A 72,089-nucleotide genomic window follows, 5' to 3' on the forward strand; every position below is an offset into this window, starting at 1 on the left:
ATTTCTATGGAATCTTGTGCTCCTTAGATTATGTCTTCAATCTCTTTTATCCTGTTGGTGATTCTCGCATCTGTGACTCCTGGTCTCTTTCCTAGGTTTTCCATTTTCAGGGTTGTCTTCCTTGTGCTTTCTTTATTGTTTTTATTTCTATTTTTAACTCCAGGGTGGTTTTGTATATTTCCTTCTCCTGTTTTCAGTTTTTCCAGTAGTTCTTTAAGGTACTTTTGAGTTCACTCTTTCAGGGATTCTACTTGTTTACTTCTGTATTTTCTATTGTCCTTTATATTCTTAAAGGAGTTATTTATGACCTTCTTAACACACGCCCCCATCATGATAAAATGTGAATTTAAATCTAGATCTTGCTTTTGTTTAGATATACACTGTTTGTTTTGATGGGAGAATTGGGTTCTGTTGTGCCTAAGTAGTCTTGTTTTCTGTTGCTTGTGTTCCTGACTAGCCATCAGGTTGTCTCTGGAGCTAGCTTCTCTTGGTCTTTCTGGCGGTGGTTGACCGCCCTGTAGGCTTGTGTGTCAGGATTGCTATAGACCTGTTTTCCTGTTTTGTTTTACCCAGTTATAGGAACAAAGTATTCTGTTCTCAGGCATGTAGTTGCTCCTGTCCACTCCCTTTCATCTTTCCCTGTGGGCGGGAACAAGAAGAAAATTCCCATACTTCTCATAGGTCCCACTGTAGGTTGGGGACACTGATGGCACAAAATGTTTTCCTCTTGAGTCAGGAATCTTGGAAGAGTGTAGTCCTCTCTGGTTTCCCAGGAGTGTCTGCTTCTCTGAAGGTCTAGTTCCCCCACACTCAGGATTTTGGTACAAGGAGCTGTTTGACCAGTTCAGTTCAGATCCAGGCACAGTCTGGAACATGGTGCTCCTTTAGATTTACTCCTCCTATATTCCTGTGTCCAGAGGCACTAGGCAGTTTTGTCTTGGGCTAGAGGTGTGGGCAATGGTGGGCAGAAGTGGCAGTCTCTGTTCATTGTACGCTTGGTATTGCCCATACTCCTGGGTGATCAGCTCTCTTTCCCACAGCATCTAGAATCAGGGAGTTCTGGGCCAGGACCACAGAAGTTCAGGAGCCTGCAAGAAACTGGAACTGCCTGGTCCCAGGGCAGTTCTTCCTTTGTGTGTCCTGAGACCACAACTCAGCTCACTTCGAGCAGAAAAGTTTGATTCACCTCTTGTCTCATGCCTGAAGTTGCTCGTTGGGCTGACTTGCAGTTTTCCATGAAGGCTGCAACCAAAATTGTTCTGCCCCTACTGCCCCTAGGTCCCTATTAACAGAAGGCCCAGATGGAGCTAGGTGTTTTTTTCTTGAGTCAGGACTGTGAGCAGAGTTCTCAGGGGTTTCTGTCCCTCTGACAGTCTAAGACTTCCTCAACCCACACGAGATTAGGGTGTAGAATAATGTTAGGACCAGTTCAGATACAAGTGCAGTTTGGACTGCAGGGCTCCTGAAGCTTGACTACTCCTATATTCATGTGTCCAGTGGCACTCTGCAGTTTCCTCTTGGGCTAGGAATGTGTGCACCGGTGGTCAGAAGTGGCAATCTCTCCTTCCCTGTTGTCTGAGTATTGCCCACTCTTCTGGGTGATCAGCTCTCTGTCCCACAGAGTTTCCAAAGGAGTTTCAAATGTTCATTCCCTATCCTATAGGTCTCCAGTCTTTCCAATTCTCCTCCAAAGTGTATTGGAAAAGACCCTTCTGTTCAAGGGGAGTACAACAGTTCCCATCAGACAAAGAGGGCTGCAAAAGTTCTTCTCTTAAAGGTAATCTCTGTGATTTCTCATATTCCACAAATGGATTAAATCCTGCCCTGTCTCCACATGAGACTTTACTATCTTGGCCAGCTGCCAAAGCAGGGAACAGAGCCAAGTCCACTCACAAAGACAGACAAAGATGCCTCCCATCTCCACCAAAGTGCTTTATGCAATCTACTTCGGGTAAAATGAGCTTGAAACCTGATTCTGCTGACAAAGGGAATTTCAGAACTTCCCTATTAAAACAAGAGGACCTTCAATGTCCTATACTATTAAAAATGGGCTTAAATAATCACTTATGGTCCAAGGGGGACAAAATCCCCAAGTGAACCTCATAACACACATACCAGCCCAAGCAGAGACAAAATTTTCTGCATTTACACCATTAGTTCAAGGACCACTGCCAGTTTCAGAAGGGGCTCTTGAGAATTCCAAACCCATGTAAGATGTGTTAGAAAATTCTGAGTCCACCCAAGGAACTCTTACGCCTTCCGAACATAAAAAATATGTTCTAGCACCCTCACCATTTCCCCTTGTACTGCAAATGTCCCTATACAACAGAGAATTATTCAAATATCTTCTACCACTGAAAAGGACCCACGTAACTTGTCATTAGACTCAAAAGAGCCAGGTTTATCACAACACACAGTCAATGAGCCATGCAGGCTCCATATTTATACAATGTGCAGAGAAGATAAAACATCTCCTACATCCTCAGGGGACTCTAGGTCATTTTGTCCTGAACGGAGAGGATCCAAAATTTTCCACATATAAATCAGAGATGCTAGAATTTCCCAAAACTGAGCAGTATTCTCTGAGTAGTACTCTATCTCATAAAGATTCTGTGAGACAAGAAACATCTACAAAAGAAGTTCTACCCACAGCCACATCTTTAGGATTGACTTGTGGATTGGACACATGTGCAAAAGATGTTCTAGGACATATTCCATCTGTAGAGAAGGTTATGGATCGAACCATATGTGAACCAGGAGTGGTGGAACATGATACGCAAACACCAGTTCTGTAGCATCCCCGATATCTGAGGAAAGGGATTCCTTGGATTCCATTAGTGCAAAAGAATACATATGACCTCCGCAAACTTCACAGGAGTCTATAGAACTTCCTTATCTCCTCAAGATTAGCCATCTTCCCCAACTACAGAAGATGCTACACACTCTTCCAAATATGCAGAAAGGGTTGCCTGTCCTTCTTTATACCCACAAGCAGACCCAGAACATCTGTAAAATACTTCAATGGCTCTGCACTTTTCCTTACCTTCTGAAGGGGCCTTGGAACCTGTTTTGCCTATCAAGCAGGCTAGGGAAACTGACTCTTCTATACGAAAGTCTGTTTCCTCTTCTCTAGCAAAAGAAATTTTTCTTGGAACTTCCTCAATTAGTCAACAATATGTAGAAACATCCTTATCTGCTCATGAGTCTCTCAGCCCTCTCACATATGCCCATGATGCTGTAGGAGAGGTCTCACCTTCAGAGGTAGCTCTAATACCTACACCCCATTTTGATGTCAGTCAGGATTTCTAAACATGTACAAGGTACATTAAGACCTTCCTCATCTGAGAAGGATGTCTTAGGATCTACTGCATCTGAACAGCATGCTTTACAACTATCCCCATCTACCCAAATAGATTTCTTTCACATGTCCACTCTGGGCAGAAATACTCGACATTCTCCCTCTACCAAAATGGACGACAGGCATCCAGTTTCTAGAAACAGTGGTTTAAGGTTTGTTCCTTCTGATGGAGTCTTGAAAAATTTCTCCTCTAAGGAAGACAGTTTCAACCTTCCCCCTTCTGCCAAAAGAAATCTTGTGCTATCTTCTTCTGCAAAAGAGACACCAAAAGCTACAACTACTCCTCAGGTGAGTCCCACACATTCTCCATCTGTCCAAAGGGCCATGGAATTTTCAAAAAATGATGAAGGAAATGTGGAAAGTTACCAATCCTTTCAAGGGAATGCTGGACATCTCATGTCGTCCAAAGATGCTCACAGTGATTTGTTATTGTGCAAATTAGACTTCAAAAATACAAAATCCTTTTATATTTCCAAAGGTCTGAAGGAATATCCACATCAAAAAAAAATCATTTGGACCTTATGCCATTAGCCCATGCATCTAAAAATCAATCTGGCTCTAGCACTCTTCCTGGAAAACATTGACCACCAGCCATACAATCCTCAGGACAATTGAAATCTAAAAAGGGGTATCTAGAAACTTTACCATCTGCCCAAAAGTCTTTAGGATGTTCAGCAACTTCTCCAAGAGCTCGGTGCACCTAGAGAACAACATAACTAGAGTCATCTTCCCAGGGTATTTTCCCAAGAACCACATATTTCTTCTTTTATTTTATATCAAGACAGAAGGCCAGATTCCTTCTCCCCATCTCTGATCTCTTCATCCTATCTGTTCTCCATTCCAAATGGCTCTTTACTCCGAATTAGAGGCCAAATAGTAAACCATAGATATATAGGAGGAATATCTGGGAGGTAGTTTCTGTCAAGATAAACCTTGTGATGTCACAGAGGAAGCAGGTGTTCTCCAGGAAGCAAGAGATTTTTCATGGAGGGCCTAATGATGATGTCACTGAGAAGTGCCATGGCCTATCTGCTGAACAGCTTTCCTTACATTGACCAGATTTGGAGGTGCCCTCTCCAGGAGTGTTTCCTGTGACACAGTAGAAATCTTTACATGCTACATCTCTCTAAAGCTGGAGACTTCTCTCTTCTTCATTAGTGATCACATGCTCTGAATGAAGAAAGTTATTCAGGGGTTTGTCATGGGTAGAAAAGATCTAGGAACAAGGAAGGAAGGAGATTCTACTCAAGATTTAATTTACTCCAATTTCCAACCTTCTGACATAAATTTCAATTCCCTAGGTTTAATCTGTTTCCTCGTTGCCACTATTTTCCCTACAGACCTTTAATTGAGTGAATATTGTGCTACATTTTCTGACTGGAAATTCATGGACCGGGAGCATCATTTATGTTCCTGCATGTGTATTCAAAAATTTCATTTTTCCAATTCCATTTTTGCAATGAATTTGTCAACAAATGGGGCCCACTTGTAGAGTGAATATAAGAGTGGAAATATAGTGTACCTACTTCAAATGATCAACTCCCAAATCCTTATTTTATCTATAAATTACCAGACATCAGTTAAGCAAAGGACAGCATGGACTATAGAATTTGGTTCTGTAGTTCTATTATATATCCTTTCTCTAATATCAACCTTCCTGTTTGTCCAGGGAAAGACTTGAGAATTTTGGATGTTTTACCATGATTCTTTCTTCAGGCCAAACATTATTTTCTGGGTGATGGGCAGCAAGAGGAATGGCTTGAGGTCCAGTGAAACCTCAACTTCAGTAGGTTATGAGAACAGGAGGGAGTCTATTTGGCATTGTCATTTGTGGATCATATATTCTTGACCTAGTTAGGCACAATCCATGTAACTATTCCATCAAAAATCGTAGTTGTAGGAGCCACCAAAAGTATATATAAGTATAAAAGTATATATAAAGTATATATATGATAGATAGATAGATATAGATATAGATATAGATATAGGTATAGATATATATAGAAATAGGTATAGATATAGATATAGATGATATAGATATAGTTATAGATATAGATGATATATATACATATGTATAGATATAGATGATATAGATTTAGATATAGAGATAGAGATAGATAGAGATAGAGATAGAGATAAAGATAGAGATAGATAGATATAGATAGATATAGATATATAGATATACCAGGCACCAAAACTAGATACGATGATTGAAGCTAAGAAGATCATACTGCCAGGAACTGGATATAGATCATTCATGAGAGAACCAGCTAGAGCATGTCAAATACAGAAGTGAATGTTAGTGGCAAACCAAAGAACTGAAAATGGACCTCTTTTTTTAAGATGATAAGAAAGGATTACAACTGAATGGACTTTCAACCCCATAAGAACAACAATTCAACTAAGTAGAGATTTCTGGTACTAAACCAATATTCAAAGACTGGGCATAGACAGACCTATGGCTCCAACTGCATAGGTAACAGAGTATGGTCTTGTCTCCTTCCCAATGGAAGGAGAAGCCCTTGCTCCTCCCTAGGTTTGCCTCCCAATTCAAGGGAATGTCAAGGTACAGTAAGGGGGGTTATAGAAGAAGGTTAGTGGGACTGTTTAGGGATCTCATGGACAGGAACCTGGGATAAAAAATAACATTTGAAATGTAAATATAAAAATATCCAATTAGGAAAAGTAATAAAAATTGCTTAAAAAATAAAAAATATGACAGAAAAAAAGAAAAGTTAACTGCCAGCTAATCATACCTATTGACTCAGAAATCTAAATGGTAACTGTCAGGGAATGGTAAGCAGAGTAATACTAGTGGATAGACTGAGATGATGAAATCTCAAATAGAAGCACTTCTCTCTCCCAGTTATCAGTGTCAGACCCAAACTTCACTATAGGAATCCAAAGCAAGGAGGACTGTACTCTGAGCTGAGGACACAATACTTGTCTTTCCCTTCTTCCTTAGGACATTTCTCTTCTGGGAAAAACTAAAAGCCATGAGCTCTCACAGAACAACTGGGCCCTTTCCAACACCTGGATTTTGGAATAAAGAAATGAATGATATAACTCTCTGACATCAAGTAAACATAACAAGCAGGGATGTCCAGATGCTTCTGGGAAGCCCTCAGTTCCTGATTCCCTTATGTTAAGATTAAGGTAAAGGCTATCTCTTCAGCAAACCAAGTCAACCCCTAAACAGGGCTCACTGAGCTTTCCACTGGACCAAGTATTTTTTTTATTTTTTTATACAAATACACTCCCAATTGGCTCTTTATTCTGAATTGAAGGCCAATTATGAAACCCTGGAGGTACTGAAGGAATATCCAAGAGTCTGTTGCTGTCAGCACAACACTTGTGACATCACAGAAGAAGTTAGGGCTCTCCAGGATACAAGAGTTTTTACACGGAGGGCCTAATGATGATGTAACTGAGAATTGCCATAGCCTACCTGTTAAACGATTTTTTTACATTGACCAGATCTGGAGGTGCAATTTCCAAGAGTGTCTCCTGTGACACAGTAGAAACCTTTACATATTCATCTCTCTAAAACTAGAGACTTCTCTCTGCTTCATTAGTGGGTACACATGCTCTGAATAGAGATAGTTTCTTAGGGGCTTGGCATGGGTAGAAAATATCTAGGAACAAGGAGTGAAGGAGATTCTTCTGGAGATTAATCATTTCCCCAGGTCCAATCTTGTGACATATAGTTCAATTCCCTAGGTTTCGTCAGTTTTCCATATGCCAGTATTTTCCCCACAGAACTTTAATCGAGTGAATATTGTTTTACATTTACTGATTGTACATTAATTGACAGGAGACATTATATATATTCCTGCATGTGTACTCAAAAATTTCATTTTTACAATTCCATTTTTTTTTGCAATGAATTCGACAACAAACTTGGCCCAGCTATAGAGTGACTAAACAGTGGAAATGTTGTGTACATACGTCAAATGATCAACTCCCAAATCCTTATTTGATCCTAATATTACCAGACATCAATAAAGCAAAGGACCACATGGACTATACAATTCAGTTCTCTAGTCACATTTGATATCTGTACTACAAAATCTACCTTCCTGTATTCTGATTGCCAGACTTGAAGGTTTTAGATATTTTACCATGATTCTTTCTTAAGGCCAATATAAGAAACAGGAAGATGGCAGGGTGAAGAAAGCTAGAGGAACAGTGAAACCTCAACTTCAAGTACAGGAGAGAGTCTACATAACATTGTCATTTGTAAATGGTACATTCTTGACCTAGTTGTGCAGAATCCATGTTAACATTCCACCTAACCAAATAGTTGTAGGAGGCACCAAAAGTGTGTGTGTGTGTGTGTGTGTGTGTGTGTGTGTGTGTGTATCAGTCACCAGTAATAGATAAGATTTATGAAGCTAAGAAGTGCATTCTGCCAGAAAACGGATATAGATATGTTTTGAGAGACACAACTACAGCATGTCAAATAAAGAAGTGAATGCTAGTGGCAAACCAGTGAACTGAAAATGGACCTCATTTTGGTAGAATTTGAGAAAGGCTAACATGAGCTGAAGGAACCTTCAACCCCATAAGAACAACAATGCTAATGAAACAAAGTTTTCTGGTACGAGACTAATATTGAAAGACTGTACGTGAACAGACCTATGTCTCCAACTGCAGAGAATGGCCTTGTTCGGCACCAGTGGAAGAAGAAGCCCTTGGTCTTCCCTTGGTTTGATTCACAGTTAAAGAGAATTTGAAGGGACAGTAAGGGGGGGGGGGGTTATAGAAGAAGTGGAGAAGGACCGGTTAGGGATCTTATGGGAGGAAACTCTTAAAGGGAATAATATTATAATTGTAAATAGAGAAATAAACATTTAAAAAGACAAATAAATTTGTAAAAATTAAAAAAATAAGATATAAAAGAAAAGAAAACTGACAGCTAAACACAGCTCTTGACACAGAAATCTAATGGGTCACTGTCAGGGAATGGTAGTGAGAGAAATAATACTGGAAAGACTGAGATGGTGAAGTCTCAACTACAAACACTTCTCTTTCCCGATATCAGTGTCAGACACAAACTAAACAATAGATAAAATAGTATGGAGGAGTTTACTTTGAGCTAGGGACAAAATACTTGTTTTTCCCTTCTTCCTTAGGTCATTTTTCTTCTTGTCAAAAAGAATAATAGCCATGAGCTCTCAGAAAGAAAACTGTGCCCTTCCCAACACTTGACTTTTGAAATAAAGTAATTAATGATAGAAACTCTCTGACTTCAAGGAACCATAATATTCAGGAAACTCCAGATGCTTCTGAGAGTTTCCCAGCTCCTGATTCCCATATGTGGAAGGCTCAGGTCAAGGCTGTCTCTTAAGAGAACCCACTCAACCCCTACTAAGGTCTCACATAGCTTTACCATGGACCACATATTTCTTCTTTTTTATACCAAGACAGAAGGCCAGGTTCCTTCTCCCCATCTCTGATCTCTTCATCTTCTTTTTTTCTCTCCCAAATGGCTGTTTATTCTGAATTACAGATCAATTAGTAAACTCTAGAGGTACTGATGGAATATCTAAGAGGCAGATGATGTCACAACACTTGTGACATCACAGAAGAAACTAGGGCTCTCCAGGATACAAGAGATTTTTAATGGAGGGCCTAATGATGATGTCACTGAGACTTGCTATGGCCTACATGCTGAACATATTTCCTTACATTGACCAGGTTCAAGAGTGCCTTTTCCAGAAGAGTCTCTTGTGAAACAGTCAAAACCATTACATACTACATCTCTCTAAATCTAGAGAATTCTCTTGGCTTCATTAGTGGTTACATGCTCTGAATGAAGATATTTATTCAGGGACTTGACATGGGTAGAAATCACTTAGGAACATAAAGTATATGAGAATCTTCTACATAACATTTTTATTCCCAGGTTCATTCGAGTGACATACAGTTAAATTTTCTAGGTTTTCTCTGTTTCCCAATGGGCAGTATTTTCCCTATAGACCATTAATTTATTGAATATTGTATTACAAAAAGTGTGATCATGTTTTAGTTTTCTTCTCTTGCATAGTGTTGAAAAAGTGATACCCAATACAGTATTAGAACAAATATTACATAGTCACCTAAAGAAAACAAATTATTCCCAAGGCCAACATAACTTCATAAGTAAGCAATTTGAATTTACAGAGAAATGGTTAAGTATTGTATTATTTATCTTCAAAAATACTCTTATAAGAATCTTTAAAAAAAACAGAAATATAAACATCTGTATAAAAATGTCATCTGCTTCAAATGATCAGAATGCACATCTGTAATTGGGAATCATTATTAAATCCTATCAGGAAGCAGAGGGTAAAACTGGTTCAGAAATCAGTCATCAACATTCCAGCCTTTGTGACAGTCACACCATTAGTCTGTGCTGCCATTGTTCTTGATCCCTGACCTTAAAAGGTCCCAGCCTTTCTGAACTACCAATTGTTTCATACATTGTTTTTTATAACAGAGTCAGTAGGGAAAAGATCTTAGCCAGCTTCACAATCAATTTTATTTTTCCAAATGCTTTTTAAGGGTTGTGGTCCTTTTTACGGGTTGTGACAATTCTACATTTCCTTGGTCAACGATAGAAGCACTGATCTACCCCAGGGGCAATTGCTAAAAGACCTGGACCACGGTTATTGCAAATGCCAATGGCACTGCCCTCTGAGTGGTGGGAAGCTCCATGAGGATTTTCATGCACTTCTTAGATTAAGAGAGAATGATTGCAATAACTGAATGACACTCTGTGGGAAGTTCTCGTGGGGTTCATGACTCACCAAGGTCCAAGGAGACTGTGCTGAAGAGTGGGCCATACCCCAGGAGTTCTAAAGCTGTGTGCCATTCCTCCTTCACAGGCCTTGGCCATACTCCATGTCAGAATCAATATTGAACTATGCTTTTACCCTGGATAGAATTTCAAATACTATAAAGAATAGGGAGAGTGGGCAGCCTTACATTGTCCTTGATTTAATGGAATTGCTTTACGTTTCTTTCCCTTTAGATTGATGTTGGGTACCGGCCTGCTGTCCATTGCCTCTATTATGTTTCTGCATAGGAATCGTATCCCTGATTGGTCTCATGCTTTTAACATGAATGGGTGTTGGAATATTTTTGCAAGCTTTTTCAGCATATAATGAGATTATCATGTGATTTTTCTCTTTCAGTTTCATTTTATAGTGAATTATATTGATGGATTTTCAGAAATTGAACCATCCCTGCCTCCCACTAGAAATTAATAATTACACAGCATAAAGTACAGAAAGTATCTCACATTTACATGCATACTCCAACAGCTCCCCAGAAAACAAAAACAAAAAATACAAACAAAAAAAACATGCACCCCACTGAAGAGAAGTAATACTCACATACCTTCTCAAACATCCCAATCGAAAACACAAAACCAAAAAACATGCAAGCAAAAAAACCCTGCTTCCGCAACATCTCATTAATAACTTTAAGCATTAATGTCCTCTACTCAACAGTAAAAGGACACAGGATAACACAATGGATTTAAAAAGAGGAAAGATCCTTCTGTTGCACCCAAGAAACACAATCCAGGTACCGAGCTAGACACAACCTCAGACCAAGGGGTTGGAAAAGTTTTTCCAAGCAAATGGACACAAGAAACAAGATTGTGTAACCATTCTAACATCCAGCAAATCAGACTTTCTACCAAAAGTAATGAAAAGAGACTGGGAAGGACACTTATTATGCATCAGAGGAAATATCCACCAAAATGGCATCTCGATTCTGGATGTCTATAAGACAAAGACAAAAGCAGTAATATTGGTGAGAGAAATATTGCTGAAGTTTAAATATCACATTGAAGCTCACACATTAATAGTGGGGTCCATCAATGTCCCACTCTCACTAAGGGCAGACCATTGAAACAGAAACAAAAAAAAAATAAATGATGTCCCTAACACGGGGTTCAATTAAATTGACCACACTGATATCTACAGAATAGTTCACATGAACACAAAAGTACACACTCTCTTTTCAGTACCTCATGTAACCTTATCCTAAACTGACCTTGTTCTCCCACTCTAAACAAGCCACAACGGATACAAAAAGACTATGCTAAGCATTGGATCTTCTCAGATCACCAGGGATTAAAACTGGACTTCAACAATAAGAAAAAGTATATAAACTCATTGAAATTCAATAGCTCCAAACTGAAGAACCACAAGTTCAGAGAAGACAAGAAAAAGAAAAAGCGTTCTTAGAATTTAATGAAAATGAAGGCACAGCTTCCCCAAACTTAAGGGACATAACGAAAGCAGTGTTAAGGGGAACATGCATATGCAGCACAGGGAGCTTTCATAAAGAAATCAGAGTGACCTCACACTAGCAACTTCCCAGCATACCCTAAATCTCTAAAATAAAAAGAAGCAAATACATATTAAAGGAGGGGACAGAAAGAAATGATCAGACTCGGGGTGAGAGTGATCCATCAGAAACAAAGTGAATACAAAAATTAACAAAAAGTAGAGCTAGTTCCTTGGGAAAATCAAGCAGACACACAAAGCCCTAAACAAATAATGTAATAGGAGGTAAGACAGCATCCAAATAACAAAATCAGAAATGAATAGGGAGCCGCATAGATGGACACTGATGAAAGTCACAGAATCATTAGGTGTCAAAAACCTGCTGTCTGCAAAATTAGAATCTCTGAATTAAATGGATGATTGTATCGAAGGATAACACTGACCACAGGTAAACTGAGGTCAGATAAACTATGTGAATAGCTCTACAACACTTAAAGAGTAATTTAACCTTTAAACAGTAATTAAAAGTTTGCCCACTGTAAAATTGCCAGGACCAGATTGATTGAGCGCAGACTTCTACCAGATTTTCAAAGATATCTCAACCTACGCCTAAACACAGAAACAGAAGGAAAGTAGCCAAACTGATTCCATGACAGCATTGTCGCCCTGACACCAAAATCACAAATAACTCAACAAAGAAAGAATTTCAGACGAATTTCCCTGACGAACATTGGTGGAAAAAAGACTAGGTAAAATGCTTGAAAACAAAATCCAAGGACATTTCAATCCGCCATCCAGCGCCATTTAGTAGGCTTGCACCTGAGGATGCAGGAGTAGATCAATCGATGAAAACTTATCAAAGTGATCCACCATATTAACAAACTGAACTGAAAAAAAAATTCTGCCCTCAGCACTTTACATTAACGTGGGAGCTCTCCTTTGATTTTACTTTTTGGTAGTTGCATATCATGAAATATATATATATATATATTTATATATATATATATATATATATATATAGTAACATATTAAATTGTTATATCCTAATATTATAATATATAACTAATATTAATATATTATATTAATATTAACATTTTGTATTATACATTAAATTATATTAATATGGTAAATATAATTAATATTGATATATTATGATACGATATTAAATTAATAAATAGTGATATAATAAATTAAATGAAATAGTACATTAATATATCAAAATTAATATATTAATTATTAATATATTTAATATGAATTTTTAATATGCACTATTACACAATGGTGTGAAGGAGCAGAATTGAAGAAACAAAGAAAAAAATGCAAGACTATCTCTTTAGATGCTGAAAAAGCCTTTGACAGAATAAATCGTCCTTCGCTATTTTGGTCTCAGGGAGACCAGGGATGACAGGCACATACATAATGCAATAAAATACTAAAATAAATAAAAAAATATTACATAAAATGAAATAAAGCAGTCCAACAGTTAATACCAAATATGGGGGGGAAAAAGGCAATTCGACTAAATTGGAGAATGAGAACAGAATGCTCATTTCGCAGCATCCTTTCAGTAAAGTCCTTAAATTCCCAGCTAGAGCAATAAGACAACCAAAGGAAGTAGAGGGGATGATATTGGAATATCAGAACTCAGTGTATCACCATTTACACATCATATAATAGTGAACATATGTGATCCCAAAGATTTACCAGAAATGACCTACATATGAAAAACACCTTCAGCCGAGTGGACGGATGAAATATTAAATGAAAATAATCTGTCATGCAAATGACAGAGAGGCTGAGAAGAAATTAGGGAAGCAATGCCATTCATAATGGGCATATATATATATATATATATATATATATATATATGAAATATAAAATAACTCTAACCTAGCACATCAGAAACATGTCTGGTGTGAACTCCAAGTCTCTGAAGAGAGAAACTGAGGAAGGTAGCAGAAGACAAAAAGACCTCCCATGCTCACGGACAGGTAGGATTAAGAGATTCAAAGAGGCCATCTTACTTTTGGGTGAAGATACAAAGTTGCTATCTCACTGTCAGATGTGACATGGTTGCCAAGGTGCATGCAGGACAAGAGGCAATCTTGCAGTCATGTGTGGAGTCAAAGACGACATCTTGCTATTTGGGTGTGACATGGTTGCCCAATGAGCACATGTTACCTCATTGGCTGTGGAGGCAGGGTCAACCTGAAACATCTCTAGCTTTCTAACATGCAGATGGTGTCACAATTTCTAAATCACATAAGTCACCGAAAATAACCAGGGTAAAAATCTCTGACAGAGGGATGGCAGCCATTACTGGAGAAGGAAATGGATTTGGTGTCTGTAAGAACAAACTGCTCATGCCACGCCATTCAATCAGCCCAAGCATCATTGGATGAGGAGATCTAGATTTAGAGACTGAATGTTTAATGTTTTCTTGGGAAATTTTAACCTGCTCGCTACGGTTCACTATTATCAGGAAATATTTGAAATGGTATACTATGCAGCTGTGAAAAATAAGGACATTGTGAAGCTGCAGTCAACTAGATGGAACGAGTTGAGAAACCTGAAATTCCTCTGAGTGACATCATTGAAGACCTCGAGAAAAGGGAAAACTGGGCCTGGGCCACTGAAGACACAGATATCCATAGAAATTACAACAAACATGACCAAAGAAGAAACAAGTTTGTCTACTGGACTTTGGAGCAATGGTTAGAGACCCTACAATGGGAGATCTCTATTAACAGAAAATTTAATCCAGAAATACTGTTGAGGAAAGCTTGTTGGAATTTCTGAACCCAATGAACCCATAAAGAAAACACACAATCTGGTTATTATAATTACTATCTATAAATGTGTATTGGGCAGATCTAACGCTATCATAATGTATTCCCCAACCAGAAAACACGTTGCTACATGTGCTTTCTCAAGGCCATATGGATTCTTTCCATCATTACTTCTTCCTCGTTTTCTTCAGTCCTCTGCCTTCCCCTCTTACCCTCTTCTGCCTCTCTACCTAACCCCACAGTCAAACCTCCAGTACCAACTTTCCCCTCTGGCTCTCAGTAATAGGCTCTGGCATTTATTGAACGGTTAAAATGGGAAGAAGGTTCATATGCAATCACCTGAGTCCATGACAGAGGGCCAGTCGGGGGGAAACCTCCTTTAAGGAAGCAGATAAATATCAGGATACAAATTACTTTTGCTGGGGGAAGAGCAAATACTTATAATGCTTTCCATATCTATCCAGTGGATTCTGATAAAATGGGGAATATTCTTCCTAAAGAACTGGCTATACTACATCTTGTCTTATATCTGAAAAGACCTCTGCCATACCGCAAGGACATGTACTCCATTATGTTCATAGTGGATTTCTTCATAATGAACAGAAATTAGAAATAAGCCAGATGCCCCTCAACCAAACAATGGCTACAGATAATGTGGTTCCTTTACACAATGGAATACTACACACATATGAAAAATAAGGACATTGAGAAGCTGCAGTCAAGTAGATGGAATGAGAAAGTATTATCCTGAATGAGGTTACTGAGACCCAAAGTAACATGTACATATTCATTTAAAGGGGGTGTTAGCCATAAACTACAGAATTCACACACTAAGATCTACAGAACTAAAGAGGATAAACAAGAAGAAAGGGCCAAGAAAAATTCTTTAATTTCACTCAGAAGGAGGAATAAACTAATGAGAGGAGGCAGATGGAAGGAAAAAATTCTGTCCCTAAGGGGATGGGAAGGGAAATGGGGTTTGAGAATCATTTCTTGGGAGAGACGGGCAAGAGGGACAGAGGGCCAAGAGAACAAACTGAAATCAAAGACTGGGCAGGGTGGGTGCTATCTCTGTGATTTCCCTGCAATCTGGGATGGGTGAGACTACCCCTGCGTCCATGAGAGTGACTTTAGCTGAGACTCTTAACAGTGGGGATACAGATACTGAAATGGTCACTTTCTTTAGCCAGAGAGGACCCAAGGTGGAAGGATAAGGACCCAAAGCCACCCCCAAAATTTTGACTCAGAAATTGCCTCCACCATAAGAAACACATGGACAGAAATAGAAAAGGAAATGAGGGAATGGCCAAAGGATAAGTGCCCGGATGTGAGCCTTATCCTAATGGCAAACGACAAACACTGACATTATTAATGGTCCTTTCTTGTGTTTGCAGACGGGAGGGTAGCGTTATGTCCTCAGCCAGGCTCCACCAAGCAGCCGACAGACACAGAAGCAGAGGCGCACGGACAAATATCGGACGGAGCTCAGTGATTCTCACTGAAGAGCTGAAGGAAGGACTGACAGAGGTAGAGGAGCACAACAGTCTTCACGTGTGTTCACTAAACCTGTCGCCTGTCTGTGGATCCTGTTCTCCTACTCGGGCTGCGTTTTCAGTACCTGATGGGAGATAATGAATCTAGTTCTACAGAGACTTGATGTGCCAGGGGAGAGGTTGCACCAAGAGGGGTCCTCCACTCTGTCAGAGAAGAAGGGGAGTGAATAGAAGGAGGGACTGTAAATGGGTGGAGCCTGGAGGAGTGTGGTGAAAGGGCAGCATTCAGAATGTTACCTGTTGAATATATGCAACTATTCAAGCAAGGGGCGCAGGCATGACATCACTGGGATGAGTGCGTGAAATCATGGGTGTTGGGCATGACATCGTGTGGGTGGGACATGACATCATGAGAGTGGGACATGACCTCATGGAGGTGGGGGCATGATATCATCGTGATGAGGGCATGATATCATGAAGCTTCATGGAAAATAGTTGAAATTAGGAAAAAAAAAACACCCCGAGAGTGAACTGAGACCTAGGGAGACAAACGTGGCGCACGTTTACCTATGGATAGTATCAGCTGTGAGATAAATCTTATTCTATCTACAATCCACAAATGGAGAGAGGTCACAGGAAAGGTGAAGGCCGGTGAGGGGAAAGCATTGACCTCTCTGAAAGGAAAACTGGAACAGATTCTGTGGATGAGTGAGGGCGACTGAGGACATGAGCAGAAGGTCAGAGGGGAAGAAGGAGAGATAGCGCGGTGCAAAGAGAACCGGCCAGAGTTAGGGGACATACGGGTTAGTGCAGAAACTTGATGGATGAACTGGTTTATTCACGGCATCTAGAGGGCAACCTCCCGAGGATGTAATCTGATAGAGAACGCAGAGTCCGAACCTTCAATCCTTTGAAATCAAGGGAGTAGGACTTCAGGATTGGGGATGGTCACATTCAGTCGAGTCCGTTTCTGAGGAAGTCAAATGGAGATCCCTGAACAACAGACGGATGCTGGGACAGAGATTATAAAAGCTCAAGCAAATGATGCCTTCCTGGTACCTTAAGCCTCTTATCGATGTAAATGCACCCGAAAACCCCTTCCCCCTCTCCAAGATTTGTGTAGCCCTTGTTCAACCTGAGTAAAATATATGCACACAGCACGTCCCTGAATACCTTCTAAGAGAGTTGTGACACTGAATACCTTGGAGCAACCCCCAACTCACTTGCAGGCTGACCAATATTGTGTTGACCGACTAGTTCCTGGGGCCACTTCATCCTTTTGCACCTAAACACTCTAGGAAGCATACATCAGAGGTGTGTGTGTGTGTGTGTGTGTGTGTGTGTGTGTGTGTGTGTGTCTGTGTCTGTGTGTTTCTGTGTGTGTGTATTTTTATGTGTGTGAGTGTTTATGTGTGATTGTGTGTCTGTGTGTCTCTCTGTGAGTCTGTGTGTGTGTGTCTGTGTGTGTATTTTTATGTGTGGGAGAGTTTGTATGTGTGTGTTTCTTTGTGTGTCTCTCTGTGTTTATGTGTGTCTGTATATGTGTGTATGTGTGTCTGTCTCTGTGTCTGTGTCTCTGTGTGTATGTTTCTGTCTGTCTATCGGTCTGTGTCTCTCTGTGTATCTTTGTGTATGCGTGTGTGTGTCTGTTTGTGTTTGTGTGCATGTGTGTGTGTGTGCCTGTGTGTGTGTGTGCATGCGTGTGTGTGTGTGTGTGTGTGTGTGTGTGTGTTAGTCATGCACAAGCTAACCATCCTTACACACAGACTGTCTGGTTTGCTTTTCTTTTTGGAAGGTTGGCAAATCTTTCTCTTGTCCTAAGAAAAGACCACCCTGGTTCTCAACTCTCTGTGAAGACATGACAGGTTGAGTGATTTTCATGTATGAGGAGTCTGTCCTAGTGAGAATTACTTTAATTGATACAATAACCCTTGAAAAAAACGTCTCTACATTTACTTTCCTTAGTCTGTGATCCCTTGAGGGGAATATTCCATTATTATTATTATTATTATTATTATTATTATTATTATTATTATTATTGTCATCATCATTATATATCATTATTATTATTATTATTATTATTATTATTAACCCAGAATTATTCCATTATATTATTGTCTGCGCTGTTACTAGTTTGCTAATATTCACTGATGCCAGGAAGATTATGGTTCATGTGGGCCCCAATGGACGGCCGTGTTTTAGTTCTTGAAACTGAAAGTTTTATTTACATGTTCCGTAGAGCAAATACATGCAAGTACAGAAAGTTCCTTGGTCTTCTTCATGAGACTGACACCCTCACGTAGTCCTCTGATCTATTTGAGAAAGAGTATTTGGACGAGCAATGGAAAGGTTGGTGACCAAAGACACAAGGTAGGGAGAAATAATACAATTTTTCACAATGTTTCAGGCTTTGAGGATTGGTAGACATTAAATAACCATCTCTTCATTCATAGCAGGAATAGTCATAATTATTAAATAATAGTAGGCTGAAAAATTTAACAACATATGTATGATGACTAATTTAAATTCCATATTTCATCTCTGGAAAATTATGTATTCTTTTTCAGGTTCTTCTTGTAATTCTTTGAAAAACGTGGAAACCAGTATGTGTTTATCTGTACACATTCATAAAGCATGGCCGTTGCTCTAGTGATGGACAGATGACATGACTATCAGGAGACAGACTGACTTTCTTGCCAAAAGAGTAAATCTTCATGTTCACGGAGCCAGTTTCATTCCTAGGTGCAAATGTTTAAAATACCCTGAGAATGCTTCCTCCAGCTACCGTTTCCTATATGTGGTAATATCCTAAGATGTGGGTTTGTTCTTTGCATTTTGTTTCAAGATCTACAAGAAAGTTTCGATTGTGTATACTATTTGGAGATGTTGTCTTTTATCTTTTCTATCGTTGTATACTGGGTTGTAGACACTCAGCATTTTCTGATCCATCTCTCACATGAGGGGCTGCAAATGAGATGAGTCTTCATCAGGAATAAAGGAAAGAAGACAGGTAAGGTAATAGATGACTCCCTGGTGTATTTATCTCCTGTGAATCTGAGATGACTGTAGTCATCAACCTGTATATATAAACTTTAACTTTACAACAAAGTACACTTACATGAGTTTAAACCGTTGTACTTTTCATTTCGTAAATATTTGCAATAAAGAGAGCATTCAAAGTAATAAATTTGTGTGATGTATGTAACTCTTTTAACAGATTCCCTTGTATAACTTAATAGAATATATAAATGGTTTTCCTTCAAGTTGAATGTAATAAAGACAGTGACTCTTATATCAATATATGTAGTAATTGTGGCCTCTATAAAATTTAATATGTTCATATCTTGCCTAAACATCGACCATAATTACTGAAATTCTCCCTATACTTACTCAGTATTTTTCCTAAATATTGACTTTAAAATGTATTCAGCAGAATAGATATTGAGGCAGATGGAGGAAAGGAGGAAACTGAATGGGAGGGGAGGTAGAGAAGGGAATGTGTAGGAGGAATTGGATATAGTGGGTTTGGAGGAACTAGGTATAGTGAATGAAGGGAAAAGGGAATGGAAATCACAAGTGTGGGGTGTGCATCTCTAAGAAGTGCCAGAGACCTGGGAAAGGCAAATCCCCAGGGTGTCTATTAGGGTGACATTCGCAATGGGGATAAGGATTCTTAAAATGCCACTTCTGTTGCCACACATGACTACCAGTGATGTGACAAGAAAAAAAAAAAAAAAAAAAAACAACAACAACCAAAAAACCTTCAGTCCAAAATGAACACAACCTACAAGACCTTCAGAGACAAAGATAGATAGAGCAGACATGGTAGGTACGTCCAACCAATGGTTAGCACAGATTGATATCTACCCCGTGGGCAATCACCGATCGCTGACACTATTACAGATACTCTATCATGCTTGCATACAGAATCCTAGCATAACTGTCCTCTGAGTGACTCCACCCAACAGCTGAGAGAAAGAAGTGTAAAGATTCACCACCAAACATTAGCTGGAGCTTGGGGAGTCTTTAAAAAAACAGGTGAAGATTCGAGGCCCAGATATTATGAGGGACTCCACAGGAAGACCAATAAAGTCAACTCACAGGGACTCTTGTGTTTTGCCAAACACTGAACCACCAACCAGAGAGTGAACTTGTACTGAACCTGAGCCCTTAGGACATAGGAAGGAAATGTGTAGCTTTTTTTCTTTTTATGGGTTCCCCCGACAATGGGTGTTGGTGTACCCTGAAGATGGGATGTAAAGTGAGAAAATAAATAAATAAATTTTAAAGACACAGATGTCTCATCTGTAGACAACTTGTTTGGGAAAGCCCAATTCTAGTTGTTCGGTACCCACATGAAGACAAAGCCTGTGGAGTGCCTATACCCTTAGAGGCCATAATCCTTTTCATTCTGTTCTTCAATCAGAGTTCCAAGCTCCACCCATAGTTTGGCTAGTTGACGTCTGCTACTGACTGAGTCAGCAGCTTAGTGGAGCCTCTCAGAGGGAAGCCATGCTAGACTCCTTTCTCCAAGCATAACAGAGTGTCATTAATAGTATCAGGGATTGGGGCTCATCCATCGGGTGGTTTTCAATCTGCACTAACCATTGGTTAATCATTCCACTCTCTCTGCTCTATGCACTGCCTTTTTATTTCTTGTGGTCAGAATAAATTTTGGGTCAAAAGTTGGTGTCTCTATCATTCCATTTGGTTTGATCTCTGGCTACAGGAGATGTCTTCTTCATGTAGATATCACTGAGGCTGTGAGTCTCAGCTAAGGAAACACCCATTGATTCAAGGGCATCTCTTACCCCAGCTCTTTGCCTCTTTCTGGATATGACATCTACCTTACCACCCTTATCCATGTAGACTGCTGTGTCTGTCCTCTGTAGCAGAGGATGTGATCACAGAGACTAGATATGCGAGCAGAGGAGATACCTGTGAGGTCCCCTCCTGCTCAGAGGAGAGAGGGCTAGAGGAAGGATTGTGAGAGGGGTGAACGGGAGGGTGGCAGTGTGCAGTATGTAAAGTGAATAAATAAACAAATAGCTTTGAAAATACCTAAGTATACCTGAAGGTAAGAAGCAGTGTGTGTGTGTGTGTGTGTGTGTGTGTGTGTGTGTGTGTGTATGTAAGTAAGTAAGTAAACTTGAAAGTAAGAGCAGTTGTGCATGTGTCTGTGTATGTGTGTAAGTAAGTAAACTTGAAAGTAAGAGCAGTTGTGCATGTGTCTGTGTGTGTGTCTGTGTGTGTGTCTGTGTGTTTATATTTTATACATATACATATATATATACATATATACATACACATATATATATATATATATATATATATATATATATGATGGCAAGAAGCAGGTGGCTATGTGTTTAATATTAACTTATCACAATTGAGAAAATAGTGGTTTATGCAGAAGACAGGACAGTTTAGGCACTATATTAAGAAAAAAATGGCGTTGCTGAAGATGAAGGTATGATTCGGTGATTAATAGCATTATCTGTTCTTCCAGAGAACCCAGTGCCGATATACAGCTCCCAAGTGACAGCTCACAAGTGGCTGTAATTTCAGCATCATTGAATCTGACACGCTCTTCAACCTCCTGGATACTAGGCATGGATGAGTTGCACACGTGAACAAGCAGGTAAAACTCTTACATATGTAGAACAAAAAGAATAAAAACAGAAGAGCAGTTCCTGATTGACATAATTTGATTTTTGTGAATATTCATAGTGATAATCACAGTCAAATAAATACTTTAGTAATCTATAATGCAATCAAAGCCACTAAAGTTAATGATCACGAGTCACTTAAAATCTATTGATTTAAAAATTTGCAATAAAAATTTGCAGTCATGAAATTAAAATTTTATTAATATACAAATTAATAAACATTAATATTCTCATATAGAGCTGAAAATAATACTTTCCACCTATTTGTTTGGCTTTTATAAATATTGCAGTTTGTGGTTAGTTTGTTCTTGGTTTTTGTAGGAGTTCATTTCCAGGTATTATCCCATAATCTCTGTTGAGGCTCTCTTATGTTGAATCTAGGAAGGTTGCTATATGTTTTTCTTCTTGTCTGATCATTTTTAACTATGTATATGACAAAGATACTTATGTTCTTGGATCTTTCCAGTATTGTCAAGCTGATAGCTTATAGCTGATAACTTGAAAATATTTAATTTTTGAAGATCATTTTTGAAACTATTTCCTGATATCTGTACTATCGGTGTTGTAGATTTTCAAATACATGTAAAACAGCTATTCAGGAACTAATCATGCCTTATGTCTACTGTTGTTCTGTCATTTTAGAAGAAGAAATCAGAAAGGGATGGGGGTTGAGGTAAAGGACTCTGTGGGGGAAGACAGGAAGGAGGGCAACATTTGAGATATAAATTAAAAAAATGAATAAATACCAAAAATAAAGCTGAAGTCAAAATGTACAGGAAAATCAAATTTAATTGATAGGAAACAGTACTCTTTTTTTATCGTAATCTAATTCCTCAATTTTATATTCCATAATCCATCTAATGAGTAATTCTCAAAAATCAGATAATTGAAAAACATTAACATATTACAAGTACCACAGTGATTTGAGCAAATCATAAAAGCAATGGTTCTACTACTGTACATGTTCTATGCCCGTATAAAATCCAGAAATCCAGTTGACCCTTAATCATTACATATCTTTGTTTATTCTATTCTGTGATAATTCATTACTATTTTTATCTTCTGTGACTACACCTTTGAAGTGAAATAATTACTTTGCTAGAATGTCTCTGAATTTGGATTTGCCTAGTGTTTTTTCTCTTTTAGGTCGAGATTCTATGTACTTGGCAGAGATGCCAAAAAGTGTTTCCTGCTTTGTTTATCTCAGTTCAGCATTAGGTGGATGACTGGCATCTTAATAACACCCAATTAAGGAGCAATGAAATTATTTTAAATTATTTTTCTTTTGTAGTTTAAAATATTTTAATGTATTTTTCTTTTAAATTTTCTTTTAAAGTAATAGAAGTTATAGGAGAAGTACTTGAAGACTATGGAAAGACTGTGTGTCTCTTCAAAACTTTAGGCTTTGTTTTCAGCTTCTCCGTCATTTTTTTCCAACTCTCTGGCCTTAATGGTCCTTACTGCGTGTAAGTAGACTGAGAACAATGATTCTGAGGAGAATCTAATCATTGTCTTTCTGTATGGGTGACTCATGCCTAAAATAATACTCTAGATTTAGTGTCATTGTAATTTATATTTTAAAGTCTTCCATATTTTCTGCACACTTGAAAAGAATTCTATTTTTCTTTCATTATACACTATTCTAATTTTATTTTATTTTATTTTATTTTATTTTATTTGGGAATAACACCCAGAATCTAATTATCTGACACAAGCTGACCATTTATATTAGTCTTCTGTCACTTGTAAACCCACTTAATTTTCTGTATAATGTGCAGATAAATGCATGTGTATGTGTGTGTGTGTGTGTGTGAGTGTGTGCGTGTTTGTGTGTGTGTGTGTGTGTGTGTGTGTGTGTGTGTGTGTTTATCTGGAACAAGGATATTGATTTTGAGAATCACCTGGCTGAAATTCTTTTCCACCGCCCTGTTAGAAATCATAAAAGGGAGGAAAGATTACTCCTGTTCCAAAATATTCGGCCCTGCGTGCCCAAATCTGACATGTGGACTCACCTAATAGTACAAAAGGCAGAGACTAACAATTTACTGACCTGAGAACTACTCAGCAGTTCCAGTCGAATGCACTGAATTTACATGTACTGAGGAGTTTGGAATTGAAACATAATGTGCTGAACTCACTTAGAAGTATTTTCTTGGAAGATTTCCAAATATGGAAGAAAGGATACAGAGGACTTTCAAGGCCCCTGAGACATTAGCATGTGGTTTAAACTCTGCCCATATCAAAATCTTTATGTACTGGACTAATCTACTAAAGTTATTTAATAGCAAGCAAACTTTAATATTGTTTACAATTAAGAATGGTGGTGAATATAGAGAACACTCTAAAACAAAGTTATGTTTCTTAAAGTTTCTTTCAAAACAGACAGAAAGATCACAGTGTTTTGTTTTCTTTCTTTCACAGACTATGCACATAATTATTATCACAATGTTCTTCAGACCCAGATTTCTTCCTAGTGCTTCCTTGATTTCTTGGTTCCTTATGCTACAGATGATGAGGTTCAGCATGGATGTCACTGCTGTATAGAACAAGAGTTTATCAACTCTTGATGTGTGGTTATATTTGGGCCTCAAGTAATTTTGTCCAAACCCTACAAGGGAACATATTCCCCATGAAATAATTGATAAATCGACACATACCCCATGACTCATTTGGATTGCATAGTTAATCTGGCCAATACCATAGCCAAAGGCCATGACTGCCAATAGACAGCTCTCAGTTATACTAAAAAGTGTGGAGAAAAACATCTGTGTGGTACATCCCTCCTAAGAGAGCCCTCAGATCAAACTGACAAGTCTCTCCATAGCTTGGGTATGACAGAGCCCATGTAGCCAATTTCCAGGTTACATAAGTTGAGCAGAAAGAAGTGCATGGGGTGCGTAGAGATGGACTGGTGCAGATAGCAAAGGCAATGAGAGCAGGATAAGGGCGAACAGGAGGAAACATTCTCCAGGGACCTCAGAGAACTTGGCAATTGCAAAGCATTTGAAAAACAAGACCTTTTCCTGCCACAAAGAGCAATTGACACAATTTACAATCATCTCCGAAAACACAGAGCATTAAGAAATCAGTAGGATTCTTGCAGATGAGAGATATTATTTTTTTTAGTATTTTAGAGCCTCAGTTACATCAGAGTCAAAGTCTTCATCTGCAGTAACAAAAATCAAAGCTTAGAAAAGATTTTTCTCACATAATTCCATATCTAATACTTTCTCTCTTAACACCAGGGGATTTTTTAAAGTGTGCTAAGCATTGAGCCAAGTGTCCAAATATTTACAAGAGAAGGTGGAAACATGGAGTCCTGCCACTACTGAAGCTCAGGCACAAGATTTACCTTGGGTTTAAGTTCAGTTTCACATGCTGTACAAGCTATCAATCAAAGGAAGGAAAAAAATAAACCTTGACTGTATTTCAATTTTTTACCCAGTCTTATCATTAACCTGTCATCAATATTATACAGAAAAACTGATCAAAACACTCATCTCTATGCTTTCCTGATGCCACAGGTATAGTCTCTCCAACCATCCTGTGTGTGTGTGTGTGTGTGGAGCCCAGATTATTCTCTGATTGCAATTATGAATATTCAAACCCACACAATAAAGGTATCATTTCCTAAAGACTCATCGTTTTTGAAGATAAAGTAAAATCAAAAAATCATTGGATATATAAATGATTACTGGTTTACATACATAAATTTAAAGCCAGGGAAGATCTAGATGTCTGCACAATAATGACGTGGTCAGAGATGCTGAGCCATGAAAGAGAAGAAGGATCAACCAAACAGGATCATAACCCTTCATGCTACATCCTTCAATAATGCAGCTGTTATCTGTAACTTAATAATACCTGTCTCTTTATAGAACATGTTTTCTTAGTGAGAGTATCACTGCATAGACATTACATTTCTGTTTTCTTAAAATTGTTCATGATATTCTATCAATCACACTAGTGATTTAAATTTAAAAAAAAAAGAGAAAAAAAGAGGTGTTGTCTTGTTATGTATTCCAGGGCAACCTGAAATTCCTTATTCCTCTCCCTCAGTCTCTTAAATGTGAGTATTCTAAGAGCAAGACATTGTGCCGGGCTTGATAGAAATTTCTTCCTATTCTTTCATCTCAACATCTTAAAAATATACCAAATTGCCTGTATTTATATACACATAGTATCTATACTGTTCATTCCTCTTTGCTCACTTTTGCATAGGGCAGCTGCTGTGCTGCTTGGTTACTTACATGGAAAGCTGTTCAATTCCAGCACAGCCTGGTCTGTTTTCAGATATAATCCTTCTCTTCTTTCTACAGTTACATTCTGTTTTTCACACTGTAACTTGTAAAGTAGCTGTTAGCACTGTGTAGACTTTTCACCTTGTTCAAATTGTAGCCTTATATGGAGACTGAGTATGGTCTACCATCCTTACCAACCCATGAGCTGTCATGTAATGAGAAGCTCCAGTGTTTAGCTTATTTTGGCTCCTTAGGGATTCTGCCTGTCCCTTCCCGTTATATCTTCTGAAGTTCAATCTCATGTCTCTCAAGTATTGGAGATGTGGCTTACTCATTTTTCTCCCAGTCTGATATCTTTTCCCTTAAAATGACATAATCTTTCCTGTTTTGTAGGGTGTATATGTGTTTGCTGAAGTTTGGGTTTTGTTGCCAAAAAATATTTTTTTCCTGACAAAGGTAGAATTGGAGATACCACAAGCCTATTAAGTTCTCTCTCTATTCACTTGATATAATGGAATTTCAGAGATATGTGAGTAGATCAGTCGCATGGTTGATCAACAAATCAAATGTGAGTTTCAGTATTTCCCAATTATAAATACACATGTTACCTATGTTTACAAATTCCAAATAACACACACACACGCACACACATATACACACACACATGCACAAACAATCACATGTATGCCACATACACATGTGTTCCTATATATTCATGCAGAAACACAAACACAGAGAAACACAAGAGAAAGAGCACATGAAGATTGTACATGAATTAAAATGTTAGTATAAACAACAAAGCAGGGTAACAGTATTTGTTTACATACTGTTTCACCATTTGGTCACTTAAAGACGCGACTGAGAAAACAATGTATTCCCAATGAGTTTGCTTGTGTGTGAAATAAGTTAATTTCCCAAATCACTTAAGTTGGTCTGGTGTTGAATGCTTGTCAGCTACATGGGTCATGAGCATGTGTGCATGTCTACCCACACACATTTCAAATTTACCTTTGTGTTCACTCTGTTTTGGGGAATTCCTCATAATCATTCATAATTTTCGTTTCTATTCACTAATTCATCACTAGATTAATTTTCTATTGGGGATACTGAAAAACACAATTCTCCAAACAACAACAACAAAAAAGCAAAACAATACATAGTCCCTCATGGGGGCTGGAGACTTAGTCAGGTATACTAGCTTATTAGATCTATTAGATTAGATCTGCACCCATTCATGCAAAAGTTAAAAAAATCTAAGTGTAGAGAACGAGACAGACTTAAAGCTCCGACAATTATAAAGCAGGAGGTCTGTTGTACAGACCTCTCAGTGGACTCTGGTCTGGTATAAAAATTGCTGGAATGCAGAGGATTCTATTGTGATGCATTTCACACCTATTTTGATGTACTGTAAATATTTCTCAATATTAAATTAAAACAAACCTCAGCCCACATCCCTGATGCAAGGAGAAATTGAACAGTACTTCTGGACATTGGGATACAGGAACAGTCAGCCACCGGTACCCACGATTCGGGTCTGTAACAAGGCCTGCACTGAATGGCCAAACAGTTCCCTGTACGCAAATCCCTTAGGGGAGAGAGCTGGACCCTCAGGAGTGTGGATAATCCTGAGAAGTCAGAGGAGAATACCCAGCTTCCCACCATAAAGACCCAAGAGGGTTTTGCACAGTGCCAACCTTGCCCATGGAGGGTAAGTACATACAGGAACAGTCAGGGTCATGATCATTTGATTCCTGCCTGTTCCTAGAGCTGGAAGAAGGTCTCCAGGAGTGCCTACACATATAGGAACAGAACACCTGTTCGCAGGAAAGGCTGAAAGAAAACAAGAAAAGTGTTCTACCACAGTGCTGACACAGAGGGCTACAGCAGGGTCAAGTCACTCACAGAAGCAGTAAGGCAAGTGAACACCAAAGACAACCCAATAACTAGGGGCAGGCGAAGAAACCTAACTAACAAAAACCAATACTACTTGGCATCAGCAGAGCCCAGTTATCCCACCTAAGAAAATACTGGATATTTAAACACACCAGAAAAGCAAGACTTAGATTTACAATCACATTTGTTGATAATGATGGAGGACTTTGAGGGAAACCTAAAGAATCCCCTTAGAAAAATGCAGGAGAACACAAGTGAACAAGTAGAAGCCCTTCAAGTGGAAAAAAAAATCCAAGAAAGAATTACAGGAAACATCACCAAACAGGAAGATGACTTGAAAATAGATATAGAAATAGTAGAGAAAGTAAAAAGTTGACAAAGATTGAGATAGAAAAACAAAGGAGGAGACAAAGGGCGGTAGATAAAAGAATCACCAGCAGAATGCAAGATATAGAAAAGAGAATCTCATGGACAGGTGATTCCATAAAAGTCATCCACACAACTGATGAAGATAATGGAAAACAAATATTCCTGGCCCAAAACATACAGGAAATCTAGGATAAAATGAAAGTTCAAACCTGAGGTTAATAGGTATAGAAGAAAGAGAAGACTCCCAACTTGAAGGGCCAGTAAATATATTCAACCAAATTAAAAAAGAAAAGTTCCCTAACCTAAAGAAAGTGATGCCCATAAACAAAGAAGACGCCGACAGAACTCCAAATATATTGGAGCAGAAGAGAAATTACTCATATCACATAATAGTCAAAACTCCAAATGTGCAAAGCAAAGAAAGAATATTAAAATCAGTAAGGGAAATAGGTCCAAGTGAAATATATAGTCAGACCTATAAGAATTACACCAGACTTCTCACTAGTGACAAGGAAAGTGAAAATATGCTGGACGGATTTCAAATAGACCCTAAGAGAGCACAATTGCCAGACCAGGTTACTGTATCCAGTAAAACTTTCAAGTATCATAGACAGAGAAACCTAGATATTCCATGACAAAACCAAATTTATGAAATCTCTTTCAGCAAATCTAGGCCTACAAAAGAAAATACATGGAAAACTCTAACACAAGGAGAGAAAATACATCATACCAAAAACAAGAGTATAATTTCCTTGCAATGAAATGAAAAGAGAGACAAAGTAACATAATTCTACCTCTGACTAGGAAAATAACTATCTCTCAACATCAATGAACTCAATTCGCCAATGAAAAGACACAGACTCACAGAATGGATACATAAAGAGTATCGAGCATTTTGCTGTAGACAGGAAACACACCTCAGAGACAAAGACAGATACTACCTCAGAGTACATGACTGGAAAACAAATTTCAAGAAAATTGCCTGAATAAGCAAACTGAAGTTAGATTATAATATCAATTAAAATAGACTTTCAACTAAAAGTCTTTAAGAAAAGATAAGGAAGGACATGGCTTTCTAAGGAGGATAAGGAGGATTATGACATCATAGTCATCAAAGGAAAAATCCACCAAGATGAACTTTCAACCCTATGTATCTATACTCCAAATGAAAGGTGACCTGCATTCATAAAGGAAACCTTACTGAAGTACAAAGCATACAATGGACTTCTCATGATAGATAATAGTAGGAGATTTCAACACTCCAATCTTATCACTGGAGAGATCATGAAAACAGAAAATGGACAGAGATGTAGAGAAATTAACAGAAGTTATGAACCAAATTTATTTATCAGATATTTATAGAACATTCTATCCTAAAAATAAAAGGATATACATTATTTTCAGAACCTCATTGAACCTTCTCCAAAATTTACCATATAATCAGTCACTTAACAGTCCTCAACATATGCAGGAAGACAGAAATAATCACATGGATTCTATCAGATCACCACACACAAAAACTGGTCATCAACAATAACAATAATGTCAGAAAACTCACGTATATGTGGAAATTGAACAATGCTCTACTTTATGACAACTTGGTCAAGGAAGAAATAAAGAAAGAATATAAAGACTTCTTAGAACTTAATGAAAGTGAAGATACAACAGTCCCAAACATATGTAATACAATGAAAGCAGTGCTAAGAGGAAAACTTATAGCTCTGAATGCTTGGGAGAAGAAATAGGAGAGAGCCTATATCAGCAGCTTGACAACACACCTAAAAGCTCTAGAACAAAAAGAAAAAAGTAAACCCAAGAGGTGTAGAATGCAGGAAATAATCAAACTCAGAGCTGAAATGAACCAAGTAGAAACAAAAAGGACTTTAAAAGAATCAACAACACCAGAAGCTGTTTCTTTGAGATATATAAACCCTTAGACAGACTAACCCGTGGTCACAGAGAATGTATCCAAATTGACTAAATCAGAAATGAAATGGATCCAGAACAAAGAATCTGAAGAAATTCCCAAAATCAGGAGATTCCACTATAAAAGTCTATATACAAGAAAACTGAAAAATATGGAGGAAATGGACAATTTTCTAGAGAGATACCAGATAGCAACGTTAAATCAGGATCAAATAAAGTATCTCAACACCCCATGAATCCTAAAGAAATAGAAGCAGTTATTAAAGGTCTCCCAAGCAAAAAAAAAAAAAAAAAAAAAAAAAAAAAACCAGTTCCAGAAGGATTCCGGGCAGAATTTTATTAAACATTCATAGAAGACTTCATACAAATACTGTGCAAACTAGTCCACAAAATTGTAACGGAGCGCTACCAAATTGCTTCTATGAAGCCACAATTACTCTTATACCTAAACCACACAAAGACCCAACAAAGATAACTTCAGACCAATTTCCTTTATGAATATTGACGCAAAAATACTCAATATAATTCTTGCGAACCGAATCTAAAAAACAATCATCCATCTTGATCAGGAATGCAGGGATGTTTTAATATACAGAAAACCATCAATGTTATCTAACATGTAAACAAACTCAAAGATAAGGACACATGGTCATTTCATTAGATGCTGAGAAAGCATTTGACAAAATTCAACCACCCTTCAGGGTAGGGAGCGGCTCGGTAAAATAAAGATGGTGCCCACATCCAGTCCTGTCTGGTAATAATCAGTTTATCCCACATGCGCAGGCTTGTCCCCTTGCCAGGGCAGCTGTAGAATAATGAGGTGATCCGTATCCCTCCTGTGGTGAACTCAAAGGAAGATAGTCGACAGGGTTCCCCCTTATTCAGAAAGCTTGGATGATCGCCCCGCTACTATAAGCAGAACTGTCAAGTGAGGCAGCTCCTGACGGCCGGTGCAGTCTCGAGAACAGTCCCTCTCGAGCTTTGCTTGTTTCTCGAGATCAATGTACATTCGAGTTCGGCCTGCTTCCAGTTCAGGAAGTGTCCTTGGTTCTTGGGAGAGAGAGCCATACTCAAAGAGTACAGCTTAACTCATGTTCTCCACGACTCACCATTGGAAAGCACATTCACTGCCCCTTCACGGGGTAGTAGGCCACTTGACATTTCTTGTTCAATTTCCTTAATGACTCAATGGGCAAATGTGTGGAGAGGGACCAGCGAGCCTCATACCGGACTTTACCCTCAGACCATGCACCGCCTATATCCCAGCCTCCACAGCCTGTGAACCCCTTCAGTGCCCTCCAAGATGATTATAACATAGGACTCCAATGGTGGAAGCACTTGAAGGGTTCCCAGCCACCGCCGCCTGGACCCCCTTCAGTGTCCACCAACCAGATTGCAACATCCTATCCCAACTGGGGAAACACTTGAACAGCAGAAACCCGAGGGACTTTGCACCTCCGGGACATCTTAGAAGGACTCGGCACAAGTTCAGATGCACAAAACCTTATGAAGACCAGAGATTAAAAAAACCTGATGCTCGTGTTACAGAAAAGCTACAGAAACTCAAAGATCATATAAAGGCTTCAGTCAATAAGAGGGCCCTAAACCCCAGAAGGGAACTGACGGAGTACAAGAAATGGACAGTTCCACTTCCTTTGAGGGTTTCTGAGGGCATGAGTAATCCACTGACCAAGGTTAGCACATCACTGAGTAACCCACTGGCCAGGGATACCAGAACATCTGCTTTACATCCTGCTACTAGAAAAAGAGTGGCCTCATCTTTAGTGCCCATTCTTGGGAAGATGAAAAAAAAAAAAGGCAGATTGTCTACTGGGTTTGAAGAACATGTGGACTATGACGAGTTGGTAGCCAGAATGCCTGCAACATCTACAAAACACACTAGTGGAGAGAGCAGTGAAAGTCTCAAAGAAGATCACCCCGTGCCTGGGCCACCATCTGCAGACTCTTCTACTGAAAAACTGGCACAGGTAATTTCCCCACACATTACAGGTTCCCAACATCCTTCCCTATCTAGACATGGAGAACTTGGATCTCCCATTTTTCCCCAAGATGTTCCTACCCACCCAAGACTTTCCGGAAATAACTAAATGTTTCCAATGTTCTATAGGTTTTTTCCACATTTGTCAAGGTGTCCAAAATTCCAACCACACATCCTGAACGGAAAATCATACATTCTCCTCTTCCAGAAGGAGTGTTTTTTTTTTCAATCATTATTAACTTGGGAATTATTTACTTGGGACATTTCAAATGTTATTCCCTTTCCAGGTTTCCCCGTTAACATTTTTCTAGTCCCTCCCCCTCCTCTTCTATAGGGGTGTTCCTCTCCCGATCCTTCCCCACATTACTTCCTTTCTCCCAAAAATGCCATTCACGGGGTGTTCAGTCTTGGGAGGACCAAAGACTTCCCCTTCCACTGGTGCCCCTAATAGGCAGTGATTGATACGTATGAATTTGTAGTCCAGGGTCAGTTCATGTATAGTTTTTGGGTACTAACTTAGTTTCTGGAAGTTCTGCTTGGATGGCACTTTTGTTTATATGGGGTCTCAAGCCCCTTCAGCTCTTTCAGGCCTTTCTCTGATTCCTTCACCTGGGATCCCTTTCTCAGTTCAGTGGTTTGCTGCTGGCATTTGCCTAAGTGTTTCCCATATTCTGGATTTGTCTCTCAGTAGAGATCTACATCTGGTTTCTGTGAGCCTGCACTTCTGTCCTGCTTCATCCATCTTATCTCGTTTGGTGGTTGTATATGTGTGGGCCCCATTTGAGGCAGGCTCTGAGAGGATGTTCCTTTTGCCTCTGTTCTATAATGTGCCACCCTATTCCCTGACAAGGGTATTCTTGTCTCATTTTTAAAGGAAGAGTGAAGCATTCACATTTTGGTCATCCTTCTTGACATTCATGTGTTCTGTGCGTCTAGGGTAATTCGACCATTTCGGCTAATAGCACTTACCAATGAGTGCATACCATGTGTGTTTTTATGTGATTGGGTTACCTCACTCAGGATGGTATTTTCCAGTTCCAACCATTTGCCTATAAATTTAGAAGAGTCATTGTTTTTGATAGCTGAATAATATTCCATTGTGTAGATGTACCACATTTTCTGTATCCATTACTTTGTTGAAGGAATCTGGGTTCTTTCTTGCCTCTGTCTATTATAAATAAGGCTGCTATGAACATAGTGGAGCATGTGTCTTCGTTATATGTTGGGACACCTTTTGGGTATATGCCCAAGAGAGGTATAGCTGAGTCCTCAGATAGTTCAATGTCCAATTTTCTAAGGAACCTCCAGATTGATTTGCAGAATGGTTGTACCAGTCTGCAATCCCACCAACAATGGATGGGTGTTCCTCTTTCTCTATTTCCTCACCAGCATCTTATATCACCTGGGTTTTCATCTTAGCAATTCTGACTGGTATAAGGTGGATTCTCAGGGTTGTTTTGATATGCATTTCCCTTTTGACTAAAGATGGTGAAGATGTCTTTAAGTGTTTCACTGCCATTCTAAATTCTTCAGCTGTGATTTCTTTGTTTTGCTCTGAATCGCATTTTTCAATAGGGTTTTTTGACTCCCTTTAGTCTAACTTCATGATTCTTTGTATATTTTGGATATTAGCCCTCTCTCTGTTGTACGATTGGTAAAGGTCTTTTTCCAATCTGTTGGTTTCCATTTTGTCCTAACAACAGTGTCCTCTTCCGCACAGAAGCATTGTAGTTTTATGAGATCACATTTGTCTATTCTTGATCTTAGAGCATGAGCCTTTGGTGTTTTGTTAAGGAAATTTTCTCCAGTGCCCATGTGTTCGAGATGCTTCCCCACTTTTTCTTCTGTTAGTTTGAGTGTATCTGGTTTGATGGGGTGGTCCTTGATCCAATTGGACTTAAGCTTTCTACAGGGCAGTAAGTGTGGATCAATTTGCGTTCTACATACTGACTCCCAGTTGAACCAGCACCATTTGCTGAAAATGCAATCTTTTTTTCCATTGGATGGTTTTGGCTCCTTTCTCAAAAATTAAGTGACCATGGGTGTATGGGTTCATTTCTGGGTCTCAAGTTCTATTCATCTGGTCTATCTGCCTGGCTCTGTCTCAATGCCATACAGTCTTTATCACTGTTACTCTGTAATACTGCTTGAGTTCAGGGATAGTGATTCCCAAGGAAGTCTTTTATTGTTGAGGACAGTGTTAGCTATTCTGTATTTTTTGTTATTCCAGATGAATTTATAAATTGATCAGTCTAACTCCATGAAGAATTGGATTGGAATTTTGATGGGGATTGGAAAGAATCTTTAGATCGCTTTGGTATAATGGCCATTTTTACTGTATTAATCTTGCCAGTCCATGAGCATGGGAGATCTTTCCATCTTCTGAAATCTCCTTCAGTTTCTTCAGAGACTTGAGGTTCTGCTCATACACATCTTTTACTAACTTGGATCAAGTCACCTGAGATATTTTATATTATTTGGGGTTATTATGAAGGGTGTCATATCCCTAGTTTCTTTCTCCACTTGTTTAGCTTTTTTGCAGAGTTTTTTTTTTTTTTTTGTTTGTTTGGTTTTTTTTTTTTTTATACCCATCCACTTTGCTGAAATTTTTTATCAGGCTTATTAATTCTCTGGTGGTACTTTTAAGGTCACTAAGTATAGTATCATATCAACTACAAAAAGTGTTATTCTGACTTTTTCCTTTCCGATCTATATCCCTTTGACCTCCTTCAGTATCTGCTTGCTGTGGCTAAGATGTCTAGAACTATATTGAATAAGTTGTGAGAGAGTGGGCAGTCTAGTCTAGTTCCTGATTTCAGTGTGATTGCTTCAAGTTTGTCTCCACTTAGTTTAATATTAGTTACGGATTTGCTGTATATGTTTATGTATGGGACATAAATTCCTGTCCTATCCAGGACTTTTATCATCAAGGGAGGTTGAATTTTGTCAAAATCTTTCTCAGCATCTAATGAAAGGATCATGTGGTTTTCATCTTTTTGTTTTTTTATGCAGTGGATTAGGTTGTTGGTTTTCTGTATATTAAAGCATCCCTGCAAGCATGGGATGAATTCTACTTAATCATAGTGGATTATTGTTTAATGTGTTGTAGGACTAGGTTTGAAAGAATTTCTTTGAGTATTTTTGAGTCCATATTGATAAAAGAAATTGGTCTGAAGTTCTCTTTCTTTGTTAGGTCTTTCTGTGTTTTAGTTATAAGAGTAATTGTGCCTTCATGAAAGCAATTTGGTAGTACTCCATCTGTTACAATTTTACGGAATAGTTTGGACAGTATTGTTATGAAATTTTCAGTTAATTTTGGATGGATTTCTGCACTACACCCTTCAGATACTGGACTCTTTTTGGTTGGGAGAGTTTTGATGATTTCTTGTTTTCCTTTGTGAGTTTTGGGTTGTTTAAATGGTTTATCTTTTCCTGATTTACCATTGGTACATTGTATTTGTCCAGAAAATTTTCCTTTTTTTCCAGATTTTCAAGTTTTGCTGAACATAGGCTTTTGTAGTAAAATAATATTTTTTTTAAATTTACTCTGATTCTGCTGTTTTGTCTCCCTTTTTAATATTTGATTTTCTTAATTTGGACACACTCTCTGTATCCTCTGGCTAGTCTGGTTATGGGTTAATGTATCCTGTTGATTTTCTCAGAGAGCCAGTTATTGGTTCTGTTGATTCTTTGTATAGTCTCTTTTTTTCTACTTGGTTGATTTCAGCCCTGTGTTTGATTATTTCCTGCTTTCTACTACTCCTGCATATATCTGCTTCTTTTTGTTCTAGAGGTTTTAGGTGTCTTGTCAAGCTGCTGATGTATGCTCTCTTTTGTTTCTTTCTGCAGGCACTCAGAGCTATGAGTTTTCGTTTTGCACAGCTTTCTTTGTGTTCCAAGAGTTTGGGTATACTGTACCTTCATTTTCATTACAATCTAAGAAGTCTTTAATTTCTTCCTTTAAAATTTCCTTGACCAAGTTATCATTCAGTAGAGCATTGCTCAAATTCCATGTATGTGTAAGTGTTCCTTCCTAATTTTTATTGAAGAACAGCGATAGCCCATGGTTGTTTGATAGAGTGCATGTAACTATTTCTATCTTTCTGTATCATTTGAGGACTGCTTTTTGACTGATTATATGATCAATGTTGGAGAAAGTGCCATGAGGTGGTGAGAAGAATGTATATTCTTTGTTTTGGATAGATTGTTCTCTAAATATCTGTTAAGTCCGTTGGGTTTATACCTTCTGGTAGTCTGTCTATGTCTCTGTTTAATTTCTCTTTCTGTGATCTGTCCAGTGGTGAGAATGTGGTGTTGAAATCTCGTACTCTTATTATTTGCGGTGCCATATGTTCTTTGAACTTTAGTAAGGTTTCTTTTATGTATGCAGGTGCCCTTGTATTTGGAGCATATATATTTATGATTTCGAATTATTCTTGGTGGATTTTTCCTTTGGTGAATATGAAGTGTCCTTCCCTATGCTTTTTTATGACTTTTGGTTGAATGTCAATTTTATATGATATTAGAATGGCTACTTCAGCTTCTTCTTCAGACCATTTCCTTTGAAAGTTTTTTTCCAGACTTTTACTCTGAGGTAGTGTCTGTCTTTGTCTCTGAAGTGTGTTTCCTGTAGTGCAAAACGCTGGGTCCTCATTACATATCCAGTGGGTCAATCTGTGTATTTTGAGTGGGGAATTGAGTCCATTGATGTTGAGGGATATTACGGAATAGTGACAGTCACTTTCTTTTATTTTCATAATTTGAGGTTAGTTAATGTTTGTGTGCTTCTCTTATCTTTGTTTTGTTCTGAAAATATTAATTTCTTGCTTTATCTATAATTTTACTTGCCTCTTTTTTTTGGGTTATGCCATTAGTGTCCTGTGTAGGACTGGATATGTAGAAAGATATTCTGCAAATTTGGTTTTGTCATGGAATATCTTGCTTTCTCCAGTTGACAGTTTTGCTGAATACAGTAGCTTGGAATGGCGTTTTTGTTCTCTTAGTGTCTGTATGACATCTGTCCAGAATCTTCTGGCTTTCATAGTATCAGGTGAGAATTCTGGTTTAATTCTGATAAGTTTGCCTTTATATGTTACTTGACCTCTTCCCTTACTGCTTTTAATATTTTTATTTATTTTTTTTGATTTTGTTGTTTTGACTATTATGTGATGGGAGGATTTCCTTTTCTGTTCCAATCTATTTGGAGTTCTGTAGGCTTTGTGTATGTTTATGGGTATCTCTTTCTTTAGATTAGGGAAGTTTTATTGTATAATTTTGTTGAAGATATTACTGTCCCTTGATGTTGACAGTCTTCACTCTCTTCTATACCTGTTATCCTTAGGTTTGATCTTCTCATCGTGTCCTGGATTTCCTGTATGTATTGGGCTAGCTGCTTTTCCATTTTACATTATCTTTGACAGTTGTGTCAATGATTTCAGTGGAATCCTCTGCTCCTTAGATTATGTCTTCTATCTCTTTTATCCTGTTGGTGATTTTCACATCTGTGACTCCTGTTCTCTTTCCTAGGTTTTCCATTTCCATGGTTGTCTTCCTTGTGCTTTCTTTATTGTTTCTAATTCTATTTTTAACTGCTAGATGGTTTTATTTATTTCCTTCTCCTGTTTTGCTGTTTTTCCAGAAGTACTTTAAAGTATTTTTGAGTACTCTCTTTCAGGGATTCTACTTGTTTACTTCTGAATTTTCTATTTTCCTGTATATTCTTAAGGGAGTTATTTATGACCTTCTTAACATCCTCCATCGTTAAAATAAAATGTGAATTTAAATCTAGATCTTGCTTTTCTGGTGTGTTTAGATATACAGTGTTTGTTTTGATGGGAGAATTTGGTTCTGTTGTGCCTAAATAGTCTTGATTTCTGTTGCTTGTGTTCCTGACTAGCCATCAGGTTGTCTCTACATTTAGCATGTCTTGGTCTTTCTGACAGTGATTGACTGCCCTTTAGGCTCATGCGTCAGGATTGCTGTAGACCTGTTTTCCTGGTTTTTTTTTTTAACCTAGTTATGGGAACAGATTATTCTGCTCTCAGGCATGTAGGTGGTCCTGTCCACTGGCTTTCAACTGTCCCTGTGGGCAGGAACCAGAAGGAAATTACCATACTTCTCCTAGGTCCCTCTGTAGAGGATGGGTTCACAGATGGCACAAAATGTTTTCCTCTTTAGTCAGGAATCTGGGCAGAGTGTAGTCCTCTCTGGATTCCCAGGAGTGTCTACTTCTCTGAAGGTCTAGTTCCCCCACACTCAGGATTTGGTACAGGGAGCTGTTTGACCAGTTCAGTTCATATCCAGGCACAGTCTGGAACATGGTGCTCCTTTAGCTTTACTCCTCCTACATTGCTGTGTCCAGAGGCACTAGGCAGTTTTGTCTTGGGCTAGAGGTGTGGGCAATGGTGGGCAGAAGTGGCAGTCTCTGTGCCTTGTACGCTCGGTATTGCCCAAAATCCTGGGTGATCAGCTATCTCTTCCACAGCATCTAGGATCGGGAGCTCTGGGCAGGGATCACGGAGGTTCAGGAGCCAGCTAGAAACTGGAGTGCCTGGTCCCGAGGTAGTTTTTCTTTTGCTTGTCCTGAGCGCACGAGTCAGCTCACTTTGAGCAGGCCTGAATTCGCTCATTGGGCTGACTTGCAGCTTTCCATGAAGGCTGCAACCAGAAATGTTCTGCCTCTACTGCTCCTAGGTCCCTATGCACAGGAGGCCCACACTGAGCTAGGTCTTTTTTTTTCTTGATTCAGGAAAGTGAGCAGAGTTCTCAGGAGTTTCTTCCCCTCTCATGGTCTAAGACTTCCTCACCCCACACGAGATTAGGGTGTAGAATACTGTTTGGACCAGTTCATATACAGGAGCAGTTTGGACTGCAAGGCTCCTGCAGCTTGACTGCTCCTATATTCATCTGTCCAGAGGCACTATGCAGTTTCCTCTTGGGCTAGCGATGTGGGCACAGGTGCACAGAAGTGGGAGTCTCTCCTTCCCTGAGATCTCAATATTGCCCACTCTTCTGGGTGATCAGCTCTCTGTCCCACAGAGTTTCCAAAGGAGGTTCAAATGTTCATTACCTATCCTGCAGGTCTCCAGTCTTTCCAATTCTCCTTCATAGTGTGTTGGAGAAGACCCCTCTAATCAAGGGGAGGTACAACAGGCCCCATCAGACAAAGACGCCTGCAAAAGTTCTTCTCTTAAAGGTAATTTCAGTGATTTCTAATATTCCACAAATGGACTAATTCCTGCCTCTCTCCACAAGAGACTTTAATACCTTTGCCACCTGTCAAAGCAGGGCAGAGCTATGTTCACTCAGAAAGACAGTCTAAGATGTTCCCCATCTCCACCACAGTGTCATAAGCAATCAGCTTTCGGTTAAATGAGTTTGAAACCTGATTCTGCTGACAAAGGGAATTTCAGAAATTTCCTATTAAACAAAGAGGACTTTCAATGTACTACACTATTAAAAATGGGTTTAAATCATCACTTATGGTCCAAGGGGGACAAAATGCAGTCACAAATCCCCAAGTGAACCTCATAAGACACATACAAGCCCAAGAAGAGAGAAACCTTTCTGCATGTACACCATTAGATCAAGGACCATTGCCAATTAGAAGGGGCTCTTTAGATTTCCACAACATGCAAGATGTGGTAGAAAACTCTGAGTCTACCCAAGGGTCTCTTGTGCCTTGTGCTTATAAAGAAATGGGATGTACTGTCCTCACCATCTCCCCCAGTGCTTCCTATATCCTTATACATCAGAGAATCATTCAAATATCCTGTACCACCCAAAAGGACCCTCCTGACTTGTCATTAGACCAGGAAGAGACAAGTTTATCACAACACACAGTCAATGAGCCATGCAGACTCCATATTTACACAATGTATAGAGAAGAGTAAATATCCCCTTTCTCCACAGGGGACTCTAGGTCATTCTGTCCAAAAGGAGAGGCTCCAAAATTTTCCACATATACATCAGAGATGCTAGAATTTCTCAAAACTAAGCAGGATACTCTGAGGAGTACTCTATCTCATAAAGAGATTGTGGGACAAGAAACATCTACTAAAGGCATTCTTCCTACAGCCACATCTTAAGAAATGGCTTGTGGATGTGACACGTATACAAAAGATTTTCTTGGATATATTCCATCTGTAGAGAACATTATGGATCCAACCATATGTGAAAGAGTAGTGGTGGAACATAATATGCGAACACCCGTGTCTGTAGCATCCTCGACATCTGAGGAAACCAAATCCTTGGATTCCATTTGTGCAAAAGAATGCATACGACCTCTGCAAATTTCACAGGAGGATATGGGAACTTCCTTGTCTCCTCAAGATCAGCCATCTTCCCCAACTACAGAAGATGCTACACACTCTTCCAAATGTGCACAAAGGGTTTCCTGTCCTTCTTTATACCCACAAGGGGACCCAGAACATCTGCCAAATACCTCAATGTCTCTCGATTTGACCTAATCTCCTGAAGAGGCCTTGGAACCTGTTTTGCCTATCAATCAGACTAGATAAACGGACTCTTTTATACTAAAGTCTGTTTCCTCTTTTCCAGCAGAAGTAATTTTTCTTGGAACTTCCTCAATTTCAAAACAATATATAGAAACATCCTTATTTGCTCATGAGACTCTCAGACTTCTCACATATGTCCATGATGCTTTAGGAGAGGTCAGCTCTTCAGAGGTAGCTCTAATACCTAACCCCCATTCTGACTTCAGTCAGGATTTCTCTACATATACACAGTACATTAAGACCTTCCTCACCTGAGGAGGATGTCTTAGGATCTACTGAGTCTGAACACCATTCTTTACAACTATCCCCATTTACCCAAGTAGATTTATTTCACATGTTCACTCTGGGGAGAAATAGTCGACATCCTCCCTCAACCAAAGTGGACCACAGGCATCCAGTTTCTAGAAACAAAGGGTTAAGATTTTATTCTTCTCATGGAGTCTTGAAAATTTTCTCCTCTAAGGAAGACAGTTTCAACCTTCCCCTTTCTGCCAAAAGGAATCTTGTGCCATCTTTTTCTGCAAAACAGACACCAAAAGCTACAACTACTCTTCAGGTGAGTCCCACACCTTCTCCATCTGTCCAAAGGGCCTTTGGATTTTCAAAAAATGACGAAGGAAATGTGAAAAGTTACCAATCCATTCAAGGGAATGCTGGACATCCCATGTCGTCCAATGATGCTCAAAGTGATTTTTTCATTGTGCAAATTACACTTCAAAAATACAAAACTTTTTTATATTTCCAAAGGTCTGAAGGAATGTCCACATCGAAAAGAAAATCATTTGGACTTTATGCCATTAGCCTAAGTATACTAGAAAAATCACATGTCTTCTAAAACATCTAAAAATCAATCGGGTTCTAGCACTCTTCCTGGGAAACATTTACCATTAGCCATACAATCCCCAGGACAATTGAAATCTAAAAAGGGGTATCTACAAACTTTACCAAAAGTCTTCTTCTGCCCAAAAGTCTTAAGGATATTTAGCAACTTCTCCAAGAGCTCGGTGCACCTAGATTTTTATGAACTAAAGTCATCTTCCCAGGGTATTTTCCAAAGAACCACATATTTCTTCTTTTATGTTATACCAAGAAGAGGCCCAGCTTCCTTCTCTGTATCTATGATGTCTTCATCCTATTTGTTCTCTCTCACAAATGGCTATTTACTCTGAATTAGAGGCCAATTAGTAAACCATAGATATAAGTAAGGAATATATGAGAGGCAGTGGCTGTCAAGATGACACTTGTGATGTCACAGAAGAAGCTAGGGCTCTCCAGGATACAAGGGTTTTTTTAGGCACTGCCTAATGATGAGGTCACTGAGAACTGCCATGGCCTACCTGCTGAACAGATCTCCTTACAATGACCAGATTCAAGGGTTCCCTGTCCGGGAATGTCTCCTGAGACACAGTGATAAGCTTTATAAGCTACATCTCTCTAAAGCTAGAGACTTCCTCTCTGCTTCATTAGTGGTTACATGCTCTGAAAGAAGAAAGTTAGTCAGGTGCTTGGCATGGGTAAAAAATATCTAGGAATGTGGAGAGAAGGAGATTCTTCTGGAGATTAATTTTATTCCCAGGTCCAATCCTGTGACATAATGTTCAATTCCCTAGGTGTTCTCGTTTTCCAAGTGTCAGTATTTTCCCTAGAGACCTTTAATTGAGTGACTTTTGTGCTACATTTTCTGAATGTACATTCATTGATAAGGGACTATATATATATATATATATATATATATATATATACACATATATATATATATAATTTATTCCTGCATGTGTACTCAAAATTTCATTTTTCCAATTCCATTTTATGCAATAAAATTGGATACAAACGGGGACCAGATATAGAGTGAATATAACAGTGTAAATATTGTTTAGGTCCTTCAAATGATGAACTCCCAAATCCTTATTTTATCCATAAATTACCAGACATCAGTTAAGCAAAGGACAACATGGATTATAGAATGTGGTTTTGTAGTTCAATTAGACATCAGTTCTCTAATATCGACCTTCCTGTGTTCCCAGGGAAAGACTTGAGGTTTTTGGATGTTTTACCATGATTCTTTCTTCAGGACAAACATCAGTTTCAGGGTGGTGGGCAGCAAGAAGAATGGCTTGAGGTCCACTGAAACCTCAAATTCAATAGGTTATAAGAACAGGAGGTAGTCTATTTGAAATTGTCATTTTTGGATCCTATATACTTGTCCTGGTTTCAATTCTTGACATATTCCAATAAATATTCCATCAAAATTCATAGTAGTAGGAGCCACCAAAAGTATATATATATTGATATACCTGGCACCAAAACTAGATATTATTGTTGAAGCTAAGAAATGCATGCTGCCAGGAACTGAATATAGATTTTTCTTGAGAGACAAGCTAGAGCATGTCAAATACAGAAGTGAATGCTAGTGGCAAACCAGAGAACTGAAAATGGACCTCATGTTTGTAGATGTTAAGAAATGACTACAAGAGCTGAAAGGACTTTCAACCCCATAAGAACAACAATTCAACTAAGCAGAGCTTTCTGGTACTAAACCAATATTCAAAGACAGTGTATGGACAGACCTATGGCTCCAACTGCACAGGTAACAGATGATGGCCTTGTTGGGACCCAATGGATGGAGAAGCCCTTGCTCCTCCCTAGGTTTGCCCCCCCAGTTCATGGGAATATCAAGGTGCAGTATGGGGGCTTATAGAAGTAGGTTAGTGGGACTGTTTAGGGATCTCATGGTCAGGAACCTGGGAAAGGAAATAACATTTGAATTGTAAATTTAAATATATTTAATTAGAAAAAGCAATAAAAGTTGCTTAAGAATTAAAAAAATGAGAGAGAAAAAAAAAAGAAAAGTTAACTGTCAGCCAATCAAACCTATTGACTCAGAAATCTAAAGGGTAACTGTCAGGGAAAGATAGTCTGAATAATACTAGTGGAAAGACTGAGATGATGAAGTCTCAAATAGAAGCACTTCTCTCTCCCTGATATCAGTGTCAGAAACAAACTCCACTATAGGAATCCAAATCATGGAGGAGTTTACACAGCTGAGGACACAATACATGTCTTTCCATTCTTCCTTGGGACTTTTCTCTTCTAGGAAAAATTATAAAAGCCATGAGCTCTCAGACAACAACTGGGTCCTTTCCAACACCTGGCTTTTGGTATAAAGAAATTAATGATATAAACTTTCTGACATCAAGGAACCATAACAAGCAGGGATGTCCAGCTGTTTCTGGGAGACTCTCAGTTCCTGATTCCAATATGTTGAAGGCTCAAATAAAAAATAACTCTTCAGCTAACCCACTCAACCCCTAAACAGGTCTCACTCAGTTTTCCAATGGACCAAGTATTTCTTCCTCTTTTATACAAATAAAGAAGGCCAGCTTCCTTCTCCCCATCACTATTCTCTTTACCCTCTTTCCTCTACCTCCAATACGGTTGTTTATTCTGAATTAGAGGCCAATTAGTAAACCCTAGAGGTACTGAAGGAATATTTGAAAGGCAGTTGCTGTCAGGACAACACTTGTAACATCACAAAAGAAGCTAGGGCTCTCCAGGATACAAAAATTTTCAGGCAGGGCCTAATGATGATGTCACTGAGAACTGCCATGACCTACCTGCTGAACAGCTTTCTTTACATTGATCAATTTCAAGGGTTCCCTTACAAGGAGTTTCTCCTGTGTCACAGTGGAAACCTTTACATACTCCATCTCTCTCAAGTTAAGTACTTCTCTTTGTTTCATTAGTGGTTACATGTTCTGAATGGAGAAATTTAGTCAGGGTCCTGGCATGGGTACAAAAGATCTAGGAACATGGAGTGGAGGAGAATCTTCTGGATAATGATTTTATTCCTAGATACATTCCTGTGTCATACACTTAAATTTCCTAAGTTTTCTCTGCTTCTCAAAGGCAACTATTTTTCCTGCAGCCCTTCAGTTGAATGAATATTGATATAAATTTTTTCTACATACCTTGATAGGGGACATTATATATATTCCTGAATGTGTACTCAAAAATTCTGTTTTCCAATTGACTTTTTGCAATGATTATGGCAACAAAGAAGGAACAGCTATAGAGTGAATATAAAATGTCCCGCGCTATTGTCTTGCCAGCAAGAACGCACGTGTCCACAAGGATCCTTGTGCAGGAAAGCATTTATTGCATCTTGAAGAGGAGCGGCGCCGCGGCCCCAGAGAGTGTTAGTTTTTTTGGTTCTTTTTTTTTTTTTTTTCGGAGCTGGGGATCGAACCCAGGGCCTTGCGCTTCCTAGGTAAGCGCTCTACCACTGAGCTAAATCCCCAGCCCCGAGAGTGTTAGTTTTTATCCCCCAAAGCAACGTGTTCCTTCCTGATTGGCTGCATGCCTTATTCTCATTGGAACGCCCCAGAGTGGGCAAAGACTTGGCGTGAACAAACCTTTGCGTATGTGCACTTCGTCCTTCGGGGGGGACAATAGCTGTGCCCTGTAGTAACAGACAACCGCTGGTACGGGTGGCTACCAACAATTAAAGTGTAAATCTTTTGTACCTTCTTCAAATGATAAACTCCAAAATTCTTATTTTATCCAAAAATTACAAAACATCATTAAAGTAAAGGACTGCATGAACTATAGAATGTGTTTCTGTAGTCCCATTAGATATCAGTTCTCTAATATCTACCTTCCTGTATTCCCAGGAAGACACTTGAGGTTTTTGGATGTTTTACCATGATACTTTCTATAGCCCAAACATAAGATTCATGAGGATGTGCAGTATGAGGAATGGCTTGAGGTCCAGTGAAACCTCAGCTTCATTAGGTTAATAAGAACAGGAGAGAGTCTATTTGGCACTGTCATTTGTGGATTCTACTTTCTTGACTTTATTTCCCAGAATCCATGCTAAAATTCCACTTAACCTCATATCTATAGGATATATATATATACATATATATATATGTATATATATATATATGTATATATATATATATGTATATAGATAGATAGATATAAATATATATATATATATATATGTAAATATATATATATATATATATATATATATATATCAATCACCAAAACTAGATAAAATTGATGAAGCATAGACTTCCATGATTAGAAGAAACGGATATAGCTCTTTCTTGAGAGATACAGATAGAGCATGTCAAATACAGAAGTGAATGGTAGTGGCAAACCAGTGAACTGAAAAAAGATCTCTTGTCCGTACATTTTGAGAAAGGATTATAACAGCTGAAAGAGCTTTCAATCCAATAAGAAAAAAAAAATGCCAACCAAGCAGAGGTTTGAGGTACTGTACGAATATTCAACAATTGTACATGGATAGACCTATGGCTCCAACTGCATATGTAGCAGAGAATGGCCTTGTATGGCACCAGTGGAAGGAGATGCCCTTGGTCTAAAAAATTGCTAAATAATAAAAAAAAATAAGTTAAAGATAAGAAAACTGCCATCTAATCACACACATTGACTGAGATATCTAAAGGGTCACTATCAGGCAATGGGAGTCAGAGTAATACTAGAGGAAAGACTGATATGATGAATTAGAAACACGTCTCTCTCCCAAAACCAGTATCAGACACAAACTGCACTATAGGTATCCAAATAATCGAGGAGTTTTTTCTTAGCTGAGGACACATTACTTGTCTTTCACTTCTTCCTTAGGACCTTTTTCTTCTGGGCAAAAAAAATAAAATAAAATAAAAGCCATGAGCTCTAAGGGAAGAACAGTGCCCTTCCAAACACTTGACTTTTGGGATAAAGATATTAATGATATAAACTCTCTGACTTACAGGAACCACTAGAAGTTTGGATGTCCAGATGCTTGTGAAAGGCCCCGAGCTCCTTATATTATGTGTTGAAGGCTCATATCAATTCTATCTCTTCAACGTAACTACTCAGCTCCTACCAAGGACTCAGTGAGATTTCCCAGGGTCGAAATATTTCTCCCTTATTTTTATACCAAGACAGAAGGCCATTTTCATTCTCCCCAACTCTGAGCCTTTCATCCTCTTTGATCTCACTTCCAAATTGATGCCTCCTGTGAACTAGAGGTCAATTAGTTAACCCTAAAGGTACTGAAGTAATATCTGAGAGGCATTTGCAGACATGACAACACTTGTAACATCACAAGAAGCTAGGACTCTCCAGGATACAAGAGATTTTTCATGGAGGGCCTAATGATGATATAACTTGGAACTGTCAAGGCCTACCTCTAAACAGCTTTCCTTACATTGACCAGTTTTGAGAGTGCCTTTTCCAGGAGTTTCTCCTGTGACACATGGGAAACCTCTATGTACTCCTTCTCTCTAAAGCTAGAGACTTCTCTTTGGTTCAATAGTGGTTGCATTATCTGAATGGAGAAAGTTAGTCAGGTTCCTGGCATGGGTAGAAATGGTTTAGGAACTTGGAGTGAAGGAGATTCTTCTGGATAATATTTTTATTCCCAGGTCCATTCCTGTGATATACGGTTCAATTTTCTAGGTTTTCTGTTTTGTAAAGGCCAGTATATTCCCTACAGACCTTTAGGTGAATGAATATTGTATTTCACTTTCTTATTGTACATTCCTTGATAGGGGACTTTATAAATATTCCTGAATGTGTACTCAACAATTCTGTTTTCCTATTCCATTGTCCACAATGATTTTGGCAATGAAATAGGTTGTTATACAGAGTGAGTATAACAGTGTAAATTCTGTGTACCTACTCAAATAATAAACTCCTAATCCTTATTTTATCCAAAGATTACCAGTCATCAATAAAGCAAATGACCACATGGACTATACATTTCGGATCTCTAGACACATTTGATATCTGTACTACACTATCTACCTTCCTGTGTTCCCATGGCCACACTTGAAGGTTTTAGATGTGTTATCATGATTCTTTCTTAAGGCCAAATATAATAAACAGGAGCATGAGCAGGGAGAAGAAAGGCTTGAGGAACAGTGAAACCTCAACTTCAATACCTTCATAAGTACAGGAGGGATTTCTATTTGATATTTTCATTTGTGAATTCTAAATTCTTGATGTCGTTGCACAGAATCCATGTTAACATTCCACCTAACCACCTAACCAAATAGCTGTAGGAGGCAACAAAAGTATATACATATATATATATATAATATATACACATCAGCCACCAAAACTAGATAAGAGTGATGAAGCTGAGAAGTGTATTCTGCCAGGAAACAGATATAGATATGTCCTGAGAGACACAGCTAGAGCATGTCAAATAAAGAAGTGAATGCTAGTGGCAAAGCAGTGACTTGAAATGTAGCTCTTGTTGGTAGATTCTGAGAAAGGATAACAAGAGCTGAAGGAGCTTTTATCCCCATAAGAACAACAATGCCAAAAACCAGTGATTTCTGGCACTAAACCAATATTCAAAGACTGTTATTGGACAGACCTATGCATCCAACTGAATATGTAGCAGAGTATAGACTTGTTGGGCACCAATGGAAGTAGAAGGCCTTGGTCTTCCTTTGGTTTGTCTCGCAGTTAAAAGAAATGTGAAGGGAGACTGAGGTGGTTTATAGAAGAAGTGGAGAGGAACCCGTTAGGGACCCTATGGGTGGAAACTCTTACAGGAAATAATATTTTAAATGTAAATATAGAAATTTATATGTTTAAGAAAACAAATAAAATTTGTAAAAAATAAAAAATATGAGAAATAAATGATATAATATTGGAAAGAGTGAGATGGTGAGGTCTCTACTAGAAGTCCTTCTCCCTCCCAGATATCAGTGTCAGACACAGACTGCCCAAAGGATATATAAAGCTTGGAGGAGATTACTCTAAGCAAGGGACACAATACTTTTCCTTCCTTTCTTGCTTAGGTCCTTTTTCTTCTTGTCAAAAAGAATAAAGGCCATGTGCTCTCAGGAAAACAACAGTGCCCTTCCCATTACATGGCTTTGGAATAAAAAAAATAATGATATTAACTCTCTGATTTCCAGGAACCATAAGAACAGAGAAGTCCAGATGCTTCTGAGAGGACCCCAGTTCCTGATTGCATATGTGGGAGGCTCATATCAGTGGTATCTGTCCATCAATACCAGTCAACACCTACCAAGGACTCACTGGGCTTTCCCACACACACATATTTCTTCCATTTTTTAGACCGAGACAGAAGGGCAGCTTCCTTCTACCAATTTCTGATCTCTTCAACTTCTTTGTTCTAACTCCCAAATGGCGGTTTACTCAGACTTAGATGTCAATTACTAAACCCTAGAGGTACTGAAGGAATATCTGAGAGGCAGATGCAGACTTGACAATACTTGAGACATTAAAGAAGAAGATAAAGCTCTCCAGGTTACAAGAGATTTTCAGGCAGGGCCTAATGATGATGTATCTGAGAACTGCCATGGCCTACTTGCTAAACAACTTTCCTTACATTGACCAGATTTGAGGGTGCCCTTTCCTGGTATGTCTCCTGAGATTCAGTGGAAACCTTTATGTACTCCATCTCTCTAAAGCTAGAGACTTTTCTTTGCTTTATTAATGGTTACATGCTTTGAATGGAAAAAGTTAGTCAAGGCTAGGAATGGGTAGAAAAGATCTTGTAACATGGAGAGGAGGAAATTTTCCTGGATATTAATTTTATTCCCAGGTACAATCTGAAAAATACAGTACAATTTTGTAGGTTTGTCTATTTCCCAAAGGCCAGTATTTTCCCTACCGACCGTCAATTGAATGAATATTGTATTTCACTTCCTTATTGTACATTAATCGATATGGGACTTTATAAATATTGCTGAATGTGTACTCAAAAATTCTGTTATCCAATTCCATTTTCTGTAATGATTTTGGCAACAAATGTGGCCCAGCTATAGAATGAGTATAACAGTGTAAATATTGTGTACCTATTTGAAATGATAAACTTCCAAATCCTTATTTTTATCCCAAAATTACCAGACATCAGTACAGCAAAGGACAACATGGACTATGGAATTCAATGGTTCTCTAGTCCCATTTGATATCAGTTCTGCATTATCAACCTCACTGTGTTCCCGTGGCCAGACTTGAGGTTTGTGGATGTTTTACCATGATTCCTTCTTGAGGAATAATAAGATACAAGACGAAGAACAGTGAGAGGAATGACTTGACGTCCAGTGAAACCTCAACTTCAATATGTTCATAAGAACAGGAGGGATTTGACATTGTTCTTTGTGGAATCTATATTCTTGAATTAGTTACACAGAATCCATGTGAAAATTCCCCCTACCCAAGTAGCAGAAGAATATATATATATATATATATATATATATATATATATATATATATATATATCCAAAACTAGATAAGATTGATGAAGCTAAGAAGTGCTTTCTGCCAGGAACCAGATATAGATATTTCCTGAGACCCAGCTAGAGCATATTATACAGAGAACTGAATGTGTTCTTTTAAAAATATAAAAATAAAATAAAAAAAGTAAAATTTTGTTTTACCCTGCTAACTCTGGCACTGAAGAGTCTGAAATTCTCTGCTAGATATCTTGGGAGAAACACCACCCTGCTCCTCGGCTACCGAGTGTTTCATGCCGTCACACACTCTCCTATACTCAAACCCTCACATAAAAAACACACAGCACAATAATCTTTGATTTAGTTGATTAGATATAGTTGCCCACTGAAACATACAACGTCGGGTACTATCCATCACTTAGGAACATTAAGAAAGACCTGTAAATACACAGAGCAGAATCTTAAATTCACCTGCCATTGCTTCTCACTCTGTCACATTCCTTTCTCTCTTTTTTCCTCTTGTCTCTTCCTCTTCCTTCAAATATCTCTCCTGCCCATTCTTCCTTCTCCTCCATGATAACCGTCCTTCTATCCTATTCCTGCCACTCACATATACTTTACAAATTCAATAGGGAGGTGGTTCTGGTGAATTCACCTGAGTTCTGAGTAGAGAACTATGTAGCTGACGTTGGGGTAGTGGAATTAGCATCAAACACAGATAACTTCAGGGCAAATCACAACATGAACCCTAGTGGCAAACCAGTGAACTGACATCGAACTTGTTGTTGGTCGATTTTGAGAAATGATTAGAAGAGGTGAAGGTGATTTCAAGCCCATAAGAGCAACAATGCCAATGAAACAGAGCTTTCTGGTAATAGACCAATATTCAAAGAATGTACATGAAGAGACCTATGGCACCGATTGCATGTGTTGCAGAAGATGGCCTTGTTGGTCAACAGTGGAAGGAGAACCCTTGGTCCTGCCTAGGTTTGACTCCCAGTTCAAGGGAATGTCAAGGGTCAGTAAGGGGGTTTATAAGAGAAGAATAAGGGGACTGGTAATGGATCTTATAATCAGGAAACTGGAAAAGTAAATAATATTTTAAATGTAAATTTAGAAATATACAATTAAAAAGCAATAAAATTTATTAAAAAATAAAAAATGAAAGTAATAAAAGAAAAGAAATCTACCAGCCAACCACACCTATTGACTCAGAATTTTAAGGGGTCACTGTCAGGGAATGGTAGTCAGAGTATTACTTGTGGAAAGACTGAGATGATGAAGTCTCATCTATAAGCACTTCTCCGTCTCCGATATCAGTACCACACACGAACTGCATTATTAGAATCCAATGCATGGAGGAGTTTACTCTGTGCTGAGGACACATTACTTGTCTTACCTTTCTTCCTTAGGATCTTTTCCTTCTTGGCAAAAGGGTAAAAGCTATGAGCTCTCAGAAAAAATTATAGTGCCTTTCCCAACACCTGGCTTTTGGGATAAAGATATGAATTATATAAACTACCTGACTTCCAAGTTAAATAATAAGCAGGGAAGTCCAGAAGTTTCTGAGAGGATCCCAATACCTGATTCCCATACGTGGAAGATTCAGATCAAGGCTAACTCTTCAGTGAACCTACTAAACCCCTACCCAAGACTCAAGGAGCTTTCCCATTGACCACAAATTTCTTCATTTTTATACCAAGACAAAGGGCCAGCTTCCTACTCCCCATGTCTAATCACTTCATCCTCTGTGTTCTCCCTCCCAAATGACTGTTTACTCGGCATTAGAGGCCAATTAGTAAATCCTAGAAGTACTGAAGGAATATCTTAAAGGCAGTTGCAGTCAGGACAACACTTGTGACATCACAGAAGAAGCTAGGGCTCTCCAAGATACAAGAAATTTTTCAGAGAGGCCTAATGATGATGTCACTGAGAACTTCCATGGCCTAACTGCTAACCAGCTTTCCTTACATTGACCAGATTTGAGGGTGCCCTTTCCAGGAGTGTCTCCTGTGAAACAGTGGAATCATTTACATATTATGTTTCTCTAAAGCTAGAGTTTTCTCTTTGCTTCATTAGTGGTTACATGCTCTGAATGGACAAAGTTAGTCAGGTGCTTAGCATGGCTGGAAAAGATTTAGGAACATAGAGTGGAGGAGATTCTTCTAGATAACATTTTATTCCCAGGTTCATTCCTGTGACATACAGTTCAATATCCCAGTTTTTCTCTGTTTCCCATAGGACAGTATTTTGCCTACAGACCTTAACTGAATGAATATTGTATTTCACTTTCTCATTGTACATTCCATGATATGAGACTTTATTAATATTCCTGTATGTGTACTCAAAAATTCTGTTTCCAATTCCATTTTCACCAAAGCAAAGGACAAAATGACTATAGAATTCAGTTCTCTAGTCCTATTTGGTATCAGTACTACACTATCTACCTTCCTGGTTCCCATTGCTAGACTTGAAGGTCAGATGTTTTACCATGATTCTCTCTGAAGGACAAACATAAGATACTGGAGGACGAGCAGAAAGAAGAATGGCTTGCGGAGCAGTGAAACCTCAACTTCAATAGGTTCATAAGAACTTGAGGGAGTCTATTTGGCATTGTCATTTCTGAACTCCACATTCTTGACCTAGTTGCTCAGTATCCATGTTACCATTCCACCTAATCACATAGGTGTAGGAGCCACCAGAAGTATATATGTACATCAGCCACCAAAACTAGATAAGATTTTTGTAGCTAAAAAGTGCATTCTGCCAGCAACCAGATATAGGTATTTCCTGAGAGACACAGGTAGATCATGTCAACTACAGAAATTAATGCTAGTGGCAAACCAGTGAACTGAAACAGACCTCTTGTTGGCAGATTTTGAGAAAGAATTTCAAGAGGTAAAGGAGCTTTAAAACCCATAAGAACAATAATGTCAATGCTTTCTGGTACTAGACCAATATTCAATGAATGTACTCTGACAGAGCTATGGCTCAAACTGCATGTAGCACAGGATGACCTTGTTCATCACAAATGGAAGAAGAAGCTATTGTTCCTCTCTAGGTTTGTCTCCCAGTTCAAGGGAATGTGAAGGCACAGTCAGGGGGGTTAGAGAAGAAGGAGAAGGATACGGTTAGGAATCCTATGGTAATAAAATGGGAAATGAAATAACATTAAAGGTAAATATAGAAACTTCAAGTTAAAAAAGCAATAATAATTGCTAAAACATAAAAAATGAAAGAAATGAAAGAAGAGAAACTGACAACTAATCATACCTATTGACTCAGAAAAGTAAAGTGTTAGTCAATGGAAATATTAGTTGAAAGACTGAAATGATGAAGTCACAACTAATAATACTGCTGCTTCCCAGACTGTACTATAGATACCCAAAATATGGAAGAGTTTACTCTGAGCTATGGACACAATACAGGTCTCTCCCTTTTTCCTTAGGACCTTTTTCTTCTTCTCAAAAAGTGTAACTGCCATGAGCTCTCAGGAAAACAACTGTGTCCTTCCCAACACTTGGCTTTAGGAATAAAGAAATTAATGATATAAACTCTCTAATTTCCAGAAACTGTAAGAACAGGGAAGTCCAGATGCTTCTGAGAGACTCCAAGTTCCTGATTCCCATAGGTGGGAGGCTCAGATCAAGGCTATCCCTTTAGCAATCCCACTAAATCCCTACCAAGTACTCACTGAGCTGTACCAAGGACCACATATTTCTTCCTTTTTTTATACCAAGACAGAAGGCCAGCTTCCTTCGTTCTCCCCATTTCTGATCTCTTCATCCTCTTTGTTCACCCTCCCAAATTGATGTTTACTCTGAATTAGAGTCCAATTAATAAATCCTAGAGGTTCTGAAGGAATATCTGAGAGGCAGTTGCTGTCAGGACAACACTTGTGACATCACAGAAGATAGGGATCTCCAGGTTATAAGAGATTTTTCAGGAAGGCCTAATGATGATGTCTCTGAGAACTGCCTTGGCCTACTTGCTTAAAAGCTTTCCTTACATTGGCCAGTTTTGAGAGTGCCTTTTCCAGGAGTGTCTCCTGTGACACAGGGGAAAACTTTACATACTCCATCACTCTAAAGCTAGAGACTTCTTCTTGCTTCATTAGTGGTTTCATGCTCTGAATGGAGAAAGTTATTCAGGCACTTGCCATGGGTAGAAAAGATCTAGGAACATGGGGAGGAGGAGTTTATTCTGGATAATAATTCTATTCCCTGGTCCATTCCTGTGACATACACTTCAGTTTCCTAGGTTTTCTCTCTTTCCAAAAGTCCAGTGTTCTCCCTACAGACCTTTAATTGATTGAATAGTATTTCATTTTTGCATTGTCCTTTCCTTTATAGGAGACTATATATATATATATATTTTTTTTTCCTGAATATGTACTCAAAAATTCTGTTTTGCAATTCCATTTTTTGAAATGAATAAGCAATAGAGTGAATATAACAGTGTAAATATTGTATACCTAATTCAAATGATAAACTCTTAAATCCTTATTTTACCCAAAATTTATGAGACATCAGTAAAGCAAAAAACATCATGGACTATAGAATGCAGGTCTCTAGTCTCATTAGATATCAGTTCTATAATATGTACCTTCCTATGTTCAAAGGGCCAGACTTAAAGATTTTGGAGGTTTTACCATGATTCTTTCTTCAGGCCAAACACAAGACTCAGGGGGATGAGCAGGAAGAGAAATGGCTTGATGTCCAGAGAATCCTCACATTTAATAGGTTCATAATAACAGGAGGGAGTCTCATTGGCATTGGCCTTTGCTGATTCTACATTTTTACCTATTTGCACAGAATCCATCCTAAAATTCCACATAACCACATAGCTGTAGGACCCACCAAATATATACATATATAGATATAGATAAAGATATAGATATAGATATAGATGTAGATAAAGATATAGATAAAGATATAGATAAAGATATAGAAATTGGAAATTGAGATAGAGATAGATAGATAGATAGATAGATAGATAGATAGATAGATAGATAGATAGATCTGCCACAAAACTACATGAAATTGATGACGCTAAGAAGTGGATGCTGCCAGGAAAAGGATATAGATCTTTCCTGAGAAACCCAGGTAGAGCATGCCAATTACAGAAGTGAAGGTTATTGGCAAACCATTGGAATGCAAACGGACCTCTTGTTAGTAAATTTGGAGAAAGAATTACCAGGGCTGAATGGGCTTTCAAGCCCATAGGAACACAATGACAATGACCTATAGCTTTCTGATACTAAACTAATATTCAAACACTGTACATGGACAGTTCTATGGCTCCAACTGCATATGTAGCAGAGAATGGCCTGTTTGGACATCAATGGGCAGAGAAGCAATTAGGCCTACCAAAGCTGGACCCCCAGTGTAGGGGAATGTCAGGGGATGCTGGGAAAGGGAGTAGTTGGTGAGGGGGAACACCTTTATAAAGGAACTGGTGGGGGAAGGGATAGGAGTCTTATGACTGGAAAACTGGGAAAGTGAATAATATTTGAAATTAAACAAAAATATCCAATTTTTATAACAGGAAAAATAAAAGTTTAACAAGCTGAAGAGCCAAAGTGACAAATCTCAATCCCACATGAGAGGGAGAAGAAATAAACCCCAGGATAGAAGAGTGAGGGACCTGGGTGAGAAAGGAGACAGTAAGGGAAAGAGGAGAACATGGTCAGGTATGGATGGGGAGTAGGACTGAAGCCTTGAGTGCCAGCAGAATGAATGGAAAAAGGCAACTTCAGGAACTAAAAGGTTGGGGGTGGGTGGTATCTCTAGATAATTCCAGAGACCTGAGAGTTAACAGACTATCAGGACTCAGTGAAATGTCCAGGAGTGGTGAGAGGGAACTTGTAGAGACTACCTCCATGAGGAAGAGAGAGCATCAAGTGAGGGATAAGGTTGCCATCCACAAATCAAAACTCTGACCCATATTTCTTCCTCTCTGAAAGAACTTCAGGGACAAAACCAGAGAAGAGCATGAATAAAAGAAATTCCAGTGACCGGCCATATGTGGGAAACAGATTAAGTAGAGGCCCCTAAGGCCTGACACTATTACTCATGCTTTGCAATATTCCTACAACGGACCTGTCATGACTGCCTTCTGAAAGACCCAACAAGCAGCTGAAAGAGTCACATGCAGACAATTACACTCAGACATTGAAGAGAAGCTGCTAAGCCCTGTGGTCAAACTAGGGAAAAACTGGACGAAACTGAGTAGGGGAGCAGCCCTGTAGGAGGACCAGCAGTATTAACTAACCTGGACCTCAGTGATTTTTCAGACACTGAGCCACCAATGCGGCATCATGCACCAGCTAATATGAAGCCCCTAAAACTGGGGTGCTGGTTCTGGACACAACAAGTGAAGATGCACTTAACTGTCAAGAGACTTGAGACCCCAGGGAGTGGAGAGGTCTGGTAGAATGGGGGTGGAGTGGAAGATAGCTTCATGTGACAGGAAGAATAGGAAGAACACTTCTGGAAGAGAAAGCAGAGCTTGTAGAAGACCTCATGCAGGGAAGTGCGTCATGCAATTGTAAACAAAAAATGTAAAAGACCTGAACTTTTATATAGAGTGAAAGTTGTTGAAAAATATTTACAAGTGATTCTGAGTGGACTACATAAATATGTTTATTAACAAATCCATGGTAAATACTAGAAAAATGGCAACAAATAGTTATAGGGCAGAAAAGGAAATAAAGTTAAAGTTGGTACAGGTTTCAATATTGATGTTGTTAATTTGAACATGCTGAAGGTTAGTGGATGAAAAATTTGATGAATGACTCATATATACTAACAAAATTTCTTGACTCTATAGTGAAATTCACGGAGTGAGAAAACTATATTATTTAATATTTCTTTTTAAGTACATTTATTTAATTAAATAAAATTCAATAAGGAACCGAAGATAACCCTTTTCATCTCTGACATATCCAATCTCTAAACGGGGGTATAGTGGATTTTTATTAAATTGGGTATTTACTATATACACTTCAAATTTTATTCCTTTTCTGTGGTTCCAGGCCATCAGCCTTATCCTCTCCCCCTCCCCTTCTATAATGTGGTTGTACTCTCCACATCCATTCCCTTCCTTAAAGCACCCATCTGTACTTTCCCCTACATGAAGGGTCCAACCTTAATAGGACTAAGGGCTTCACAATGGTGCCCCAAAAAGACTACATATGCAGTTGGAGCCCCAGATCAGATCATGTATAGTCTTTGGGTTGTGGTTTAGTACCTGGAATATCTAGTTAGCTGGCAGTTTTTTTTTTCTTTGAGGTTGCAAGTCCCTTAGCTCCTTCAGTCCTTCCTTTAATTCCTCCAAAGGGGGTCCTATGCTTAGGTCAGTGATTTGCTGCTGACATTCATCTCTGTGTTTCAAATGCTCTGGTTGTGTCTCTAAGGAGAGATCTATAAACAGTACCTGCCAGCATGCACTTCTTAGCTTCATCAACTTTATCAAGTTTTGACAGATATATAAATATATATATATATATATATATATATATATATATATATATATATATATATATCCATCACATGTCCAGCAGACTCTGAATGGCCATTCCTTCAGTCTCCTAAAACAATGCCGCCCTACACCTATTATGGATATTTTAGTTACACTTTTAAGGAAGGAGTGAATCATCTCCATTTTGGACCTCTTTGAGTATCATTTGGTCTGTGCATTGTATGTCAGGTAATTTGAGGATTTGGAGTAATATCGACCTATCAATGAGTTCATGCCTTGTGTGTTTTTCTGTGATTGGGAAACCTCACTCAGGATGATATTTTCTAGGTCCATCCATTTGACTATGAATTACATGCACTCATTGGTTTTAATAGCTGAGTAGTAGTGCTTTCTGAAAATATATGTCATTTTCTGTATCCATTCCTCTGCTGAAGGGCATCTGGGTTCTTTCCACCTTCTGAATATTATGAATAAGACTGATATGAACATAGTGTAACATGATTGTTTGTTGTATGTTGGAGTATTTTTGGGTATATGCCCAGGGTAGTTATAGCTTGGTCCTCAGTCAGTGCAATGTCCTATTGTTGAGGAAACTCAGGACAGATTTACAGAGAGGTTGTACCAGTTTGCAATCCCAACAACAATGGAGGAATGTTCCTCTTTCTCCACATCCACTCCTGCATCTGCTATCATCTGAGTTTTTATCTTAGCCATTCTAACTAATGTAAGGTGGAATCTCAGCATTGTTTTGATTTGCATTTACCTGATGACTAAGTATGTTGAACATAACAGAAAGCATTTTAAGAAATGATGCTACCCTAGCTGTTGTTCTGTATATAGCTGAGTTCCAATTGATCCATTTCTATCTCTTTCTTAAAAGTTTAAGTCCAAGTGCATCAAAGAAATCTATATAAAACCACATATGCAGAAACCAACAGAAGGCAAAGTGTCAGAAAGTGCCTAAAACACATTTGCACAGGTGAAAAAATTCAGAAAATATACCAATGTTTCAAGCTCTAAGATCACCAGTCAATATATGAAATCTCATCAATCTGAACATTTTCTTTAAAGCAAAGTACACTGCCAATAGGACAAAACAGAAATCTACATATTTGGAAAAGACTTTAACCAACCCTATATCTGGTAGTGTGGCATAATAAAAAATGGAGAAATAATTCAGAAAGGTAAACTCCCACACAACCAAGTAACCCAACTCTTAAAATGGGTTAGAGAGCTAACCTAGTTTTCTCAACTGAGGTATCTCAATAGCTGAGAAACACATCATAAAATGTTCAACATCCTTAGTTATCAGAAAAATGCAAAGAGAAATGAACTTGAGAGTCTATATTACAACAGTGTGACTAAGACAAAAACTAATGCAGTAGCAGAGTAGGCTAGGATGTAGAGAAAGTGGAACACTCCTCCACTTCTGGTGGGATTGGTATCTATACAGCCACTTTGGATGTCAGTGTGAAGGTTCTGAGAATATTGCAAATAGCATTGCCTGAAAACCCGGCCTTACCACTCACTTCAATGCAAATATTCAAACATGATCCACATATAACAGTGACATGGGGTTGAACATGTTCAGGACAGCCTTACTTTTTTTAGTCAAATACTGGAAAAAATCGTGATATATGTCAAATCAATTGAGGAATAAATACAGAAGGTGTGCTATATTTAAAGAATGAAATACTACTCGGGTATTAAAAATGAGGAAACCAAGAAATTTTTAAGCAAAGGGATGGACCTGGAAATTAGTGAAGTAACAGAGATCGAAAAGGACATAACATGGGATGTACTTAGTAAGAAGTAGATGTTAGCCCCAAAGATCAGTATACCCAATACACAAATCATTTATCACATGGAGGGCAAAATGTTAGAAGGCCAAACTGTGGATTCTTGCAACCCACTAAGAAGTGAGAACAAAATGGTAATGGAAGACAGAGGGATGGAGGGACCTTGCTAGAAGTAGAGAAGGATGGACAAAATAGGGGGAGTAGAAACAATATAAAGAGAAAAGAGAGAAATCTGGAGGAAAATTGGAATAAATAACAATAAGCATCAGTGGTGGGTGGTGAACTTGGGTATTGCCAGGAAAGTCACAGATGCCAAGAATGCAAGAGGGTCCCGTAAATTTATTGAGATGATGGTAGTTGAAATAATAAGCAGCAAAGAGATAGAACCACAAGAGTCTGCCTCTGGTCGCTAGACATGCCCACCTGTGAAGACCAGGTAATGCCCACACAGTTCAAAATCTTTAACCTATAAATGTTCAAAGTCCAAAAAAAATTGCAAAGACAAAAAAAGAGGCAGAGACTGAAGGAAAGGCAATCCAGAGACCAACCAAACAGAAAAACAATTTCATTCACAGACTCCAAATCCTCAGACTATTCCTGATATCAAGATGTGCTTGCAGATAAGACTCTAATATGTCTGTCCTCTGAGGGGCTCTGCCATCAACTGACAGTGACAGATTCACATACAGATAACCATTTGACAGAAACTGAGAGCCAGAAAAGAATGGTTAGGGGATTGTCTGAAGGATCTGAAGGGGATTGGAGCCCAATATGAAGAACAACACTATCAATTAAGTTTACCCTTCAGAGGTTCAGGAAATTTACCACAGACAAGTGCATACTTGGGTCAGTCCATGGCTTCTACTACATAGATCATAGAGCGTATGGAGAAGACAACTGCCTCATCTCCCATATCTGGGAAGGGAGTCAATTGGTCCTGTGACGATGTCATATCCCAGAGAAGGGGGATTGTAGAAGACTAAAGTGGAAGTGGGCAATTAGATGGGGGAGTAGCATCTTAGAAACAGAGAGGATCAGAATGGCTTGGGTGATTCAATAAAGAAAGACAAATTGGGGAAATGACATTTGAAATGTAAACAAATGAATAGTTTATTGTACACATAGAGTGTTTATAATATAATACATATATGTTTCCAACAGAGACATTCACATCTCACTCCTTAAGGACTGTACAATCATTATCTGTACTACAGGTTTACTGAAAGCTGAAATCCATAATTTTTGAGATGTACTTATTATTGAAAATTTACATAAATAAAACCAATCAATATTTTATTCTCTGTCCCTGTACCTATAATAAATTGTTATTAACCTTGATAAAAATGTAAAAAAAAGTATTTCTACTCAATTTGGTTTCCATTCTCTGACTCAAATTTCTCGCACTTTTAGTTGTACATCTCTATATTCCCTCCATTGTCGTCCTCTTCTCTCTCTTCACATTTGATATTCGTGTTCCTTACAGTGTCCCTCAGCAATACATAAGTACACTGGTACTTCCCAAAATGAGGACAGCAGGCACTAAAGTGATCACACAGATACACAGTCTTCTGAATTAACATTATGGTTCAAGTGAATAAGTATCCCATTTTCCCTTTTTGATCTGGGTTAAGTCATCAATGATGACTTTCACAAGATCCAGTCACTGTCCGGAAAATTACATGCTTTCCTCTTCCAGTCTGTCAATGCACTATATTTTCCTTATGCATTCATAATTTAAAGAACAACTTGAATATTTCCAAATTATCAAGTGTCTCTATACTAGAATAAATCAACATTTAGATATATGTCCTCGAGGTATATCTTTAGGTGTATCCATTTCTACATTCATGAAGAAACTTCACACTGATTTCTAAAGTTGCTTTAGAAGAGTTTGCATTCCTCCGGATAATTTTTAAATTTTTCTTTGTCTATTAACAGTCCACATACCATAGCATCAGATTATTTTAAGTTTCTACATGAAGTGTTTTCTCTCCATCCTGGCTTAGAATTGGGTGGGGATACTTAGATCAATCTGTGTAGCCCTACAGAATTCTTCTTGATATATTATCTTCTATTGATGGTGTCATATCTACAACCCTTGATACACAGCCTTTGATACACCTTCCTTCACCTGTGTAAAAGAAAATATTTACAGCAGACGGATTCTGTAATGTTTTGGATACTACATGAATCCTGTAACTGAAATAAGTCTATGCATGCTTATTCAGGCCCAAATATATCCATGGGAGTCGTGCTGACTAAAAATGTCAGCTACTACTCAGATGTCCTCTATGTATACCGTCTAAGGTTATGACAGTCACTACAGTTCAGTTGTGGAACTGAAGAATACTCAGTCATTTTCCAAATTAAAAAAAAAAAAACAAACCAAACCAAAACAAAACAAAACAAATTACTAAGACAAGTATTGAGATAATGCTTTTATCTATGTAGAACATTAATTTCAGCCTCACATACAAATGTGTGAAGTGAATTAATTTTAACCCAGTACTGCAGAAGAAATAATATACTTTTGGGTATGGTCTCTCTGGATTAGAGTATGATATCAATACAATCTTCCGTGACAGATTTCCAAGCACATATGAACATTTGAGGACTCCAGGAGAGTAACTCTTGCTAAACAAAATAACCTTCATGTTATTTGTGACACTGTCCGGGACCACTTCTTGCTATGTATCAGAGATCTGACTCATTTTTAAGTCGTTTTTCTATCTCATGCTAATTTTTACGCAGCATGATCAGAGGGTGGTTGTAATTTTCCTCCCTGGTGAATTCACAGCTACAAGAAAGTATGAGAAGGCCTAGACATTCTAGAATGTAGAATGTTGTTGTCTGTGTCTTTCCTTGACTCCCTTTATTCTCACAGGTTCATATCAGTGAAGAAACTGCACACAGAATGTGAAAAACACTTGCTGGGCCACAGGATAGACAAAATCAACAATACTTTCCTTTCTTGGGATTAGACATAGTGGACAGGAGATACATTGAGCTTAGTCAATGAAATGCCCCCCCTGTATACCTAATGGAAAAACGTTTACCCACCTGGATTGACTTGTTAACCATGCGTACTTACCCTGCTTACCCAGTTCTCAGGAGACTTTATTCTCAGGAAGGGATAAGGTGGTGGACCAACATCTTATGCTTACTCATTATTTCTCAGTTACTCCAAGATAAACAGATTCCTCCAAACGAGCTCCCATTTCCATAGTTTACCTGACTTCAGGTCTGAAGTTATGAGCCCAGTCAACAAGAAAATCTCCATAACCAAGTCAAAGAAAATCTTTTCTTTCTTTAGTGCTGGGGGGGATGGGCAGCTCTGATGGTGTCTTCCTTATTGTCTCTTCTTGAGACAGGATAGGGGGAAGAGCATGGGAGGAGGGTAAGTTTTGATCTATTTAGAGTTGCAGTATAATATTAATCATCATCATCATCATCATCACCATCACCATCATCATCATCAATAACATCAGCATCATAAATAAAATCACCATCACCATCAAAAGTAATTTAGGCTGGTAAGATGATTCAGCATTTAAGAGAACTGACTGCTTTTCCATAGGTCAGAGTTTAATTTCCAGCAAAAACATCGTGGCATACAACCATTTATAACGGCATCTGATGCCCACTTCTGTTGTGTCTGAAAGTTACAGAATAATCAAAAATCAAATAATAAAAATCTTTAAAAGGAAATAAATAAAAGTTTACTTATCTAAGTTTAAGTACTGTGCTTCTTTAGCTGACCAGCTTTTTGTATTCCTCTGAGGACAGAAAATGTGTTCCATGTCTATTAAAATCCATGATGAGAGCTCACACATTACTTGCCATATTCCTAGGCAGTTATTCAAAACACAGTTTCTGTTTTATGAGAAATTAAATAGCTTCTTATCACACTCCTATCCTTTCTTCATGCCCTGGCTCTGAGAGCCACACAATAAAATTAGATTGTACATGAGGACATTACAGTTGAATTTTCCTGTGGTGTGAGAAAACTGTTAACACAGAGGTGTCAGCATTGTATACAAAGAAGTGGGCATAATGACTAACTTAAATCCAAATGCTGTTCGTGCAATTGTTCAGTATACATGGGAGTTTTCCAACTCACAGTTCATCTTTTGGAGCTCAATAGTCAGTTTCTCCATCTTCTTTTTTTTTTTTTAAATGAAAAAAAATTTTTTTTATTAACTTGAGTATTTCTTATATACATTTCGAGTGTTATTCCCTTTCCCGGTTTCCGGGCAAACATCCCCCACCCCCTCCCCTTCTTTATGGGTGTTCCCCTCCCAACCCTCCCCCCATTGCCGCCCTCCCCCCATAGACTAGTTCACTGGGGGTTCAGTCTTAGCAGGACCCAGGGCTTCCCCTTCCACTGGTGCTCTTACTAGGATATTCATTGCTACCTATGGGGTCAGAGTCCAGGGTCAGTCCATGTATAGTCTTTAGGTAGTGGCTTAGTCCCTGGAAGCTCTGGTTGCTTGGCATTGTTGTACTTTTGGGGTCTCGAGCCCCTTCAAGCTCTTCCAGTTCTTTCTCTGATTCCTTCAATAGGGGAACTATTCTCAGTTCAGTGGTTTGCTGCTGGCATTTGCCTCTGTATTTGCTGTATTCTGGCTGTGTCTCTCAGGAGCGATCTACATCCGGCTCCTGTCGGTCTGCACATCTTTGCTTCATCCATCTTGTCTAATTGGGTGGCTGTATATGTATGGGCCACATGTGGGGCAGGCTCTGAATGGGTGTTCCTTCAGTCTCTGTTTTAATCTTTGCCTCTCCCTTCCCTGCCAAGGGTATTCTTTTTCCTCATTTAAAGAAGGAGTGAAGCATTCACATTTTGATCATCCGTCTTGAGTTTCGTTTGTTCTAGGGATCTAGGGTAATTCAAGCATTTGGGCTAATAGCCACTTATCAATGAGTGCATACCATGTATGTCTTTCTGTGATTGGGTTAGCTCACTCAGGATGATATTTTCCAGTTCCAACCATTTGCCTACGAATTTCATAAACTCGTTGTTTTTGATAGCTGAGTAGTATTCCATTGTGTAGATGTACCACATTTTCTGTATCCATTCCTCTGTTGAAGGGCATCTGGGTTCTTTCCAGTTTCTGGCTATTATAAATAAGGCTGCGATGAACATAGTGGAGCACGTGTCTCTTTTATATGTTGAGGCATCTTTTGGGTATATGCCCAAGAGAGGTATAGCTGGATACTCAGGCAGTTCAATGTCCAATTTTCTGAGGAACCTTCTTAATCTGTTGTACTTGCTCATTGATGGTGGAAGTTTGGAATGATAGCTTTCCTGCAGATCGTGTAGATAAACACAGGGAACATGCACAGCAAAGGCCCACACAAAGGAGAGAATATGCTGAGTCCCCCAATGAAGCCTGATGAAAGAGGAAATCTACAGACACTTGAAGCGCTGAAGGAGGAGGAAAGCTCTCTTCAAGCTGGCCTACTAGCTATTTTCTTTCTCCCAACCATGATCGATAGACATATGACTCACTCCTTTCTGCAGTCCCCCTGGCACCTAACAACAAAATCAGTCCAATACATGAAGAAATTGAGGACATTTTAAGTTCTTATCTGATGGGATGCAGGTAAGTCCTGGAGTCCATAGTGATTAGAACCACCAAGACTTAATCATGCATGTTAAAGAAAAAGAGTCAGAAACCTTGATGGATGTCCAGAGAAGTAGCCCTTGTCATAATATTCCAAAGGCATGTCCAGAAATCCTCTGAAGATAAAATTCAATACTGTACCCTGAGAGTCAAAGCTTTTATCCCTGTAGATCTTATTGGTATTCTTCCTCATTTAGAATGAAATTAAGGAAGTCATAGTAGACCAGCTGCATGATTGACAATTCCTGGCTCTCTGCCAAAAATTCATCAAGTATTCCTGACTCTGGGTCTCTTCTTTAGGAATCCAGAGACTTCAGGTCATAAGTCCTACTCCTAGAAGGCCTGAGGCAAGAACACCTCCTCTAGGAAGCTCCTAAGAACCAGTCCACTGCTCTCCCTCTCCCTTTCCCACCAGATAATTTATGTGTTCATTTCTATAACAAGAAAGTATCTTAATTTATTCTTCCTCTCTCTTTTGCCTCTCCATGCTCTCTGTTTTCTCTGTAAATAGCTTGATCATACTGAAAAACATTTTTGTGGGTAAACCAATAAGTACTTACTACATGCCAGAAGGGCAGTTTCTGTTTCCATTACACTAGAGACATCACAGAGACTATCGTGGAATTTCCAGCATACATTAGAATATCCAGATGAGAGTCCCCTTCAACAGCACAAAACTACCCATTAACTAGATCTTATCCAAATAAACAAGCCAAGTTGCCCTTTCAAAGATTTTTGCCTGAGACACAAGGGAAGACTTTCTATCACTGTCCCTTCTTACCCAGAGATATCACTGATCTATTGTATTTTTTACCACATTCATGCATGAAGAGAGAAGACTCAATTTTCAAACATAGCCGACAAATTTTTGCCCTCACCTTCGGTAGCACACTCAAAATGACAAAGAAGAAAGTAAACTGAAAACATAGTTCAGACTGTTTGTCAGTGATTCGATGATTCAACACAGTTAATCCATCTCAGGGGACATCTTCTGTAGCTCAATGAGTAATTTATCCAAATTCTTCATCTACTCCTCCTGCTAAGTAATATTGGTAGTTTGTGTTGATGGCTTCCCAGTAGGCCATGTACATAGATAAATACAATTAAGCAAAGACTTGGGGAAGATCCGCAGACTACAACAGATTGGATAGGGGGTAAAAAATACAGAAAACATACATTCTGTTAAAACTTCCTTCAGAGCCTCGAAAACTACTTATTTTAGCCGTGAGGCTGGTTTTGATGACATCAATGGTACACAGTTCTGGCTACAGGTGCATTGATTAAGACAGGTGTAATTTGAGTCATCAAAAGCAAACACTCAGAGAAAACATGATGGGTCAATCTTGGAATGAGCAATTAAGTTGTCAAACTGAAGTACAGAGAGGTATCATGGGGAAGAAACAAACAGAGATAAAGGCAGAAAGACAGAAAGAAAGACAGAAAGACACACGCAAAAAAAAAACACACACACACTCACACACACAAAACAAAGCAGGAATCATTGGGAAAAAGATGTTGTATGTAGATCATTGGTATGGAGTTTCAGCCAGGGAAGAGAAGTCAAATTCTTCATTTGGGTGCCACATGTGACAACTTCTGTACTGCTGAAAGGCAGTCACTACTACATTTATGTACAACATCCATTAGGAAAACACAGACAGGGAAGGGTAAAGTAAGGGAGGAGACTAGGTATTATTACAGGATGCATGTTTATTAAAACCCCATGTTACCTTTCTCCTGATGCTGGCCGTCCCTGTAAAGAGAAGACAGTCCATGGTCAGCCTGGCATGCATTTCTTGGATCTCTGACAATATTCCTTCCATACATGATCCTTGGCCCCTAGGCTTGTTGTGAGTTGTTGAATATTCTACTTCTTCTCAGTTGTTAAAGTTCTAGTCTAGTAGATTTGGACATAAATTCTATTTTCAATTGTGGTTCTCCAGTGGACAGCAAGTTCAGAACACACTGGGGTTTATGAGAGAAGCAAGTGCATAAAATGACATGAAATATGTTATCATTAGTAAAGACTGTTGTAGGAAAGCTGAAAAATAGGACAGAGAGGCAGACAGAGAAAGAGAGATGAGACAAAGAGACAAAGACACATACATACAGAGAGAGAGAGAGAGAGAGAGAGAGAGAGAGAGAGAGAGAGAGAGAGAGAATACTATGCCTTTTGTATAAGAAGCCAGAAAATAATTTGTCAATCTAGAAAACAAAGTATAAATGACTGCCTGTAAATCCCAGTAACTAAGAAAGAAACCTGGAGCCAGTTCTGCTATTGAGATCATACAAAATTGGTCTATACCAATGTGAGACACTAGACTTCCTTGAGCAAATCCTTAGCTTGGAAAATGTAGTTATGGTGGTCCAAAAAAAAAAACACAGATTTGTCCCCTCCGTTCCCTCTCATTACTCTGATCTCCCATATCACAAGAGGATGAATGGTCTTCAACTTATCCTGAAAAGTAGCTCAAAATGAATAGCAGCTATTTTCAACGGTCCATCATCTGAGCCTACCCTTGGCTTGTGGATGGTACTCAGGAAGTGAACTGACTGATTACACTTTGCCAAGCTGGGTGTCAAAGTTCAAACATGAGACCTCATTCTGTGATTGTCAACCCTTCGATGTTTCCATTGGTAGAGCAGTGTCACAATGGCCTGATACTCTCTTGTCACTCCTTTCATATGATTCATATGACCAATTGATAGTCTGCTACAGGTTATTCACAGATCAACAGGATGCACCTTTGCTTCAGAGCCTTCATGTCTGGCCAAAGAAGCCAAGAGAAATATGTAACAGTTAACAGTGATAATGTAGCCATGCCAGGGCATTTCCTCCAAGTTTTACTTTCAAGTGTATTATTTTATTGTAGATTATGCTACTATTTCTAGAAGGTCATGTTTGGGAGAATATTTGGATGCTTCCTCATCCACAGTTTCTAAATTTCTTACATAGACTCCTTTCAGTGACAAGATTTCTGTAAACTTGCATAAAAATTAAAAATATAAGTAGACAAACACACACACACACAAACACACACACGGTGTATGGATATTAGAGAAGAGTTTATTGAAGAAAAGGTTGGTCAGTTGATTTACAATATAAAATGTGAAGGGTTTCACTAAAATCTATTACCCTAAAATGAAGAGTTAGAAAATGGGAAATAATTGTGTGTCGTGCTTCCCCCACAACTTGGCCACATGAACAATGAAGTATGATACAATAGATCTCCATGATCAAAGCAAAAGATCAGGAACGTACACAGTCAATTGAATGTGAATACAGCTCATCGCTCTGATCCTGAATGGAAGACTTCAGGTGTTTCCCACACCTCTCCTGCATAGTATTTCATTGCAGTCCAATGCTAGCACACTGAAGGATATTCAAGAACATTCCTGAGAGGTGATATTTTTAATTAGCTTCATATAGAGATGAAGCAAGAGTGTCAGCATTCCCAGAGCTCTGTTGTGCAGGGGGTGCTGATTTCCTCTGGATCCCTTAGCAATGCTTCAGAAATCCAAGAGGTTAGCCTTCTCAGGCCTATTCACAGCTGCACATGGTATATCTTGGCTTCACAACACCACAGCCTGTAGTTAAAGAAGTCAGGATGAAAACTGCAATCTCCCCCAGCCTACATTTCTTTGACTGATGCCCACAATCACAGATAAGTCTCTCTAGACCCACTACTATAGATAGGGATGCTTGTAGGGAGTATAACATGGTTGTTTAGTTTTCCCAATTACTGTCAGGAAGTCAGGAAGGAGCCACTCCGTGTTCTAGTTTACTAACTGACAGTTCTTCACTGTAGTAGGAAACTGCCTTCCAAAGGACACTGTTAGGACAAAACAGCAAGGAGCAGATTTGGAAAAGGTCTATACCAATCCTCCATCTGATGGAGGGCTATTACCAATATATACAAAGAACTCATAAGTTAGACTTCTGACAGACAAATAACCCTATTAAAATTATGTTCCAGAATTAAACAAAGATTTCTCAACCGAGGAAAATCAAATATCTGAGAAGCATCTAAAGAAATGTTCAAAGTACTTAGTCATCAAGGAAATGTAAATGAAAACAACCCTGAGATTCCATCTCACACATGTAAGAATGTCTGAAGTAAAAAACTCAGGAGACAGCAGATATTGATAAAGTTGTCAAGAGGAGGAATGATCTTTCTTCATTGGTGGGATTACAAATTGATTCAACCATTCTGGAAATGAGTCTGGAGATTCCTCAAAAAATTGGAAATTTCACTACCTGAGGACCCAGATATACCTATGCTGGGCATATAACCAAAGCATGCTCCAACAAACAAAAAAGACACGTTCAACTATGTTCATAGCAGCCTTATTCATGATACCAGGAGCTAGAAGGAACCCTAACTGCACAAATCATAGGAATGGATACAGAAAATATAGTATTTCTACACAATGGTGTACTATTCAGCTATTAAAAGCAAAGATTTCAAGAAATTCATAGACAAATGGATTGAAATAGAAAATGTAATACTAACTGAGGTAACAACCACAGAAACACACACATGGTATGAAATCACCAAAAATAGATATTGCCGCAAAAGCTCAAATTACCGAAGATGCAGACTACAGACCACTGGAAGCCCAAGAAGGACTCCCAAAATGTGCTTGCTTCACTCTTTTTTAAAAGGGGAAACAAAAATATCTATGAAATTAGAGGAGAAACTGAAGGATCCCATTCTGAGCATTACTTCCTCATGGAAAATATACATTTATATATATATATATATATATATATGTATATATATTATAATAAATATTATATATATATATATATATATATATATATATATATACATATCACGAAAACCAGATAAGATTGAAGAAGCTAAGAAGTGCATGCTGCAAGTAACCAGATATAGATCTTTCTTGAGAGACACAGTTGGAATCTGTCAAATACAGAAGTGAATGCTTGTGGCACAGAAGTGAACTGAAAACGGACATATTCTTGGTATAGTTTGAGAAAGGATTACAAGAGCTGAAGGAGATTTCAACCCTATAAGAACAACAATGCAATTGAACAAGAGCTTTCTGACACTAGACCAATATTCAAAGACTGTACATGGACAGACCTATGGCTCCAACTGCATATATAGCAGAGGATGGCCTTGTTGGGAACCAATGGAAGGAGAATTTCCTGGTCCAACCTAGGTTTAACTCTCAGTTCAAGGGAATATCAAGGTGCACTAAGCGATGTAATAGAAGAAGGGTAGGGGCACTAGTTAGGTCTCTTATGGACAGGGACCTGGGAAAGAAAATAAAAGTTGAAATGCAAATATAGAAATATCCAATTAAAAAAATAATAAAATTTGCTAAAAATTAAAAAAAAGAAAGAAAATTAAGAAAAGAAATCTGTCAGCTAATTACACATATTGACTCAGAAATCTAAAGGCTCACTGTCAGGGAATGGTAATCAGAGTAATACTAGTGGAAATACTAAGATGATGAAGTCTCAACTAGAAGCACTTCTCTCTCCCAGATGTCAGTGTCAGACACAAATTGCACAATAGATATCCAAAGCATGGAGGTGTTTACACTGAGATGAGGACACAATACTTGCCTTTGGCTTCTTCCTTAGCACCTTTTTCTTCAGTGCAAAAATAATAAAAGCCAAGAGCTCTCAGGTAAACAACTGTGCCCATTCCAAACCGTGCTTTTTGGAATGAAGAAATTAATGATTTAAAGTCTCTGAATTTCAGGAACCATTAAAATGAGGAAAGTGCAGATGCTTCGAAAAGTATGACACCTCCCAATTCCCGTATGTGGAAGGCTCAGATAAAGGCTGTCACCTCAGTGGAACCACTCAACCTCTACCCAGGAATAACTGAGTATTACCAAGGACCATGTATTTCTTCCTTTTTTATATGAAGATAGAAGGCCAAGTTCCTGTTCCCCATCTCTGATATCTTCATCCTCTTTGTTCTCCCTCCCAAATAGCTGTTTACCTTGAATAGAAGGGTAATTGTAAACCCTAGAGGTACTGAAGGAATATACGAGGTGCAGTTGAAGACATGACAACATTTGTGACATCACAGAAGAAGCTAGGGCTCTCTAGGACGCAAGAGATTTTTCAGGGAGGGCCTAATGATGATGTCATTGAGAACTGCCATGGCCTATCTGCTGAAAAGGTTTCCTTACATTGACCAGATTCAAGGGTGCCTTTTACAGGAGTGTCTCCTGTGACACAGAGGAAACCTTTATGTACTACATCTTTCTACAGCTAGAGACCTCATTTGCTTCATTAGTGGTTACATGTTCTGAATGGAGAAAGTTAGTCAGGGGCTTGGCATGGGTAGAAATGTTCTAGGAATGTGGTGTGGAGGAGATTCTTCTGGATAATAATTTTATTCAGTGAACCATTCCTGTAACATATGATTCAATTTCTTAGGTTTTCTCTTTTTCCCAAAGTCTAGTGTTTTCACTACAGACCTTTAATTGAGTGAATTTTTTTTTACATTTTCTTATTGTACATTCCTTTATATGGGACTTTATATTCCTGAATGTGTATTCAAAAATTTCTGTTTTCCAATTCAAGTTTTTGCAATGATTTTGGCAACAAAGAGGGCTCAGCTATAGAGTGAATATGACAGTGAAAATATTGTGGACCTCCTCCAAATTAAAAACTCCCTAATCCTTATTTTATCCAACAATTACCAGACATCAGTAAAGCAAAGAACAACATGGATTACATAGTGTGGTTGTGTAATTCCATTAGATATCAGTTCTCTAATATCTACCTTCATGTGTTCACATGGCCAGACTTGAGGGTTTTAGATGTTTTACCATAACTCTTTCTTCAGGCCAAACATAAAATATAGTTGGAGGGTCAGGGAGAGGAATGGCTTGAGGTCCAGGGAAACCTCAACATCAATAGTTTCATCAGAAAAGGAGGAAGTCTATTTGGCACTGTCATTTGTGGATTCTACATTCTTGACCTAGTTGCTCAGAATGCATGTTAAAATTCCTCATTACCTCCAAGCTTTAGGAGACACCAAATGTGTTTATATTCCACCAATATGTGTGTGTATGCTACCAAAACTAGGTATGATTGATGAAGGTAAGAAGTGCATCCTGCCCGGAACTTTATACAGATCTTCCCTGAGAGACACAGCTAGAGCATGTCAAATACAGCAGTGAGTGATAGTGGAAAACCAGTGACCTTTAAATGCACCTCTTGTTAGTAAATTTTGAGAAAGGATTACAGGAGCTGTGTAAGTTAGAGGTCTGAGGGTACCTGGTAGAGAAATGGGGACAAGCAACGTGAAGAAGGACACCAAGACAAGAGTCTGAACCACACATCAATCTTATTTTTCACCATAGCTGAATTTATACTGTAACAGGGGTAACAGAGGGAGGGGGAAGTAAGAAACATTTATG

Source organism: Rattus norvegicus (assembly GCF_036323735.1).
Source record: "Rattus norvegicus strain BN/NHsdMcwi chromosome Y unlocalized genomic scaffold, GRCr8 chrY_unlocalized_17, whole genome shotgun sequence".
NCBI lineage: Eukaryota > Metazoa > Chordata > Mammalia > Rodentia > Muridae > Rattus > Rattus norvegicus.